Consider the following 72,089-nt stretch of genomic DNA (forward strand, 5'->3'; position numbering starts at 1 on the left):
TTAAGTTAAAATAAAAGTTATTTGTATTTAACAGCTATAAATGAACACTCACTTCTCAGCCAAGTGCAAATACAGGATTGGGCTCGTTTTTCTTACTGCAGGGTCCAGTGGGCAGGGCCAATGTCCAGCATGCGTGCTGCCCAGCCAGGTGTGGGCAGTCGAGGGACTGGTCGGGCCACAAGCTGGGGCTTCTGGGGCACACATCCTGCAGCCAACGTCCAGGGTACCCCACAAGAGAGGTTCCTGTTCCCCACAAGCCAGATCTCAGGAGCTCCTTAGTCTTGGCACCGAAGGCAGTGCCAGTAAGTCAGCTTGTTAGGGACACTGGGCGACCTGAACCCCACAGAGGCCTGCGTGTCTTCTCAGCACAGTGCCATAGGGAATGGCTCAAATGACCTTCCGCAATCCGCGTCAGAAGTGCAGCGAGGGCACCGCGGGTCCCAGGAAGATGGGCTGCTCGCTGCGTCGGCCCCTTGCGCTTGCAGGCTGGGGTTCTCGGATGCAGGAGCACAGGTGAAGCGACCTGTGCGTGTCCTGCGGACTTGGCATCCGGGATCCGTGGACTCGGCCCCGGGGTCTGAGCGGTGCGGGACTAAGCCTGGCCACAGGTGGGGGCTGCTCGTGGACACGCCAAGATACTGCACGGTCCACCCTGCTCTGCTCCAGGGCTGAGTTGCTCCAGCCCCTGAAGCCAGATCTCGCGGGATCTCGAGCCAGATCTCGTGCAAACAGAAGCCTTTCCCGAGCTGCCCAGAGCTACGTGGGAGGGGAGACACCGGCCAATCGGCTGCCAAACAAGCCCCACGTGGCCCAGCAGGACCAGGTGGGGTATGACAGTGATCACCTTTCCTGACTCTGAATCAGTGAGGAGTGGGGGGAACCGCTGGCCCCAGAAACATTTCCTGGTGGAGGAGGGCAGCCCTGTGCAACAGGCCGAGAGGGCCTGATGCCTGAGGGCAGGTGCCGGGGCCACCTGCACTCCCGCTGTCAGCGAGAGCCAGGATCCAGGCTCCCTGGGGTCTGTCCTGGGACTGGGGCAGGTCTGGGCCCTGTAGGGATGGATGGAGCCTCAGGCAGGGACTTCAGGGGGACAAACGTGCTCCCAACTTGCAGCCCTGTGCAAAACAAATGACCGTTCTCCTAAAGCCAGATTTCAGGAGGACTCTTCAGTCTTGGCATCCAGGGCAGTGTTGGGAAGTCCGCTGATTTGGAGACACCTCGGAGTCCTGCTTCCCACAGAGGCCTTGGGTGTCCTCCCAACGCAGAGCCATAGAGGGGTCTGGCCCCAAGGACCTTCCTCCGCATTAGGAGTTCACTGGGGGAAACTAACGGCCCCAGGAACGTGGCCTGCTGGGTTCGCCCGGGTTCTGAAATTTTCATGGGGTTACCTTGAATATTGGCTTAATACCAACCTATTCACATAAAGTAAAGCCCCCAGAGACTGAAAACGAGCTATCTGAGAAGACTTAACTGTTTCCAGAGCTCAGGAAACAAACAAGCTCACGTTAACCTGAGTTGGAGATTCCTGGGAACACTTACTAGACCCCAGATAGATCAGACCTTAGTATGAGACTATACTATCTTTGCATAGTGATAAAAAGAAAATCTTAAAAGTTGCCAGAGAAAGAAGGTGCACATGAATACAAACAGGATTGCAGAGGTCTCAGGAAAATACCTAAGTCAGAAGTCAATGAAATGACATCTTTAGAATGCTAAAAGCAAACAACACAGGATTCTATACCCAGTGAAAATAATTCTCAAAAGTGAAAGCAAAATACTTTTGAAGAACACCTGTAACAATAAATTTTGAGTGGATAAAAATGAAGTAAATGGATGAAAATCTATAATTCAAGTATTATCATAAGAATCCTAGATCGGTAATGTTAATGTAAAATAGTCTCCTGAACAAAATTGTTACCAGAAATTTTTAAATAGATTATGTGTTGAAATGTTAATTTTTGGATGCTTTGAGATAAATGTATTATTAAAATAAACTTAATCATTTTTCTTCTATTAGTGTAGTTATTAGAAAATTTAAGATCATATAACTGATCTTATAAATTTATAAATTAAATTGTATATCACATTACTTAATTTATATAAATATAAGCATATTTAATAATTATATAAATTATCAACTAATTATATTAATTAATAATTATATTAATTATATATAATATAATTATACAAATATGTATAACTAACTATATTACTTACATATTTAATTTCTATAGGGCATTACTGGAACAGAGTATCCAGAAATAGACCCACATATATATATGATCAATTTATATTTAACGAAGTATCATTGTAATTCAATAAGAAAGCATAGTTTTTTCAACAATAGTACTTGGAAAATTGGATATCCATATGAAAAAAAAACACTTCTACCCTGACCTCATACAATGGACAAAAATTAAATCAAATGGATCACAGACTTAATCTTGAAATATATATATATATATATATATATATATATATATATATATGTATATATATGTGTGTGTATATATATATATATACACACACACAATACACACATGAGTATACACACACATATGTACAAGTACGTATGTATATATGTATATATGTATGTATAGGACAAATAACATGAAATGTAAAGCAGTGTATCCAAGATATATTCAAACTTTTACTATTATAAATCAATAATAAAAAATCTAATTTTAAAAGGCAAAAGATTTGAGTAGACACTTCACAGAGTAGATATACTTCACAGAGTAGATACACAAATGACACATGAAAAGTATTAGTCATCAGGTAAATGCAAAGTAAAACCACAATGAGATAACACTACGCACATGTTGAAAATCTAAAATTATCTCTAACAAATTTTCTATGTTTTCCATTTCTATACATCTCTCAAAATTCCTACTTTTAGACCACATCACACTTTTGAAGCATGTTTTCTTTCTCACTTCCTGAAGTGCAATAGCTAAGTCTTGGGTATTGTAAACTCTTCCAAGACCTGTTAATTTTCATGTTCTCTGTTTCTTTTCTATACTGGCCTATACTTGTTCTAGGGGTATAGTATCATCTAGATTCCCCTTAGGGATATTAATGATAATATTTTCAGAGGTACTCTTCTCTGAAATGTCTGCTTCTAATCTTCTAATATCAGTTGATGTGATATTTGCTTATCTGTGCATATGTCTGTTGATCCTTCTGTCTGTTCATATATAAGTTTGAGAAACTGGTTTGATGAATGTAACTATCTCTTATTGTCAGCCTGTTTCCTGAATGAGAAGGGTCTGACTTCAAGTTCTTTGTGTGTGGTGGAATGTTGATTACTTGGACTCATTTGAGGGTATGTGGGCAGGTTGGGTGGGGTTTGAGAGTGAACAGTGAAGTCAGGGAAGCCCGGTGAAGGGAAATAGAAAAGCTCCTTCTTCCGTCAGTTTGGTTTATGGCTCCACCAATAAGAAAGGCCCGCTTGTTAAATGTAGCCTTCCCTTGTGCAGGTTCTGAACTGAGGGCCCATGTGCCATCCGTTTTATTTCTTCATCTTTATTATCCTTTTAATGAATTTGGGGGAGGGGAAATATTTAGTCTATTGTCTTGAAAAAGCAGTCCACTAGTTCAAAATCTATAGAACACAAACCTCATTCTTTTCTGGTGTTCCCTGAACCAGTGTTCTTTTTCATCTTGTTGGCCACTTCTAAAGGAAACTAATTCTCTAATTTCTCTTCTGAATATCTTCCCACATCTAACACATTTTGCATATTTAAGGATTATAAAATTTTCTGCAATAGTATTTCTCAGCCTGATGTGGGAGGAATTAGTGAAGTCATTCACAATCTCCATGGAAATATCTAGCAGGGGTGATCTAGCAGCAAGAGCATGGGCTTTGGAATTGGATGAATGGAGACGTGAGTTACGTATCTCAAACTCAAGAGCCTAGAGAACATTGCTTAACCTTTTAGAACCTACTTTCTAAATACATAAGTTTGGAAAAGTAATCTTGTCTCACAGGTTTGTTGTGAGACTCAAGTAATAACATGAAATGTAAAGCAGTGTTAACACATAGTTGGTGATCCATACGTGTCATTCCCTCTCCCCTGTCTTATACAATCATCTACAATCCATGCTTTAGACATGCAAATCATAGAAGAATCAAACTTTTTAGATCCCAAGAACATTAAACAAAACTCTAAGATTGGTATTATTATAGAATGTATTCAAATCGTTTGCTTCTCTGCTCAAACTCTGAATACCTGAGTGTCTTTCAAGCACATTAATATGTGTCATGTCATAGGATTACTCGATTTGGGCATCTCTTTGAGCTGCAACCCTTCCCTATTTACTCGCACTCATCCTTAAGAGCTAAGCTTTCATGTAAATTCCTTGGTAAAGTCATCCTTCCTCTCCCCAACTAAGTCCCACTTTTAAGTACTCCCACCATACTATCAACATTTTCTTTGTCACTGCAGTTCTACAACTGTCATGGTTTGTAATCATATTATTTGTGGGATTGATTAATATCTGTCTCGTTCACTAGATACTAATTTCCTGAGGGCGTTTTTTATTATAAGCCTATCTACAGTGATCAGCCAGTCCTTAAGCAAATTCGAGGAACTCTATATTTTTGAAAGAAATGAAGCAAAAAGCTTTAGGAGGGGCTATTTATTTGTGTTTATCGTTATATTGTTCCTAACCAAGTTGTTCTCATATGGCTTTAAAAAAAAAATCCTTGTTTGAGCATAAGGGCTCAATCAGGTTGGGATTTAACATTTCCAGTATTATTTTAAATCAGTTAATGCACTTTTAAATATTTATTCTTGATTTGTGCTTCGTTTTCTATACATGCTCTTTCTTAAAACTGAGCTTGTCAATCTTGGCCTTGTATAGGCTCTCTGCTTTTCATCTTCATCAACATAGTCATACAAGTCATTGACAATTAATTATGGATTTAATTAGAATTTTTTAGTAGTCATGAACAGTTTTGTTTTCATAATTTAATGGTCTAGTCCAAAGATGTTTGCTTATCAGCATGAGTTTACACTCTTATTATTTTTGTGGAATACGACACAGGGATTGAATGGTAAAAGCAAAAGAGTATCTAATTTCTACGCATAATAGCAGAGTTCTAAAGAGTTTGCCTGCCTTTTAAAAACCTCAGACCAATATGATTTAGCCTTTAATTCCAGCAAATTAGTGAAAGAGGATCAGATTATTTGGCTAAACTATTTCCTCAGCTCCTGAATGTTATGGCCGCAGGGTTGAAATACCACCTCAGATAAGTACTTTAAATTAACTCAAACAATGTAATTCTTTGTGCAATAACTTAGCTTAAACCCCAAATCTGAAGTTTGTTATGTTTGCAAAGGATAGCTCTATTTCTTTGCTTAGCTTACCGTGCTCTTCAAAAGAGTTTACATTTCTTTTAATAATATTAGAAATCCTAGAGAACATTCAAGACTTTAAAATAAAATATTGACTAGAGAAGGACACCATATAATATACCAATTACCTAACAGATTGGGAAAGAATTTTTTGGAGAATTCTTCTTTGCTTGAACTAAACAGATTGTTTTTATTCGATATGGAACATTAAAGAAATAATTAAAATGTGGTCTGGTAAACTTGGAAAGCTAAAAGAATGATGTTGATACTATTTTATAAGCATTGACATCTGTTTTAAATCCACATTTAGGATGTTTATCAGTAAACTACTTTCATTAGCTGTAATGTGTTATTTTTGCTACCATAATATGCAATAATACTCACTTATGTTATCAAGAATAAAGTCAGGGATTGTTGAATATTCATTTAGTAACATTGACCTATCATTTACAGATGATAAAAATAACTATCCTTGGAGTAGAGATATCAGTAAAGAGTATTATTAATCTCCAGGAGCTTATCCTTAAGTTTAAGAACTAAATATGATACAAAGCAAAATTTAAATATTAACATGATCAAATTAAAAGGGCATATTAAAGAGCATTATTTAATTCTTACCAGGATAATTGCAGGCGAATTCCTGTAAGAGTTCACATTTAGTTAAATGCTGAAAAATAACTGGTGTAATAGATGTGTAGTTTCCCCAAGGTAAACAACAAAAATAATTATATTAATAAAAACAAACATATGTTTACCACATACTATGTGTTTGATGTTCTTTTAAGTACAGTATACATAATACCTCAAGTAATTCTTAGAGCAATCCCTATGAGGTATTATTTGTCCCATTTTCATGTGAATAATTGAAGCATAAAAAGTTGAGTAACCATTCATCTATTAAAGGACACTTTGGTTGTTTCCATGTCTTGACCACCGTAAATAAAGCTGCAATGAACATAGGAACACATACAGCTTTACGGATGTTTTCAGTTGGGTAGATACCTAGAAGAGGGATTGCTGGGTCATATGGTAATTCTATTCTTAATATTTTGAGGAAACTCCACACTGCCTTCCATAGCGGCTGCACCAATCTGCATTTCCACCAACAGTGTATGAGGGCTCCTTTTTCTCCACAGGCTCTCCAACATGTTATTTGTCTTATTGATGGTAGCCATTCTAATTAGTTCGAAGCAATATATCATCACGGTTTTTGTTTGCATTTCTCTGATAATTAGTGATGTTGTGCATTTTTTCATGTCTATTGGCCATTTAGAGAAATGTCTGTTCAGGTCCTCTGCCCATTTTTTAATTGGATTATTTTTGTTGTTGAGTTATGTGAGTGTCCTTCAATAGATGACTGGATAAAGAAAATGTGGTATATATACACAATGGAATGATATTCTGCCATAAGAAAAGATGAAGTAATGCCATTTGCGACAATATGGATGGATCTTGAGATTATTATACTAAGCGAAATAAGTCAGACAGAAAAAGTAGAGAACCATATGATTTCACTGATATGTGGTATATAAAACTAAAAACAACAAAGGAATAAGACAAACAAATGAAGAAACAAAAACTCATAGACACAGACAATAGTTTAGTGGTTACCACACAGTGAGGGGGGAAGGGTGATAGATGAGAGTAAAGGGGATCAAATATATGGTGATGGAAGGAGAACTGACTCTGGGTGATGAACACACAATATGATATACAGATGATGCGTTACAGAATCGTATACCTGAAACCTATGTAACTTTACTAATCTTTGTTACCCCAATAAATTTTAATTAAAAACAGAAAAAGAAAAATTGATCTTGAACTGGGTAACAGGAAAGAAATAAAAAAGTTGAGTAACATCCTCAAGGCCATACCTTCTGTATAAGATCATAGAAAAGCAATATGGAACAAGACCACAGAAGTCTTTAAATGCTTTTTATAAGATGGTTTGCTTTTCTTAAATAATGGTAACTTATAGCAGAGAGTAAGTAATTCCAGTGACAAAATTAAGGATGAATTGAAAAGGGATTGAGAGGAACAAAATGAGGAACGTCCAGTTGGAGACATCGAAATAATATGGGAAGTTGACGATAACTATCTAAACTAGGGACAAATATTAGAATCCTGACAGAATTGATGGGGTTTCCCCATTGGGGGGGGAGCAGTGAAATAGACGATGAACCTCCATAAAGTCTACATTTCAATCATGCTATTTAAGAAGGCGTAATGTCTTTTGGACAAAAGCATTTCCACAAAATCTGCTTTAAGTTTTGAAATTTTTATTAGTGTATAAATGCTTAAGTTTTTATTACCTATGTTTTGAACCATTTAATTTCTGGCCAATACTTGATAACTGATCATGATGTTTTTTTCACAATTTGCTCGCCCGCAGCTGTTTGTATGAGTCCCCTTTTTTTTAATTATCCATCTCACTTGCTTTCCCTGATCTCTAAATGTAATTTATCTCTTTTATCGGCTCCTAAACACCTACTCATTTACTTTCTAAAAATATTTGAAGTATCTATTTTCTTGTCAGTTCTTTTATAATCACTTTTATCTTTCAGATTATTTCTCATTTAGAAATTCCTCTCTTGTTTTACACAAATTGTCCCTTAGTATAATGCTTTTAAACTTACGACTGTCTTCTCTTTCAGATACAAATACCTAAATAATTAGGTTGACTTTGCAGACTTCTGGTATTAAAGGTATTATTTATATTAATGTCAATAACTCAATTTTTTATGAAATTTATTGGGGTTACAATGGTTAGTAAAATTATATAGGTTTCAAGTGTACAATTCTATAGTATCACATCTATATATCACATTATGTGTTTACCACCCAGAGTCAGTTCTCCTTCCATCACCATATATTTGATCCCCTTTTCCCTCTTCTACCCCCCCCCACCCTCTTACCCTCTGGTAACCATTAACCCAAATTTAAAACACAATAATTTTGTAAATTAAAATGATTTCTAAACCAAAATAAAGACGCAAAGGAGACTGAAAATAATACTTTGAAACACGATTAATTTTAATATGTTTACAGGTAAAGAGCAAATTCATCAGCAGAAAAAAAAAATTACCCAAATTAATGTTTTACAGATTTTTATTCTCAAAGCACAATACATTTTTCATAGAAACAAATATATCACCATTATAGGTACCATAATATGACAACAATTATACACACAGCCATTTACCATTAAAGAAATCAGTGGCAATGGTGATGCAATATCATAGTTCATCTTCGTTAAACTTTCTGCTATTATACTTCCTGGCCTGCAGGAGTGTTTGCCAGAATACAAAAGAAAATGTGTGACCCCAGTTTGAACAATACATGGAAAGTTCTGGCTGCCTATACGTCCCCCTTTGTTTATTATATGATCTCTAGGAATGTTTTCATACAAACCACTCTGACTTCCTTCCATTTATTATTCAGGCCATTCCCAAGGAATCAAAGAAATACAGTATCAGGACTTAATATCCTATGTGCTTAAATTTGGAAGAGAAAGACTATACAGGTATTAAGTGGAAAATAATTTGAAATTATTTGGAGTAGGTAATGGCATAGCATTAAACTGGGGGAAATGTTATAACATGGTTACTTTAAGTTTTAGAGTTACTATTTTTGTTATTAATATTTTTAAATGCACCAGATCATTATCTAAAGGCCATTCACATTCAATGTTTAGATTCATTTTATTAGTGGCATATACAAAGCACCATATAACATAATATATAAAAGTAGAACAATCATGACTATGTAATTAACTGTAGAAATAACTGCTAAGAAAATATAGCAATATTTAACACAGGATTTCTAAAACCATTACATGTTCATTACTTTTTCCAAAGCGAATAATGTCCCATGTTTTATTTTATAGACTTTGTCTATCAAGATTTGTATGCATTTGGCACTTTTGGGGGCTGAAAATAGTTGATATCTTCTGTACAGTAATGTTACAGTTTTATACAAACTTCAGAAATATGGCATTTGGAATAGTCTTTACGATGCTCTTCCAAGTGTTCCATTTCACACAACAGCAAATACTCTGAATGCCTTTCCTCCTGGAGGATTCTGCAAACTGTAAAAATACAAAAAGGATATTGATGTCATCTCCACATGTAATTCCTCAAATAAATCATGCTTTCCTATGACAGTCCAGAAAGCAGCTCTGTGAATCCAGATGGTCAACTTTCTTAGGCTGCCATAATTTATAGTTATTGGAAAGCTTGAGTGAGAATGACATAATTCTTTAAATCTTGGTTGTATGCTGGGCTGCAAGTTTACTAAAGATATTTAAGGTGAATGATGGTAATAATAGTATTTTACATAGAACTTCAAGGATTCCAGATCATGTTTTTATTTATTACCACCTTTCACTAGAATAAAGCAGAGTTAGGCATCTGCTATTCAGTTTTACTGGGGAAATATCGATCCAGATTTACTACTGACTGGCATGGTTAAAAGTTAACTGCAAGTTAAAAAGATGGTGATACTTAAGCAATACTCCATATAATACTATAATTTACTAAGGCTGACAAGATTTAAATTTTATTACTATCATACTTATTAATATTTTTAACATCTATGGTTTCAAGAAAAATCTTAGAAAATTTAACAGTCAAATCTGAAAGGTGCTAAGAATTTTTTTTACTAAAATGAAAACAGAGAGAGAGAGAGAGAGAGAGAGAGAGAGAGAGAGAGAGAGAGAGAGCAGTCAATCTTATTTTGGAGGTATTTTAAAATAAAAGTTAAAAGCAATGCAGAATCATAGATTAACCCTTTCTTAAATTATTTATATTTTATTTGGCAATATCAATCAAGGTATGTTTTGTTTAAATGCCTAACATTTAAAACAGATTAATAATGCTATTAATCATTATATATTCTACTCAAATTTAGACTTTTGAAATCTTTACATTTTTGTATAAAATTTTATTTTCTTAATAACCAAAGAGGCTTTAGAGACCAATACAATAAACGCTGAGAGAGACAAAGTGCAATTCCTTTTATATATTTATTCATGTACAAGAAAAGGGGAGAATTTTAGAGTGAAAAAGGATGAGGATATCACAAATGTGCACACACAACAAACACATGCCAGGTTTTTTTATATAAGCAGGTGGCCACTCAAAAGCCATTTTTATTTACAGGACAAAGACTGGCTAAGTGCTCTAGAAAGTGAATGTGTTTGGTGTGTTTTTTTTTTCTTTGTTCACAGTGATACACTGGGAAAATGCATATTTCTGAGCCTACAGACTTACCACTGAACCTGACCTCTGACACTGACCCCTTATATGGTCTTGGGCATATCACTTAGCCTCTCCAAGGCTCAGTTAACACGTCTATAAATTAGGATTTATAGAATCGACTTTATAGGGTTATTGGCAGAACTGAGCTAAGATACGTAAAGTATCCAGCAGCGTCTGTAAAATTCATAGCAGGTTCTCAAACATCATCATTCTCAGTTTTCTTAGGCTAGCACCTATCATCTTATTGTTTTAAAAAGTTATGAAATATGAGAGGTAAATGAGACCACATCAATCAGTTTAACTTATAAAATTTCATACCAGATTCTATAACTCGAGAATTTATTTTGTACATACATATCTGCTTAAGAAGACTATAAGCCAGGTTGTAGAAAAGCCACTTTCTCATGAATGGCCTCTTAATATTGTCTCACCTGAAAATATGGTAAATGCAAATCTGTCTTTTATGAAGATGGCACTCGGATGGTTATGGGGAAGGCAGATACCCTGCATGGTATATATCCTTTGGTGTCTTTTAGAGAAACTGTATGTGTGAAACTTCCAATAACAATTTGAATAACTCAGTAAATACCCAAAAGTTAGGGATTTTTCTCTATCTATACACCATACCTGGGACTTAATATTACTTCCACAAGTACCAGTGATTTGAAAAGTCACTATCGGTTCTTTTAACTTTTATTAATACTTCACTAAGTCACATGAATTTTCTCAAGCCACCAAAATATATGAACTCATGGGCCAGATGCTATGAGATGACCTGAAAGAGGTCATTTATATCATATTAGGCATCAAAACGAACATTTGGTTCTGGGGAAAATCCGACTCATTGTCTTTGTCAAATACTTTGCCAGATAACTGGCTGAGAGAAATGTTCAGTGCCTTGCTCACCTAGAAAGAATTACATATAAAAAGTTAATCCAGAAATTTCAAAAGAGGATGAAAGCTATTTCCTTATTATAAGATCAATTAACAAAAGAGTGGTTCTGACTTTAATCCGATTTTCATTTTGATTATTATGAGCCTGCAGGAGACAGGCACCTCGGATACTGCAGCTTCTCCCATCTCTGGAAAACCTACACTGCTGAAAACACAGTGTGCAAAGGAAACACTGGCTCAAACACGCGACTTCAAACCCATCGTGAAGTGGTTGTTAGGCAAGCATAAAAGATAGTGTGTGTGTGTGTGTTTGTGTGTGTGTGTGTGTGTGTGTGCGCGCGCACGCGCGCTTTAATTTACCTTTCTGAGAATATGCCATTCTGAACCGAAGCGGTGTAAGTCCTTCTTTTGTCCACAGGCATAACATCAACATAACCCCCATGATTCCGAACCACCCCAGCGTGTACTGCTGCTCTGCAGATACTGGACACCTGTAGGGACAAGGAACAACCCACCATTAGTGAGTTCTTGCGCAACTGGATGGCTTACGTTTCTAATTGGCGGAAGTCACATCTGTCTCTATGTGGACACTCAGAAAGCAGATACAGGATGACGGCATAAAGGAATGCTACAAAAGTCACAAAGTTAAAGGCAGTTCCGAGCAAGTCTGAAGACAGATCTTCAGAGTGGCTGCAATAGTAAGACCCCTTCACCATCCAATCTAACAAACACTTGTCTGTCCCGACAACAGGATTTTTCTGTTATTGAAGCAATGAAATGCAAATGAGCTTTTATCTCTTCAAGGGCCTATGTATCCTTAATTTCAACCTTTGCTAGTCCCTATTGGAATCACTCTGACCCAGTGTTCACAGGCTGGATTATCTGTATCTCATTTATCTTCTGTTTTTTGACTTAACAACTCAAACATAGTTCCGTGTATCTCTACAGTCCATTTTTTCTAAAATACAGGCATACATTAAATGGGAAGTTTTTCTTATTAAATAATATATCCTACTCAGAGAAAATTTACCCAAAAGAGTACCCACAAAAGCAAACATGAAGAACCATCACAGCTTCCACCGAGATTTGCACGTCTGCCACTCTGGTTTGAATGGACTGACAAGGAAAATTTTGTGATGACATGTGCCAGTTACATTATCTGAATTGAATGGGATTTCTATGGAGGAGAAAATTATTGTTTCAGGTCCAACACTTGCAAATGTTTAAAACTATTCACTTCTAGAAGTCAACTTTTTTGGCCCATCAACATCTTCTCTAGATTTTAACATTTGCTTTAATACAAATATTCTACCGATATTTGTCAATAGCGGAGCACAGCCTGAGGAAATCCCACAACATGAAAGGAACTGTTTCAGTACAAAGTGGTCCCACCTCATTTCCCCACAGGTCTTCTCTGATCCCACTGGTGCGTTCTTATCTGGATGCACAGGGGAGTGACCTACTGCACTTTTTCAAGTTCACATAAGCGTGTGCATGTTACATAACCTTGCTTTATGAGTGTGCTCTGACACTTGTGGCATCCTTCAGTATTTATTAGATCTGACAGCCCGAGTGCCAAGCAGTTTAAACTTTTTCATGTTTTTGCTCTATTACAAAATGCCATATATCTGAAACCTCATATCGTGACCCTCAGGAGGCATTTTATTCACCATTTAAAGTCCATTGCTGAATATTTGGATCCAATATAGTTTGTAACACATGGAATTAAAAATAATTCTGTACACATTTCAGTATTTATCTTGCGCTGTTAAAAAGGTATCATCAGCATTTTTCCCAAGGCAGTAAAAGTGCTTATAAATAACAATTCACTAAATCCAAGCCCTTAGTATGTTTTGAAACTGTTCTTTTGCCAATAACTATGTAGTCAGCAAGCATTCCTATGAGTTCAAATGTCAGAAGACATTTTCTTTTTATCCCCACACTTTATAACAATTAACACATCACAAAAAAAAAAAAAGAATTTATCTGTGAGAACAGTGGAACATGTTTAATGAATGCAGAAATTAACTTCTGTCACAAATGGGAAATAAAAGCAAAAGGAATAAAATGTACAAATTGGAACTCTATAAATGGAAAGAGAGAAAGAGGAAGAGAGGGTAAGGTAGGGAGGCAGGGAAGGAGAGAAAAGGAGGGATGTTGGAGATTGCTTCTTGTCCCTCCACGTTGTATTTAAAGAGCTAATGTATTTTATAGGAGGTGGGAAGACTGGCAGATGATAATTGAATCTCTGACTCTGTCTGCACTTAAAAGTAATAGTAATCTTTATCTTTTCAACTTACTCTCAAAAGGACCTACATAATAATACACAATTACCTACCCATTTCTTTGAAGTAGGAAGATAAAATGATCTCAGGATTTAAGTTCTAACAAACCATCACTGTAGCAAAGAAATAGCTTATTGGTATAGAAGTGTATAGGATATTTTGAAAGATTTTCACCAGACATAACTAAAATTAAAAGTTTTGGTGCTTAACGGGACAATCTGGAAAGAATGATTTCTTTGGAAATCTCTGCTGATTCTAGATATGCTCATCCATATCCACTTACTCATTCATTTTTTTTTTCAACAAATATTTATGTGCAAGGTGTTTGCTTAATTTTGGATGTTACTCTGTGCTCTAGGTTCTGTAAAGTCAGGAAGCCAGCCTGTCTTGTTCACAGCTTGGCACACATCAAATTGTTGATGACAAAACGATGCATGAAATGCCCAGCTGCTTTCTTCAAGGGGTTGAAAAGTTAACAAAAGAGGTGGGGAAACAATCATAACACCTCACAGAATCGGCTAACTGCTAAAAGGAAAAAACAAAGTCATAGGGTTGAAAGAAGGGCGACGTCATCCTTGAATTAGGAGATCTAGCAATACCCACTTCACAGAGAAAGTGGCAACAATTTAGGACGTGACTTTGACAGACAGGAAATGAGAAAAAGGATGTTTTTAAACAGAAAAAAGAAGACAAGAAAAAGCATGAGGATTAGCCAATTAAGACACCAGCAGGACATTTAAGCTACACATAGGAGAATTGCAACGCTGCAACTTGGGAGAGAACTTAGACTGGAGAATAATTTCAAAGGTAAAGCTGAACTGAAAGAAACCTGGACCTAAATGAACTCACCCAGAGAAATAAGGTGGTGATATACATATTTCAGGCTTCTTTTCAGGATCATATTTCCATAGTTCTCTATTAACTGTGTGGATCAGAGTATATTTCCTGTTTGTTTTTGTAACTCGGGTTTAGAAATCCGTAATGGCTTCTAAATGTCTGCCACATACAATCTGAATTCATCGATGTGCATTCCGACTCTCCACTGACACGTTTCACGAGCTGGATCCCTCCACCCCTCACAGTAAACTGGCTGCAGCCTCTTTTATCTTCAGTTCTCACCAGCGCAGACAAGCAAACCTCTGTGCTGGGCTCACTTGCAGCTCCCATGCTCTCACCTCCATCTCTTCAGATGCCACTCATGCCACCTAGAATGTGTCCCTTCATCCTCTTCACCAATTCACACGTCAAACCTGGCTCAGAAGCACTTGTCCATTCTGAAGCCATCACAGCTAATATCCCTGGTCCAGTCCCAGGAATGTCATACATTCACATCCCCTCAACTGGTTTCCTTTTGTATGTTTTCTGTTTTGGATTCTATGCGGCTTTTTAAATGCCCCTTGGGCAGTGAAGATACTGTTCATACATTCAGCAAATTCTTAATTGTCCAGTTTATACTTCAAATACTGAAGAACCCAAAGGAAGATTAAAGAAAAGCAAACTGCATTTTCCTTCCTAGAATGCCTCCAGACTATTTCATTAAGGGTCTGATGTAAGACATATGGGTAGGATATAAAGAAAATTTTAGTCAAAATAAACTATTACGCACTCATGTTTACATACGGATACTCATGTCTCAGTGTTAGTGGTGATTAACTATTCTGAGAACATGTTTATCAGCACAAATCTGTTTCCCTTATTCTGCACAGTCGTCCCCACTTATCCACGGAGGACACGTTCCAAGATGCCCAGTGGATGTCTGAAACCGCAGATAATACCGAACCCTATATAACCCCTGTATTTTCCTACACATACGTGTTATGATCAAGTTCAATTTATAAATTAGGCACAGTAAGAAATTAACAATAAAACAACTATAGTAAGATACTGTAATAAAAGTTATGTGAATGAGGTCTGTCTCTCTCTTTGTCTCTCTGTCTCTGTCCTCAGACTATCTCATTGTACTGTACTCATCTTTTCACTTAAGGAAGTACTTTCTGGCATCTTTTTGACATATGCAAATGGCCAGCACCACGGCTCTTGTGCTTTGGGACCCTTATGAAGTAAAATAAGGGTAACTTAGACATAAGCACTCTGATACCGGGACAGTTGATGTGATAACCCAGACGGCTACTAAGTGACCGATGGGTAGGGGTGTCTACAGCATGGAGACGCTGCACAGAGGGAGGATTCACACCCCAGGTGGGACAGAGCAGGATGGTTTGAGATTTCATCACACGCCTCAATGTGCAATTTAAAACTTAGGAATTATTTATTTCTGGAATTCTCCATTTAATATTTTTCGGACCACAGTTGGCTGCCAGTAATGGAAAGTGAAAAATATGGAAAGTGAAACCACAGATAAGGGGGGAATACAGTATATAAACATACATATTCACATTTAAATGTGAGTGTGTGTATATATGTATGGAACCTATGGAACCAATACATACATACATACACACACACACACACACACACACACACACACACACACACACGAATGCTGAGAGCTGCATAAATTAGGATACTTACATCAGAATAAACTCTAGTTCCAATAACTCGAGCATAGTGTGGATTTGCCTGCCTACAGTTCCGAGGGCAGTATACTCTGAAAAATACGTACATATTGACAAATATTAAGTAGCTGGTTATTTCAGTCTTTCTTATTGGTAAGACTAAAGACACGCATACACAATAGCAAAATCAGCATTCTGAACCCTACTCATTTTTTTGCTTCTGAAATAGGTCAATTGTAAAAGCCAGGCAAGAGACACAATTGCTTCTGCTTCACTCACTATCCACTCCCAGCTTTTGGCACAAATGTGTTTTTCTTTTTCAAAAAAGTTAACTGGGACCTTTCTAATGTAGGGATTCAAAGCAGAAAGAAATATCAGAAAGTATTTCGAAGCATCTGGGAACTTGGGACCCATTGTGTCAGCAGAATTTAGTAAACAGACAACTTGGAAATTCTGAATCATTGCCTGACTCATACATCTCATAATTTCTTTACTGTACGTTCACATCTTCAGTATCTCATCCAGTTTCATGGTTTTAATTATCATCTATAAACTGTTGACTTTCAAATTTACATCAATAGTTGAGACCATGTCTCTTAGTCATAAATTTCTATGTCCTACTGCTTATTCCATATCTCCACTTAGATCTAATAGACATCTCAAACTTAACATGCTTGAAGCCAAATTCCTAATCTCCTCTCCCAGCCCCCAAATACGTTGTTTCTGTAGGCTTCCTACAATAAATGGCAACTCCATTATTCCAGGTGCTCAGGCCAAAAACCTTTATTCTATCCTCAATCCCTCTCCTTACCTCACATCTTTCAAACCACCAGCAATTTCTACCAACTATAAATTAAATATACCCCAAAGCAGAGCACTCCTAAGCATCTCATCACTGTAACTCTGGACTCCTGCTTCCTACTTTGCCCCCTCCAATCTACTTTTTGCACACACTTATATTGAAGCACACATGTCCACTCATAGCATTCCTCTGCTTCAAATACTCCAGTGGCTTTCCATCTCTTTCAGAATAAATGATTAAGACCCTTGTAGTAAGTCCTGCATAGCCCATCCTGCATTTCCTCTCTGACCTCATGTACTATTCTCCCACTTTCTCATCCAGATGCAGTCACAGTGGTCTAATGGCTATGCCTCAGGGCCTTTGCACTTACTTTCTCTCTGCATGGAATGTTCTTTCTGCAGATACCCTACAGCCTACCTTATTGACATGTGACTGGTTTAGCTAATTTTTAGACATGTTTCAAAAGCTTTTTATTTAAACATATCCAATTATCAGTGTTCAACCAATCACATAATATTGAAAAATAATCCACTCCCAGAATTTAAGAAACTGTCATGTGGCACTTCTTTTTTTTTTTTACTCGATTGGCTCTTCTGAGTTCACTCTTCTCTCTCTCTCTCTCTCTCTCTCTCTCTCTCTCTCTCTCTCTCTCTGTCTCTCTCTCTCTCTCTCTCTCTGTCTGTCTCATGCACAAAACTGGAAAAAACATAATTCGCTTTACATAGTAAATCAGTCTCAACAAAATGCCTACAGAAAAATCACTGTTTGATGAAAGTATTCATGATTTTCCTAAAAGTTCTGAAAAAAGTTTATTGGTTTATTGGCAACTACCTTTACCAAGTGAAGCAGATCTTCCTTAAGATAGCTTTTAAGAAATAGTGACATTTCTTATTTAAGTTTCTTATTTCTAAAATAGGTATAACACCGTACACTCTAGAGTATATATACTTTCTATAACATCTAAACCACAGCTATTTACATATAAGTAATACATGAATCTGAGTTTTTGTAACTTTGAATTAAAGGGTGATTTTTGTAAAGACACTGTTGGGGCTTTCTGTAGGAGGAAGGGTGTCCCCAGTGGCTGTAAAATTTTCTCCTTGTATTTGGGAACAGTTGGGCATTCAGTGCCCACCCTATGGTGGTAAAACCACCTGCTTTGCCCTTAGCATCGTGCTGTGAGGGCTCAACCTTGACCTTATTTTTATCACTTGGTTCACACTTTGAGATCACATACTCTTTGAATCCTAGAGACACCACAATTTCAGGCAAAAACAGTTATCACAGGATAAAAGCACCTTCTGTGTTCGCTGGTAAAAAAGAATGAGCGAATTTAGAAAACATTACCTTGGGCAATGGGAAGCAGGCTTATGAAATGGACAGAGCTGTTCCACAGTTGTTTCACAAGTGACAGCCTGAACTGAGGAATTAAAACACGGGACAATAAGCAAATTATTTGGAAACAATAACGTGCAACATAGCAGTAAGAAAATAAGATGAAAAAAAGTACTAACCTGTTACTTTAGAGACTGTGAAGGAATTAGCTGACTGATATTTGCTGAAAATGAAGAAAATGTCAATCATTTTCTAATATGCATCATTATCAACGTAACTTAGGGCATTTTTTTAGGTCTATGAATATTTTTTCTTAGACACTTATTTAAATATCTAAATAAACAGTAATATAAGAACACATCACCTGTTTTATGCTAAATCCCTATTACTTTCAAGTCTGTACCAAATCAATACCATTCTTACTACTAGAAGATGATTTATTTTCATTATCAATCTCAAAAACTTATAGATAATGTAAAACAATATACATTTATATCTATATCTCTTTGTTTCCTATTAAAATTAAAACTATCAATATATCAATTCCTTATCACCACAGAAACAAACTACTTAATCTTTCACAATAATACAAGACAGTGTTATAATAAGACTACTAAATAATAAGTACCTTAAAGGAGTGTGCATTATTCATTCCCCCTAGTAATTAGTAAAATGTCTACAATAAATGAATTATTGCTCCTCACTAAATAAAAAACATGAATATAAGAATACGTATACCATTATATATCAAAAATTTAATTGGTTTATCTATATCCAAATTTTCTGAAAAACCTCTATGGCAAAAGGTAAACCTTATTTGTGATGGTACTTTTAGTATGACGTACCCTGCAAATTTCAAGAGAGTTTCCATAATAAACATAGTCAAAAACTAGGTTAAAAGAAAAAAGTAAATAAAAGTAAATAGTAGGATACATGGTTTTTAATCCAGCACCCAGCGTTTGGCTTCCTAAAACTAATAACTAATATTTATTCTTTACTCAAGGTAGTTAATAAATATTTGCTGAATGAACCAGTCAATAAATGTTTCTGTAAAACTTTCACTTGAGAGTAATGGCTAGTGGCTGAACACACCAAGTCTTCAAACAAAATTGCATATATAGGAGATCATTCTACCAATTTGCAAGGTTTTTAATAAATTCTTATTTTGAACTCCATCATGACTGGAATTTCATGCAATTGTGCATTTAGAAAAGAAAGAAACTATGTCACATTTCTTAAGAAAAGGCATTCCATATGAGGTTAAATAATGTTTTTTTTTACATAGAAGCAGGAGACACTACAAAGATATTTCCAAAACCCACATTTTTCTACTTTTTATAGAGTATATATGAAAATGCACAGTGTTTTAGAATAATATATTTAGTGATTTTAACATGAGAAACATTTTAAAAGGTAATCAATGTTTTTATGTTGGGTTAAATTACATTTAAACCGGCAAAAGAAAGGTGACATAGTATATTACATATTTAGAGATTTTTCAGAATGCTCTTTTACCTATTAATTTATCTTATTAACAACGTTACTGTGGTAGGAAATAAACTATTCTCCCTAAACAGAGCAGTTACCCTTCTCTGCAGTATTTTCTGCTATAGCTGAAAAGCTTATTGCTTCACATTGGAAATAACTGTAAGTTTGTACATTCTTGATGAAACTCTAGAAAATGTGGAATTTCAGCATGCTCGTTGTGAGAAAAAGACTTCAACTTTAATTTAGATACTTTTTCTTCTTTTAATCTATGGAAATCTAGCTAAAAAGCTAAAATGAACCTTGAAAATTACCAGGTTCTCTCGTGATAAATCAAATTCTTTCATGCTTTGCTCTAAAATAATCTATTACTTCACTGTTACAATTAAAATCATCTGGTCCAAAAGATCATTCGGGTACTTACCCAATTGTTTGAACACCATTTCTACTGGATTTGATGAAATAATGTTTTCTTCCTTGTCTGGTGATATCTACCCAACCACCATCATTGTCTATTACACCATAATGAATTGCAGCTCTACAGATGCTGGATTGCTTGGTGAAAAGGAGAGACAAATATGTTAAAATATTAGAGCTCTGCACAAAACACAACTAGATACTATCTCTATGACTTTAAACAAATGAATTATACTTACATAAATTATTATGAGTTATACTTACATAAATTATTTTTCACGTTAAAAAATCAAATATTATACGAAAGGGCTCTACCCCAAACAATTGTATTTATAATACTTACCATTTCATAATGGACACTGCCAATAACTTTCGCTTTACTATCCAAACAGCCAGCAGGGCATTCATATCTAAATGAAAGCAATTGGAAACAAAATTTAGTTTCTCTGCATGTCAGTATAAACTGAAAATAGTTCTTATATTTTGTACGTTAATTTTAAGAATAATAATAAACATTACCGATTGCAGGTCGTTCCTTTGCACTGATCCCTTAATCTTACTTCACAGGAAACAATTTGGGCTAAAAGGAAAAAAAATAAAAATAAAATAATAATAATAATAATAATTTAGATAATGTAAAAGGTGCTATAATTCTTCACATTTAGTGTAATGCCAAGCTTTTACCATTCTAAAAATATTAAAGCTAATTAAATATAGATGGATATATCACCTATGGGAACTTTAAAATTTTTGTAAACAAGGCAGAAGTCTTACACATTTGCTGTGTGCTGACAACTTCGTTTATGTTACCGTCATCAGCTCTTGTCCGAACGTGGGTATCATGTACTTGTGACTGCTGCCGTTCAATTTCATTGGTTTCTTCTTCTCGAGGAGTGTAGTACCTGTCTGATCCTTCTGTTAGAATGGAGTTAAGAAATATGAATCCCATTCTAAATGTGCACAAATGATCAACTAATGGCATACATTTCCATGCCTGTTGAACATTTAAAACTAGAAAAATCAGTACTGTTTTTTGGCACCGGTTTTGGCTTAAGGTGGTGACCTCACGTACTCCATTGGTGTACATGAAACATTCATATAGACTTTTGAGTCCTTGATTTAATTGATGCTACCATTTGACTAATATTAAACGGAGTCATTTCTAAACATTGTTTATATTTTAACATGATATCAGTGATTGATTTTCATAATGGCACTATGAAGACTACACAGTGATCTAATAAAGTCAGGGCTTAGTAAATTTGAATTTGTTTTCCCAAATGAAATCATATTTGTAATATTTTCAGGAGAATCACATTTAAAATTCTCCCATAGAAAAAAACTCAGCTTAAAGAAGACTTGATATACCCTTGTTATTTATTACAATATCAGTTTCCCTGGAAAGGTTTTTCTCCTTCAGAAGGAAATTCAATGTGCAGAAATTGAAGCTTGACAATGGAGAATAATTTCAAACTTTGAATTGAACAGTTTTTTTCCAGGTTGGGTTATATCAAAGGCTTGACACTGGCACATTTTGGAGAGTTGTGTTATTTTTATTGTGTCTAAGAACTTAGAACCCAGAAAAAGAAGTATGAAGTCAGAGGAAAGTCAGTTTTAGTAAAATATAGTGGCCATTGGTGAAGCGGCAAGTAGGTAGGAGGTTTGGGGGTAAAGAGAATTGAAAACAGACTTACACACAATGAAAAAAACACTTCCAGAAATTAAATGGCTCATATAACAGAGTGAAATATATGCCACTTCTTGTCTGCTCATTATAGCTAATGAGCATTGAGTCATTAAGGGGGGGAAAAAAGACGCATCTCCTGTATTCATTCATATATTTTATAATACACTCAGTCTACATTAATCTTCATTTAGTCATCATTAAGAAAAAAGTACAAGAAAGTCAAAAATGTTCACCTGGATGCCCAACAAAACCATGACAACTTTCACAAAGCTTTGTCATATGCATTTTATCTTCATGTGCTATAAACAGGACACCCTATTTATACTTACTTTTTAGGTCATCAAATGCATTTGAGAGCACTACTGTTACAATAGCTTTATAATACTATTACACTTTTTTTCTTACTCTGGCATGAGAAATTGTACAGTCTACAGTAAGAAGCAGAGAATCAGTACAATTCATTGAGTAAGACTCAATGTAAGACTCAAGTAAGACTCATAGATAGGTATTTTGGCAAAAATGTTTAAAGTTCTAAAAATAAATTGTATTAAACTGCCAAATCCTTTAAAAATGATGAGTTATGAAAATAACTCAGTCAACACTATATCAAGATGGCTTTTAAGAATGTAAATATACTTGTCCCTTTGGGATAAATTTCAAATACAATTAGAAGTCATCTGGAATAATCATGAAACCTTCCTTTAAATATATATTGGTATAAAAGGCATTAATATTATAAATATTTTTTTAATATTCTAAATGGCTTCAAAATATTTGAAATAGAGTTCTAGAAATTTTCTGGGCAATAAATAAATATTTTGTTCTTTTAAAACAGAAATTAATGCATATGTTGGATTAAAATATCACTCATACTGAATATTACGACACAGTAGCACATACCTTTGTAGCACAGATTTTCTCTACAGCCTCCTCCAAAACTAGGAGGACAAGCAGAACAGGGCCTTCCGTGTTTGTAGGGGGCATGGCCCCACCAGTTTCCCCTTAAAGAGATAAGCACTCTTTTAAGAGGTAGTGTAATAGCATCATTTCTAATACATTGCAAAATACTATATAGGAGTCTTCTAAGTAATGATTTTGAGGTATAGATTTAAGATATCTATGTTTTTTATCACAGAGTCCTTTTGGCTACTAGATTTAAATATAAATCGCTGCCTCATTCTTTTGAAAATATACTAAATAATTTGCTAGGCATAATGTTAAAAATTACAAAATCAAACTTTTGCAGAACACCAAACTCTGCTATGCGATATTCATCTATATTCCATTTGTTTTAATAAAAACAGATTTTAGACTCAGTTATAACCCTAAATGCATAGAACTACATAGACACACATTTCCATAAGTATGGCTATATAATATGTTCAATGTCATCATTTGAATGGTCTGTACACAGGTGAAAATGCATTTCTCGGTTAATCTATAGCTGTTCATCTCTAGTAAACCAAATTTATGCAATATGATAGTGCAGTAAAACTCAAGGCATAAAAACATGAATCCTGTCGTCACAAAGATCATATTTTCAACTGCCTATTCCTTTTAATCACTGATTTTATGCATCAGGCAACCATAATTATTGCCATATTAAGTAAACTGAGTTCAACCAATATACTCAAGACTACACACTGAAAATTAATAAATTCAAGTACATAAAGTTTTTAAGAAAAAATTGTTAAGAAAAATTTACATATGAGAGTATTGTTTTGTCTACTTACTTTGGGGAATAATTGCACACCAAGTAGACAGCTTTGGGCCATATCTGCCCCCAGATGTTCATGTTATGGCATAAATTAATGGCACAGCCTATTCTGCTACTTGTGGCCCACACAACCTACATTAGAGAAAAGACAGGCTCAAAAAAAAGCAAGTTGTGATGAAATAAGACACAACATATCTGAGCGAAAATGTGCAAAACTGAAGTTGAGAAACATTTACCATTCAAGTGAAATGAGGCAATGTCAAAAAGGATATTTTTCCTGAGACTTTGAGAAGTGTTTAATTCAATTAAAAGAAGAGCTCTACAGCTCGGTAACTCTGTCTGGCTACAAAATGTAAGCATCTTCAAAGTACAAATTTACTAAATAATTCAAAAGTTATCCTCGCAAACCTAAATTCTGTGTTAGTATTTCTGTAAAACTTAGCTAACAAAGGGACAGAATTTCTCATCTTAAACAAAAAGTACTGGAGAAAACACTTAGGTGTTCAAACGTATCATTATACAACATGATATTTGCATTGTACCAGTGGTTTTTAAGGAGTTTAATACTGATCTTAATCTCGTCACAGGCAAAGGCATAAAGAACAATCGGTCTGCTTTATATTCACCAATAATCAGCCATAGAACTTCCAGGAACTCAGATCTATGCTGAGCTCATATCTAGTCGAATCTGCCTTTAGTTGTGTGATTTCGGTGTTGGGAACATATCCAATACCAAATATGTACACTATTGAAAAAAAAGATAAATGCTGCACACACGGAAATACCAAATGTCACTGGTAAATAAAACTATGTTTTTAATCTCTGGAAAATAAAAGACTAATGACATCTGATTTAAAGATGGTAACATTCTCCCCATTTGCATTATTGGACCTGTACTATAATGTTTCATATGTAAAATCATTGCTATAATGTCTTTTTCAGTAGGTGTTTGGACATTTTCTTTCTGATTATTACTTTTATTGTTTACGGAAATTTCTAAGCTTATTCTACATAAATCAATAACTATCTAATTTTTTAATAGCCATACCAAAAAACATAAGAAAGTCACAAGTTGAGTAGCTTAAGTTCTCCCATAGTTACACCAACCCAACTTAGAGCAATAAAGTGTACCATTCCGCAAACATACCTGTGTGTAATGAGTGCAGACGGGACCAGAACATCTGAATGGACAGTATGGATTGCACTCATGTTCATAGGGGTAGCTAAAGTCTCTCACTTCATCATACCATGCTTGTACGTGAAATGTTGGGGGCCTATACCTATTTGAAATGAAATAACCATAAAGAGCACGTAAAGTTGAACCACATGGAAAACCAAATATTGCAAACAGATTGATCAAGTTTGGTAAAGAGATCGTTTTTGTGGAAGTTAGTAATTGGAAATATTGTGCCCGTTATATTAGTATTATATCAGAGATTTATACAAAAATAAGTCTCGAATACTGCTGATCATTCCTGTATGCTATTTAATTTTTTTATTTTTTTTTTATTATCCGTGTTGGTGGGATTACTTGTTTTCCTTTTAGGCACTTAGCCTTTGAAAATGGGCAACATAAATTAATATGCAATTCGTTTCAAACACGTGTTTTCAGAAGCAAAGTTACATTGTAAGCTACCTTCCCCAGTGTGCTCCCAAATTCTGTCCAATTGAGGGAAGCAAGCTTCCAGGTCCGTGTTCCCACAAACAAGTTTCAGCCCAAGACTCTGCAGATCTTTCCAGCTCTACATCCCATGTCTAAAGTTTAAAACAAAAACAAAATAGAGATGCAAACATTTAATGCATGTGTATAGTTTGGATATTTCTTCAGAATCTAGTGCTGTTCAGTTGTTACGCTTTCTCCCTTCTTAGTTGGCTTTATAAAGTCAGTATCTTAGTCTGGGTTCTCACCTACATTTGTGCACTAGCCTAACTAGTCTCCTTACCTTAGTTTTCATCCTTCCAACCTGCCCTACAAATGTTTAGAATTATCTAACTGAGCACAAATACACCTCATTGATTCCTCTGTCTAAACAGATCCAGCAAATCCCCGCCTACATGAAGTCTGAAATCTTGGTCCCACTGTCCACTGTCATGAAACCTGCTGTCCCTTCCCCTCGCTGGCATTGTTTCCTCTGCCTGAAAAACATTCTTCTCCCAATTATTTGTCAGACAGACCTCTATTCTTTCTTCACAATACAGCTTTATGTAACTTTCTTGACACCTTGCAATTCTCTCTTTCCTCCCTGGTCCCCCCAAAGCTTTGTTCTACTCCTTTGTTTAACAGCTATTACACTGCTATGTTGGTATTTGTCTATATGTTTAACTCTTTCACAAGACTATAAGTTGCTCGGGGGCAGCTATTTAAGTCATGCTGGTATTTTAGGCCTATTTTCTGCATCCGTCATATGGACAAGGTGGTTAATAAATGTACGTTGAATACATGAGTGATTGATGAATGAAAATCCTATAAATATATATGTGTGTGTGTATACATATATATATGCATTCTATATACAAAATTCAATTAGGGCAATTCATACTTTTAAAATAATTTATAAAGAAATATTTAAAATTAGAAAATTATTGCTGAAATTATTTTGCATATCTCAGGTTCAATATTCAAATTGCTCATCTGAAAAACAGTGTCGTGAGTGTGGGAAAAACAGAGTTAGGTAGACCTGGGGTCAGTCTTGGCAGTGTCAGTGACAGGCCTCTGGGCATGTTAAGCGGATAGGTAATCGTCCTGGAACGAGAACAGGAGGACATGACCTAAGGCAATCACAATGAGCCAGAAAGGGCAGACAGGCTGAACTGATGCTTGGGAATTTAAATTCCTAGAAGTTGATGTATGACTAGAAGTAGGTGGTGAGGGGAAAATAAGTGAAGACTGATGAGGTTACCAAATTGGGAGAAAGAAAACACAGAAAGAGAAATAGGTTGTTGTCATGGAAATGTGTGCCTGTGTATTTCTGTGCATATTTGGAGGGTGAGGTGTGAGGTACCTGCAATGCATACACTGTATATGTCAAACAGAGTGAAAATATATGACTGGGGTTCTGAGAAAAGAAACAAGCTCTGAACATAGGAATTCTAAAGTGATTCACCCAGAGATGAATTTCCTCAGGAAGATAATACAGAAGGAGAATTCTGGAGTTATCAAAATTGAAGGGGAGAAAAAAACAACGCGTTAGTGAAAAAGACTAGGAAAAATGGGATCAGAAAGATGAAGGGGAAATTGAAAGAGGATTAAATTAAAGTGAAGGGACTGGGACGAGAGATTTGAGGAAGAGAGAGTGGGCAACAAGGTCAAATGTCAGAAGTCAAGAACAATGAGGTCTGCTCAGTACTACTTCATGATTAAGAGTAATTTCAGGTCAGTACTAGGTAGAGAAGTCAGAACATAGAGGGTTAATAAGTGAGTGGAAAGAGAAAGTGGACAGAGCAAGTGTGGGTTTTTTCCTATTAATACTTTAGAGAGGAAGAAAAGAGATGGGGATGAAAAAGCTTAAAAAGATAAGACGCTAGGGTCTGGGGAGAATGTGTTTGCGTGCTTTCATTTTTAAAGGCTGGAAGACACCTAACCATAACTGTAGACCAAAAGGAAAAGACACCGGGGAGGGGAAAAAAAATGGTGGAGGGATGTGTGGGGAGAAGTGTCTTCATGTATTCATGTAAGTTTTTATAAATGAACAGTCTTTATTCGATTGTGAATCTGAAATATATAAATTCATGTTTTCAAAACCAAGAAGTAAAATTTATACCCAATTAGAATAAGTATATTCTTATTCTAATTGGGTATAATTATAATGAGTATAATTGGGCATATTTATTACCTACCAAAAATACAAAAATATATACTTACATGTAACTAAAAAGTTAAGAGCAGCAAAAGTAGCTGATTTTCATAAAAGCTTTAATTTAACTTTGAATCAATATGAAATATTCACGATGACTGGCTTTGTGATAGAGACATCAGAAATGTATGCCATAAATATTTATCAGACAAGCACTTTATTTGCCAAACATGGGCATATGATTTCTTAAATCCAGTACTCAAGTTAAACCTAATTATATAATTTAATATTTTATATAATTCTACAAAGATATAATTCAAGTTGCTGTCATTATTTACCCAAACAACTTAGGTAGAAACAAAGAATTTGGCTAACATCCCAGAAAATGAGCAAGATGATAATTTCCTTTTGTATCCAGAAGGTTGGAGAGTTCATCTCTCAAAAGCAAGCAGGTTTCCAGGTAGAGTTCCCTGGAAAGCAGTTTGTCCTTAAGAGACAAACAATTCTTGTCTTCAGTCTTAGAAATTCAGTTCTCGCCTACCTTAGTACTTTATTCATACGCACAGCGAAACTATACTTAATCCCTAGGTTTCTAATCTAGCAACCTCATACTCAAAGAGTAGCCAGGCACCAGAAGAAAAACAAACAGTCCCTAGATGGCTTTAAAAAATGTCTTAAAACCTCTGTGATGGTTTTCAAGCACAAAAGTTGGAGTTTGAATTCCCTTCCCTTCCTTTCCATTTGACCTGGACAGTGACTGCTAAGGGATAGAATGGCACTGAGAGACTTCTCAGGCTCGGTTAGGAATGCAGCCTCTGTGGTTCTTTCTCTTTTAAAACACACATCTTGACAGACCTGAGACAACAAATTAAGAGTCCAGCTGCCCTGCAGAGGTGGCTGGCAAGGTCATGGGGAGAGACCACACAGAGACAGAGAGATGCCGGACGAGTGCCCCTTTGCGATTTCCTAGCCCAGGCAGGAGACCTGTCAGTATGTAAGTCCAGGTGACTGCAAACATGTGAGAGACCCAGTGAGAAACACCCATGTGAGCCCTGGGAAGAGACCTTAGCACCCTGTTCAAGGTCATTTTACTCTTTTCTATCTATGCATAATGCTACAGTCTTAGATGTCAGTTTTTCCTATGAAATCGAAGATGGATCCTTTTTGGAGAGCATATACAACTAGTTCCAAATTCACAAGTATATTTTGAAAACTTGTTTATATATCTGAAGTACAGAAATTGAAATGAAATCTAAAACATATCATTCAAATACTCTAGGCTAAGTTTTCTTATTTGTAAAATGTATCAGTTGAAATAGAAGATAACGCAGGCCCCTTTGAGGACTAAAATTCAATGATTAAGTATGTACTATGGATAAGCTTTTATTACAGCATACAAGTTTTCTATCCCATTAAAAATAAGAGGGAAAGTGAACTCTAATAAGGCTAAAATAGGGACATACATTATTTTAATATAAGAACTAAGGTAGAGGGGACTACAACTAAAATTTACTGTCAATATTTAATAAATACTAATTAGTGACAATTTTAAAGGTAATTATCTACTTAAAGAATCTAATCAAACATAGGTGTTTAGGTCAAGTTCAATAATACAAATCAAGAAGATTCTTTAAAAAAGAAATTTACTGCGGATATAGCTGTCTTGGAAGAAATATTACTGTAACATGATAACAGGATGGAATGTATATTTTTATGCTACAACATTCCATTTCAGGTTTTAAGACTACCAGTAATGCCTACCAGTCCCATTTAAATGCAGGTTAGTCTCTATACATTTCTATTTAAATTCAGGTTTGTAAATTAAATCAAGATGGCCTGAAGGGCTTCTTTTTTTTCCCCTCTCTGAACTATTTACCCAGCACTAATTTAAAGCCAAACCACACTTAAAATTACCATTTCTTTATAAGACGGTACTTGAGGTGTGTAGAAATGAAAACCATTTCCATTTTCCAACTACATCCTCATAAGCTGTTTCTTCTTAGAGCGCAGTAAAACGTTCAAAAAAGTTTTATTACTAAGAGAAAAACAATATGATTGACATTCTTTGTCTCCAATGATATTTTTAAGCCAGTTCAACATGGAGGCTCTATCATTTCCTGTGTGTGTGTTTGTGTGTGTGTGTCTGCACGCACGTGCACTCCTCTGTATGAAATCTTAAATATTAACAAAGGACTTCCAAAAGTAAACCTAGAAATATACAGGAATTTTAGTACTAAAGTATCGTACTTGTAGAAATTGGAAATTATGCAACTATCTAGACGTGTACAGAAAATTCCATTGACTGCTATCCTTTGGTGGGAAGTATGAATGAGCATATACAATCCAGTCCTATCAGACTATCTGCTATCTTGCTTTAATAAGAGACAATCAATGAAGGTTGGAAATCACTGAAGAATGTAGTTTGAAATAGAGTTAATATCGCTAGCTTACCAATACCTTAGACAAAACCAGTACTGTATATTAAGCAAAAACAGTCATTAATCGTATTAATTTTTTCTTTTTCTTTGACACTGGGAATAGTTTTCTCTCTTAAAAATGATTAAATGTTTTCAAATATATTTTCTTAACCATAGAAAATTTACAGCTCTTTCCAGATTCATATAATTTGAAAATTCATGCCCTGGGACTTGTTTAAATCTTTACAGCTTCAAAATTATTATAGTACATTAAACAAGAGTTGAAGGTTAGTGTTAATTAGTCACCAAGAATTTGTATGTAGATGAGCATTTTCTTACAATTTATGCTTCAAAAATGTTAGTAAAAAAAAAACTAAAGGGAAAAGTGGGCTATTTTTCAAATAAAAATCAAACATAAATTTTACACAGACTATCTAATCTTAAAGAACTTTTTAATTAACTATTATCATTTCAGATTATTAAAGTATATGAAGTTTTGTGAGATTATGTGTTTGATGCAAATTTGTGTAATTAAGACTCTTCGTATATAAATTATCCCAAAGAGCTACCGTAGGGGAGGAGATGACGGCATCTGTTAGTCCACAAAGTTACTGGTAAACACTTAATAGGAAGGTATCACAATAGTAGTTAGTCTACCATTGAGAATATCTTAGGTGACACTGACATTGTTAAGCAGCTTATTTTATAGAGTTAGATTCATCAATGAAGAAAATATATAAATGCATAAAGAAATTTGAATAGGGAATTAACCGGCATGGTCTGACACCTTTAAATGCACACAAAAATAATGTATTGACTAGAAATTCTCACATAATTTTCTAATTGTTAACTGCCATTCTACGTAGGGAGATATAGGATTGTAAGATTTTCTATAACACCATTCTAAGAAACTCACCTAACTGGATGAAAGTACAATAGGTCTTTTCAAAGACATGCTAAGTAAAATGTCTTTAAGTAGTTAAAAAACATTTTTTTATGGAAAATATGAATTAATGTAATTATCAAACAATATGAAAGAATATCTAAATAATATAGAAATGTTTTAATTCATTGGACCTTTATGCAAAATTGATATAGCTTTAATGGATTGCCAAGATAAATGCAAAAAAGTAATTGGTCTTTGACTCTCATACTATGAGGTAGCCTATTAATGACAACAAACACCATTCCATGATACAATTTGCAATTTAGTATGGACTTTTAAAATATGCACTGCTCTCTGGCAACATAATATGAAATCACAGTGGTGTCGAAAAGGCAATTATGCTAGAAGTCCTGATCAAGGCCGGAAGCTCTGGTCTTCCTACCGCTGAAAACATTAAAGAGCATGATGAAATTATTTTTTAAAACTGAGCATTTGAAATGAATTTTGAGAAATGGATCCCACAAGCATCCTTCTTTTGCGGTGTATATATCTTCATACTTATCTTGGGATACCCCCCTCATATCTCCAAGCCTACTTCAGTTCTGAGCTCTCAGAAGTGACGATAGCACTCTAGCTTTCAACGGTATTGAAAATCCTCCTCCGGAGTGCTATGTCTTCTGCGCATATGCAAGTGAGGTCATCAGTGATAAATTTTCCTCTCATTTTCTTATATAGACAGAGAGAAAAGTGAGCTTGCACTTGTTCAAATTACTCACATTATGAGTACTTAAAACACACGATACACCCTGGGAGAGTTTTCCTTACTACTGAAATTGTATATTTTCAAATTTATCTCTTTGTTTTTGTCAAGATTTGTTTGTTTCTTTATATGTAACATTAGGAGGCTGGAATAAATCTCTTCAGTTTCTTTTAGCTTTAAAATTATAGTATTTTGTATGTATAGTCTCTTATAGAATGCCCTGTATTGCTTGTGAGAACATACAAACTGTAAAATAATCTTTCTGGTGATATGGTGATAATGAAGGGCATTTCTTAACCAAGAAGCAAAGGGTATTTTGTGGTTTGCAAGACTGCAACACCAAGAATATTTCAGTTCTTCCAATTATAGGTCTAGAACAGAATGCAGTTTTTTCTGAATCATCTCTATTCAAGAAAGGTTTAATGTTACCCCAAACTGATAAATATAACTGAAACTTAATTGAATAAGTCAAGAAGATATTCTCAATAAAAGATTAAACGCAAGCCTTTCTTCAGCTTAGTCCTAAAAACCCAATGCTAAAATCTTTGAAATATGAATTTTTCCCACAGTTGAAAGGAAGAGCAGGATTTTTCATCCAGCTCATGAATGTAGAAGTGGTTAAAGACAATCAGACATACAAGAGTTATTTCTTTCTAAATACCACCGTTAAAAGATAAGTCTTGCTGGGCCACCACTTCTGGAAAACCAGATTTGCAAGTTGTCCATCATTATGTCAAAACGAAATCCCTCCCAAATCACTGTTGTGTGTTCCTATTTAAATCAGAAAGTGCAATCCCAAAATCTGATGAAATAAGCTGTCAGTGTGATCCTGTAAATAGCCATAACTTGACCTTCAAGAACCAATTCACTCTATGGAAGTAAGAAGACATTTGAGAGTTCACGAGATTTCAGACCTAAATTCCAAATATAATGCTTCACTATAAATTATGTAAATCCACCTTCTTTGCCCCTTTGGTAGAACTATAAAGAAACTGACATCAATGAAATAAGCCAGTCAGTCTGCGCTGAAAGAGTGCAAGATGTTTTTCAGACAAAGTCATCTGGTATAAAAAACACTATGGAAAACAGCAGTAACACATTCCTGACAACTTGGAAATGACCTCAGGTATTTAACTACTCTGCTTCACCTGTTTTGAAAAGACTTTGTAGTTACAGGGAAAATGCACGAGCTCAGATTTCAAAGGGAACACCTGTTCTCCTGGGCATCCAGGCCTTGCAGGTACCGGAGGGTGGCACTACCTCGGGGCAACGCACTTATTAGGGTCTCCCAGAAGTCAAAGATGTGAGGCACATATGGCAGTATTTTACTTAAAATCCACTTTAAAACAAGGCCTGAAAACCTTAAAAATGTAGCAACCTAATAACTTATGGAACTGCCTCTTCCTTTTAGTAAACTTAAAATGATTTTTGCAATGGAAATTTCATGTGTGGATAAACTCACAACACGGTTTCAATGAAACCCATTATTTCGATATTATACAGACTGAATGCGTGACGTAGGACGGGCTGTACTTTTGGGGCGGCAGAGCCATTAATTTGACACAATCCTTACATTTCTACAGAATGTCTGCTAATTCACCCCATCTTATGTCACTGCCAAGGCCCTCTGAGTCTGGCCATAACTGCCCCACCTCATTTATATCCCACCCCTCTTCAACACGGGCCCCTCCACAGTTGCCTCCCTTTAAAGAGCTTACAAATCACCAGAAGATCTGTTTAAAATGCAGTTTCTTATTTGGTAGATAGGCCAGGAGAGAAATCCAAGCTTCGGTGTTTCTGAGACCTGGGCCAGGCCCATACCTCGCGTAACCACACATTAGGAGCAAGGTCTTGGCCACTGAATCCATCAGAGACTTTCCCCGAAAGGAACTGTTCTTTCTCTCTTCTTCTCTTTAGTTACTTAAACTTTATCCTTTCACCCAAGTCCTGTTCACATTCTCTCTTGAAAGTCATTCCAACGCCAATGCCCCATTTATCTCACCCTTCTCTGAGCCTTCATAAACACATAATTTACCAATTATTAGAAAGATCTGTATCTAATGCTTTGGCTCTTAATTCCCAAACTAGGAAAAACCTTGAAAAGCTCAATTTGGATTATTTTGGTAAATGTCATATCTTTGTATTGACTTTGTGATAAATTCAGGGCTATGATGCCTTCATTATTTTTCTCGTCATTTAAGAGAGGAGTGGTTAATAATCTTCAAGACTATGTTCTGGATGTTTGAGACAGCAGTATTTAAGGATTTCCTTTAGCATGTGAGAAAGTACCATCTATTGGTTCTTTGTATCTTGATCTATGGCGTTAGATCAATTTTTATAACAATGTACAAGTGTACTTTAGTTTACTCATAGCCCATTAATTTGATCTGAAAGTCAAGCCCCAAAATAATACATGAAAGGAAAGATAAACTCTCATAATAAATTACTCTATAGTATTTACTTATGCATTAGTTTATAGTTTATATTTGAATATCAAAATAATAACTTGAGTTTTGAAAGTAAATACAGTATTAATTGCTTTTATCTATTGTACTCATGGGTGCTTTTCTAATTTTCCAAAGGAAAAAAAGTTGGGTTAGCAAATGAAAAACTTCTTGGACAAATCAGTAAAAGAAAAAGTTTATGGACACATAGAAACTGAAACCTACAATTTAACACTATAACTTCATTTCAAACCAAAGGCTAATATAAAAAACATTAAAATGCATATGTTTACATACTTTAACAAAACTGCTATATTAAGTTGCTCATTGTTCCTATATTGAGAAATCTGTGTTAAGTTTTCACTAATAATTCCTGCCTCAAGAATAATAAATTATGTTTCCAGTCATTGGAAGCTATGTTAACCATTTGGTTTCCTGCTTTCCCTGGCTGTGAGGAAGCTCAAAGCTAGTTTAATAACTAAAGCATTCTCAATCAGATTTTTAGGCATTCCTTAGCGATTATTCCTTAGGAATAATATGCCTCCTGGCTTTGTTTTCTTCAACAATTACACAATGACTAAGGTGATAGTTTAAAAAATATGGTTTTCAAAAGTCCTTAATTAAAAATCTGAGAAAGAATATTGTGTTAAATATTCTTCATTTGTTCCCACTTAGCCATTCTCAGCCCCTAAGTGCCACGCCCTTTGTCCCAAAAGGTTCAACTCTACATACTCAGTTACTTCAGGTTTTCTTAGCCCCTGGATTCCAATTCATTTTGGCCAATGGCACACACCAACAGGAAGTCAGAGAGTAGGAGGTGAATTTAAGTATGAATTCCCCCCTTTTGACCCCACTCATCGCCTCCGAGTAGAGACGATCCTCAACTTAGGATGGGGTGACGTTCCCATAAACCCATTGTAAATGGGAAATAGCGTTGTCGAAAACGCATTTAATGCACCTCACCTACTGAACACCATCGTGTACCCTCGCCCTCCTTAAACGTGCTCAGAACACTTCCATTAGCCTACGATCAGGCGGTTATCAGCATTTCATCTCAGGGGTAACTGCCTTCCTCTTCTAATCACCAGAAGCAGGAGACACAGCTGGGTGTTTTGTAGACATGATGGGATGCGAAAACAGAACACGCAATATCCAAAACACGCTGGCCACACAGTACACTGTAGACTGCCGGCCATTTACCCTGGTGACCGCCTGGCCGACTGGGAGCTGTGGCTGCCGCTGCCCAGCCTCATGAGAGAGTGTCGTACTGTATATCACTAGCCCGGGAAGTGTCGACATGCAGAATCTGAGGTATGGTTTCTAATGAACGGGCATCGGTTTCGCACCATGGTAGTCAAACAATCTTAAACCAAACCATCCTAAGTCGGGGACTGTCTGTTCTCTGCCTCACCACAATGGTGACCAGGTCCTTTCACACAGCCCTACTGCCAGGCTCCAGTCCCCACCAGGTGGTGACACCACCATTCAAGCCCGGGCGCCTCCATCCTCATGGCTCCCCTTAGCCCTGCCTATACTCTACAGATGGACCTCTCAGGATTTTATTTTCCTGTGGGACCCTGGTTACTATGGCATTTGTTTCCTGCTGAGAAACAATATTTGAGAATAAAAATATCTCACAGAATCTGTATTAGGAAACTGCCTAACATATTACCTGATACTTGTGAAATCTTAATAAATGTGCTTATTCACATGCTCCTTTAAGAATCTGAGTAACTTGCTGTGGGTCACATAGCCTTTTCGTGGAACTTTGCTGATATCATGTGACTAAGGGAGAAATGCAAAGTTTTGAGTGATTAAGAAATAAGATAATCACTGCCACCTAAAGTTCCAATGAAAAAGTAAATAATTGTCTTAGAATTTAAATTTAACACAATATTAATTATAAAACAAAGCTTACAGTTAATTATCCCTAGCTTTGCTTTGAATCTATTGACAATAAACTCTCTCATTTAAGATCTTTGTTCGCATCTAACTCTGCATGGGAGGGTTTAGACAAAAATCAGGTTATTCGTTAAGTGAGTCTTAAAGGAAGAGGAGAAATTAGAGAGAAAACAAGTAGGGCACGAGGCATTCTGACATCTGTAAATGCAGGTGGGCTTGGCAATATTCCTACAGCATAAAAAAAAAAATCCAAGGCGTACGGAATAATGGCACAGCTCTGCTTTTCATTTGTTTAGGTTGTACTCAGTGTTCACAAAAGTCTTGGTCAACTGACCTCTCAGCCACTTCTTTCTAGAAAGGAGTTCTGAAGCTCTCATTCCAGTTTCATTCCAAAGCCTCCTCTTGATCGGTTTGGTTTCCCTTCTCTGGACAACATCCGATCTGTTTCTTCGAGGGTTATCAGTTAACCCTTCGGTATTTCAGATATGGATTTGATATGCTTGAGCAAGTATAAGATACCATTTTATGTCTTCACTCCCAGCACCTTTATTGGATTGTCCCATTCAAGTGGTGACTTTGAATTGCTTGAGGTGCAACAACAACAAACGGAGAGTCTATGAGCAGTAATCCCTTGATTATTCCCGAGTCTTACCGACTCGCTCATTAGCCTACATAGTTGCCCCCTATATTTGCCCACTTTGAAATTCCACTTCATCCCTTCTCACTCGTGTGGCCTTTAGAGTTTATCCTGTCACGGACTGCACTGCATGGGTCCCTATCCAGTCGACCTGTGCCATTAGCTAATTTTGAGATTTCATTTCGCATTCCTGCTCCAGGTAGTCAAACATTAGGCCTTCAGGAATCTTACTGTTCAAGCTTCCCCATCCTTTTGGTTTCGAAGCACTTCTTGGAAGGAAGTGAAAAGGAGTTTCTGTTTCCCAGCACTAATAGTTACAGACACTACCTTATAAAAAGGAAGGTGAGTGTAGCAGTTGAGGAGGAAGGAAAAACAAGAAAGAATCTGAATTCTAGTCAACTTTTCATGTCTCAACTTAGACCCAGCTTCCTCCAGGGAGCCTGAAGTCTTCTGCTCAAAGTGGGGTTCACGTCATTCAGAAGCTCGTTAGGGATGCAGACTACCAGGGCCCACCAAGACCTATTGAAGCAAAATGCAACAAGATTCCCAGGGGTTCAAATTCAAGTCAGGGTGGTGATCAACTAAAGTGTCCCTTATTTCTGGTTCCCAAATCCTACCTACCTGCTTTTCCATGAGAAACAATCACTATCCTTAATTTCCTGATGATTGGTTTCAAAATTTTCTTTGGTTAAAAACTTAAAACATAAAGTATGCACAGCCTACTACGTATATTGTGTCCATATTCATATTTTGTCTTTGAGGTTGCCAATATAGAAAATGGGTTGTGTTACCCCATAAGTTATATGCAAATAGTTGACTGAATCACAGCTTGTTGATTCTGTTAACTAGTTAAAAGGGGGGAAAAAAAAAAAAAAGATTTCCCAGATCACAGTTCCAGGTTCTTATCTTTGGTAAGTTTAGTAACCCACTAACTCAAGTCACGTATTTGGGTCAGTTCCGTAATTTAATTTTTAGAGTTCCCTATCTCTATCTGTATCAAGCATTCAGTTTGCAATTTGAACCTCAAACACACTGTTCAGTAGGTATCTATTTCTGCACTTGATCTACATTATGTACTATCTGAATACTTTAAAAATCGAAACCCCACTCACATGCTTATAACCATCTGATCTCCATTGGCTGAGAAGAGTGGTGTGGCCAATGGCAACCCACAGAAGCCATCATTACTGTCAGTCCCCTTGTATTTTGGAAATACCTTGACATACTATAGTAAATCTCTTCCATATCTACTAGATTTTTTAACTTAAAGCACTGTGAACAAAATGAACTTGAAGAACCTCAGAAACGGTTCATACATTTGACTCCACAAAGACCTTTATGCATGTCTCCAAAATGACCATTTCGTAATGTCCTGTCCTCACACCCCTTCATTCCTGCCCTCTCCGTCTCAGCTGATGCTCTTGCTGCATACTCCGCTGGTTAAAGCAGAAGCATCCCCATGAAAATCTTCTCTTTTACTCATGAAATATACCCAGCCACCTCCTTCTGTACCTACAGCCTCAGTCTTTCCTGTTACAATAAATGAACTGACTCTGTAGTTATATTTTCTCCCTCCCACGCCAAGTGCTTTCTCAACTTGTTCATTCCCATCAACCTGCAAACATTCTCTTTAAAAACAAAACAATTCCCATATTCCCCTCTAACAGTAGCTAGTTCTGTTTCTCCGATCTCCTTCACTGCAACATCACCTTGAGGAATTGAAGTTCCTTCTCCACTTCCTCACCTCCCATTCTCTTCTTACTTCAACAAGACTTCCGGTCGTACTCCACCGCTGAAATGGCTCTTCTACCAACTTCGCCAGCAGCCTCCGTTTTGATGTGACCACTGTTAGCTTTTCTTCTTCATCTTACTCAGCTTCTCAGCAATACGGACGCACTGGCTTTGCCCTTGAACTCTCTTCTCCTGGATTCTGGGGCACCGGTCTACCCTGTCTTTTCCTCCAACCTTGCTGGCCACTTGTTCCCAGATTCCCTCGCCAGCTTTCCCTTTCTGCTCAACCTCTATATATTGCCGAGCCCCAGGGCTCAATCCAAGGCTTTCTGCCCTTGTCCTTCAAAATCTTCTCCTTGGCTGAGTTTGTTCCGTGAGGTAAGTTAAGATGGTTCCTAATAACAGCGACATGATTTCCACATTTTTATCTCAAGGCCCACCTCCCTGATGGCCACTAAACTCAGTTGGGGATGACCTGGCATCACAAACTAAGCTTGGCCAGAAAGGATTGCATGGTTTTATCCTTCCCTCCTCCTGTCAGTTTTTCCTGCAAATCTTTCAACTATCCACCAATGCGCTTAAGTAAAGCCCTAAGAACAGCCCAGATTCTTCCTCATCCTTCACCCTTCACATTGATGCTATCCACACAACCATCAACAATGCCATCAAAGCATACCCTGAAACGCCTCACCTCTCTCCATCTTTACCACTACCACCCGGGGCCCAGTCACCACCATCTCTCACTCAGATATAGCGATGGCTTTCTCACTGTCTCTCTGCTTTCAGCGTTGGCCCTCTTTCAGACCACTCTTCATAACACAGAGTAATTTTATGAAACTGGGAGTAAGACCAAGTCAATCTCTTGCAAGAAATTTTCCAATGGCTTTCCATTTCACTTGGCAAATGGTAATGACCGAACAGGAACTGGGCCACTGTCCTGTCCTGCTCCTCATGCTGAAGTTCTCATCTTCTGTTGTTTATGGAGGGAGTGAGAGCAGACTGGCTTTTGGGAGGGGAGGATGGAGCATGGGGGAAAACAGGAGGCATCCTTGTCCTGGGAAGTGAAGAGGCAGAGGTTGGCTCCAAGTCCTCTAACGTCTTGGAGTTGGGTTAGCCAAATGGGTATCAAGTAACCGGGCAATTTCCAGCATCTCTAACCATTCTGGAAGTCACTATAAATTGAAAGATCCAGAATCTTCCCCATTGATATTTAAACCAGCATGGAAACTGCCACTGGTTTACAAAAAAGTGCAGTCAGGGTTTGGGTGGATTTAGGTCTTGGAAGAGATGCAGGAAGTCCCAGCCTACGGGCTGCCTGGCTGTCCAAGCCAACGCCATCCGTCCTACAACAAGGCTTCCTTGAATTTTGATTGCTGTTGTGATTACAAAGGGGCTTTAGTGTGTATTCCTACTCTTGCCACCTCTCCCCACCTTAACGGCTCCCACCCCACCATCAACTGTTGGATGATTGCAATAGCCTTTCTCTCTGCTCACACCTTTGCTCACCTAAAGTCTGTTCTCAACAAAGCCAGAATGGTTCTGAATAAGTGCAAGTAAGATCATGCTGTTCCTCTCCTCCAATGGCTTAAACATCTTCTTAGCACGCAGACTAAAATTGAGCCTTGACAGCAACCTGTATCCACCCTCCTCAGTTAACTCCCTGACCTCATTTCCTACATCACTTTGCATCTTCACTCTGTGTCAGCTACATGGGCCTCTCGCTGAACTTGGAGAGTCGGGGTCTTTCCCAACGATCCCAAGCAAGCAAGAATGTTTGTTGTGTACTGCTAGGCTCTCCATGGTGCCTGGCATATGGTAAACTCCTAACAACTGGGAAGAATAAATAACAGTAACAATTTCACAATTTTCTGGTGGTGGGTGTTCCATTCTCCTGTTAAAACTACCTCGTTTCTGTCTTGCTAAGATCCTAGATTTGCCGCTTACATTTAAGGAGGAATGTTTAATCACCCAGAACTCCAGGGTAATTACTAAATTCAATAGAACTGGATGGTAATGTCATTTTCTTCCAAAAAGAAAAATAGATTAATTTTAAAGTGTCAATGTCTTTTAAAAAAACAAACACCATTATCTAGTCCAGCTAAGATTTTGTAAACTTTTAAATTCTGTAGATCAAGATAATTAAAACATAACTTGATTGTACCTAAACCATATTATTAAAGTAAAATAAAAACACTTTAGGAAAATAAAATAAGTTATTTTAAATATATAATTAAAAATCTTAATAACTTTACATAATGATAATATTCTTTGAACCCAGATATTCCATGTACCCCTTAGTGCAATAGTTTTGAAATTTTTGAGACTTACCAGGTAAGTGTCAGTATACAGAAAGAAAACTATAATTTTAGGAATAAGGAGTTGCAATAAAACCTTAATCACAATGAATTCCTGCCACTTTTAGCAAGATAAGAAATGTGTAAACATTGAGCTTTGGGTAAATAAATGAGCGATCGGGCCATCGTTTTGTAATTTCGATTACTCTGTATATATGTCACTTGTGACAGATAATGTCAGAAAATATGGATGCATGAGAGTAAACAAGCTAAAGGACACTTTTTCAGGATTGGATTCAGGCTACAGACAATCAGAAATATGGCAAAACCCACATTAGCATCACCCTGCAAATGAGGTGGTCCTATGTCCAGTTTCTGGAATTATCTGCTGTACAGAAGCACAGAAGAGAAAAAGAAAAAGAAAAATTCTATTTCCAGTATTAAGCATGGCCTTAGAAAGAAGGTAAGTGACAAACTGGACCCAAGCCATCCCGGGCTGGAAGTACCACTGGTTGCCTGGCAAAAGGCGAGGCATCCAGCTGTATTTTGTTCTCCATTTGGAAAACTGTGCCAAGCTTCTGCCCATAGTCTCGCCCACATGTGAGGTGACAGTAAGCAGCCAGAGCCACCCACCCTCCCGCAGTGTCTGTCAGCAGTCTCTAAAAGACGTGGACATAGTTATAATGGTGGAAAATGGCTTATGTAATTGGTCCATGTGTCCTTTTTTGGTAAAGAGTCCTGGTTGCTAAAGCACAATCTAGATTTCGGTACACTTTGTATCACAGTGAACGATTTTTGATTTTAATCAATCTATAATGTCTTTGAGGCTCTATGTTAAATATTTGTATCAAGAGGTAAATACCCATTAATTCATTTTATTACTTATTATGTAAATTCCAGAACATTTGAATATTTTCACTATTTTCTCAGGAACTCTATATTACAGAAGAATTTTTAGTATGTCATGAATATTTTTTTAAAATGGGGGAAAATTCTGAATTATTTGAAACATTTATTCCTTCCTACCATTTATTTATTTAGTTATTTATTCCTTCCTCGTATTTGCAAATTCCACGTCAGTATCTCTGGTGTTGGTGATATCCTTCCTTCCAGAACTTTTATTATTTTAATTCCTCTTTCTCACCTGTCCTCTACATTTATCTCATATATAAATTTGCCTATTCATTCCTTTATTCAACACATATTTACTGAGCATTCAACAGTATTCCATCAACACATATTTACTGAGTACTTCTGTGCATGAGGCACAGGGTTATAAAGAGAAATAAGGTACGATCCTTCCTTACCCTCTAGGAATTCAAAATCTTGAAAAGGAAAATAGACGTAAACATTTCATTGGAACAAAATGTCAATACTGTAAACAGGGTTGACTAAAAATACTTTAGGAGCACAGAAGAAGGCAGGGGAGTGGGTGCACCCACCAGAAAAAGCTTTACAGAAAGATGTTAGCGCTTCGTCTTGAGTAAGAGTTTGTCAGGAGACAGGCGTTCGGGGCACAGAAGAAATGGAACGAATGAGGAGGCGCAGAAGCAGGGGCAGTGAGCAGTTCAGTTCACACACAGATTCAAATATACGCAAGGGAGTGGAAGGCAAGGGGCACTGGACTGGCCATGCTCCGTGGTGTAAGCTGATCAGAATGGGCTTTGAGCAGCAGCAGTTTGGTGCCACTGGCAAGCACCCCAGATTTGTTTGAGAGAAAGGAAAGATTTAGTAACAGTGAGGAAGGTGGGCTACAGTGGAAATAAAGTAGGAATAGATTGGTGTAGCCTGCTGTGGGGGGAAGCTGTGGTACCCATCTCGGGGTGAGATAATGAGCAGAGGTTAGGGTGCAATAGAAGAGATGGTCCAAAAGACATTTCAGAGACAGAATCTACAGAACTTGGCAAGTAATTGTGTATCTATATGCATGTGTGTATGTTATGTGGGAGAGGGTAGAGGGAATGAGAGCAAGGCAGGAAGTGAGGCTGTGCTCACCAGTTTTCTGATTTGTCTTTTCTTCCTTAGAAAACTGAGCCGACTCTGATGACATTCACTGAGAAAGAATCCAGGAACGGAAGTAGGACGACAGGCAAGAGTGGAGGGAAAAGGTAAGGCAGTTTGATTTCTTTGTAGACAGCCCAGGCTTGAAGTAACTGCAGAGTAATATTACACAGAGATGACCCGACAGCAGTAGGAAATTGAAAATGAAGCTCAAAGAGAATTGTAGGATAGAGTTAGACTATGGCGCCATCAATACATACTTGGTATTTAAAGTCAAAGGTGTGGATCCCGAAGGACGGGAGGAGGCCACAGGTGAAGGCTCAGGAAACAAAGTTTTAAGAAGGGACCAGGAAACAACATGTTGATGTAATAACCAGGACAAGGAAAGAACCAGGTGATGCGGTCTTAAAACCCACGGAAAGGAAAGGGGTGAAGAAAGAGAGTATGCTCAACAGCTCAAATGTGTTCTCTCCTTATAGCACGTGGGGTTCGTGTTCTTATACCGATTTCACCCACGATGAAGCAGTGCCCTGAGTGCTGACTGTCAGAGCTCATATACAAGGAAGCAGCAGAGACAAAAGGTGAACCAAAGGCAGTATTGTTCTCCTCAATCACCCATTGCCTCTTCAGCAACAGCCCCATTTGATGACCCCAAAGCTCCAGTTTCTCAATTTACCCTCCATTAAATGCACGTCATCTCTCGCCTTAGCATCACCGGTTTCTATAATCACCAACTCATTTCTCCCCATCCTGATTCTGCCACAGGTCTATGCTGTCATCAACCGAATCTGCCTCTAGTTCCCCACAACCAGCCTGCCACCCCACATCTGTCTATTCCTCTTCCTCTAATTGAGATATGCCCCCTACTCTTCGCCACAATTCAGGGTCCTGACCACCTGCCAGGGACAACACAGACATCAAGGTCCCCACTGAGGGACTCTCGCCATTAGGCAGAGTCCCTCATCCCGTGCTCCCTGGGTACTATTCATACACGTACATGGAATTGCATTTTCTTTGCTTACTTGAAAATTTTCAAATATGTCTATTCTTTCTTCTCAACCTATAAGCTCTTCAAAGGAAGATGTAGCTTTCCAGAGTCACTTTTTAACCTTATTAATTGAATATAAGAGTGGGGAAAGGGATGTGATGTCACCAAACGTGCATGTGGCTTGGCTGCCATAGGTTCAATGACAAATAGACCAAAATAAGCACCAAATGTAAATAAGGAAACTGGCTATTCCAACTTTTAATGTAATATGATGTATGAGAGTATCAGTGGCCAAATGTGGTGGCACTTACCATCCGGCATTGCAGATTTTACAGGAAACAGCTCTTTAGCCAGCTTTTCATTTTGTTTTCTCAGAATAAATTCACTACAAATAACTATTTGAATAAACCACTTTCACAAGGTTGATCGACATCTGTACTTATATTATCATGGAATACATAAAACAACAGTATTTGGAATAAACTAGTATTGTTCTTTTAGACTTGCCCTTAAATATGTATTCTAGAAAATGTGTGCCAGCATTACAGCTGGGCATTGAACTCTGCAGCCCAAGGGAATGGCCAACACACCATTCCAGGGCTAACAGTATCTAAGGGCAACACAACATAAGCCCTGGCTGCTTTCTGAATCTCCATTTCAAGGATAGAATGAAACCAGTGAAACTAAACAGAAAGTCGTCTAAACACCCCAGACCAGACATCATACAATAGACAGTTATTTTCTTTGGAAGTCAGACCTAAACACGAGTCACAGAACTGTTCTTTCAGTATTTCCATGTTACTTAAAACACACAGAGATATTCTCAGATTTCTCTTGGTGGGTTTCAACTCCCAAGGTCTTCCTTATTTTAAATAAAAAAGGAACTGAATACCTATCCACGCGGAATAAGCATACAGTGGCCTACTTGGCAAGGCCCCATAATTGGCTCTTTCTGTTTGAAAGCTCACAAATGAAGAAGTCATAAAATTTTTTTTTTTACTTTGGAACAAATGCTGTAAAATACACAGAAAGCAGAAATGGGAGCCATTACAGATGCCATTTCCTGCACAGAATTTTGAAAAGAGGTAACGATTTACTTAGATATTCCATTTAAACAATATTTGGAGACATTAAACTAGTTATATGTCTTATTAACATTTAACGAGACCTTGCATTATGCCTGAAAACGAGGTAAACTTTACATCCCATCCAACCCTCAGGACAGTCCTCAGAGGTGAGTATGCATACTGGACAGGAGGAGACTGAAGTGGAGACAAATTAGTAAATTGCCCGAAGTCACATAGCTAATGGCTATTAGCGTCAGAATTCAAACTCAGACAGCCTGATTGCTGTGCCCCAATTCTTAATCTCTGATGAGTTCTCTTGCGTGCTACAGAGAACTCTTGAGTTCTCTGATGAGAATCTCTGATGAGTTCTCTTGAGTCACTTTCTTTAGAGTAAAATATTTTGCCAATAAAAGTTAAAATAATATAATGTCCTATTTTGCAATGGGTAATGTGAATTTTAAACTCCCACATGCCATGAAAGTTACCTAAACAGAGAATAACCCATCAAACCTAACGTAAACGCAGGAAAAAAGAAAAACCAGAATGCATAAAATTAACTGCACCCTGCAGTGTGTACAAGGAGACATGCTATTCCCAATAGTCATTAAATAAGTTTGTGATCACCAATAATTACTTATTATCAGTCTTTGCTAGTACACTTCTAATCATGCAAGTAGCACAAGAGATTTTTTTTGAAAATTTTTCTAAATATTTAGGGTATGAAGTAGCATATTAATAAGTTATATGTTAATACTCTTTAAAAAGTAATTTTGTTTACCAAACTTGCTAATTTAATTTACTCGAAGAGTAAATATAAGGTTATTAAGGATACGTCACATATTTTTGTTAATCCTTTGCCCCAGCTTGCTGTCACACTTCAAAGTCCACAAATAAATCCAGAAGAGGGAAAAAAAAGCCAATGCCAAGTACTCCTTGACAAAGCAACCACAGAAATGTACCCTTTACAATATGTCATTCACAGAACCGTAAGGAACATTGCCCACTTGGAAAAAAAAAAAAGTATCTACAGCAATCAAGAAAGCTTCTTCAAATTATTGGTTCCTGATTTTTCAGATCTACCATTCATAAGAAGGTTCCATTAATTAGGAATTAGGAGTAGTTGTCCTACTACCGTGTTTCCCCCAAAATAAGACCTACCCCGAAAATAAGCCCCAGTCAAGATCTCAGCCAGACAGACGCACTTAGTACGTAATGACGATGTTCCAGAAGATGACGTGACTGTATGTGAATAAATGTAGATTGTTGTACATGAAAAAAATAAGACATCCCCTGAAAATAAGCCCTAATGGAGCAAAAATTAATATAAGACCCAGTCTTATTTTCAGGGAAACACGGTAAGTCCCTTATAAGCAAATACACCGGCTGTTCAGCATTTTCAGGTTCAGAATCTTCCTAGTAAGAGTAGAATTTAGAGCACTTAGTAGGAACACTGCATTGAAAGGAAGCTAGTTCTACTACTAAACCTAGAGCACTAATAAAAGAATATGCAGAGGAAGATGCTCTCGAAGAAAATCTTTCTTTTTTTTTATTTCATACAAGACACATGGTAAAAGATGAAACAGTAGCGTGAGGGAATTCAACCAGGCAGGCTGAAAGCATCAAAATACATTTCTTTGTACATACCATCAGAAAATGTTCCTTACCATATACTCCATATTAGATGCTGTCGGATACACCTGACTTCGTAATTTATTATGAAGGTCCAAGATACTCTGCATATCATTGTCTGTGATGGCCCTCTTCCCTCTTTGCTTGGCCGTCCACCACTCACCATCCTCATCCGTGTACTTTTCCAAAAGTTTCTCCAATAAAGTGGCATTAGGAACCACCATGGCTGGAATTGCTTTAGCCATGAATAGCATTGTGGTCACTCTCAGCCACTCAAGCGAGGTACACTTCATAATGAATGATCTCAGGATTTCCCCAGGAAAATCTCCAAGACAGCCTCTTCCACTCCTTTGGGCTATAACGACATGCAGTGTGATTAAGGTGAAAATCTGGACACGTATTAATTTTCTGAGAACAAAAGTAACACGAGTTACAAAGGGACTGTGCCAGTTTGACTTGTCTATATAATGCCAGCAAATGGACACTGCACTGTTGAAATACCTTATCTCCAACACGTTTTTCTTCCAGGGGACTTTTCACAACGTATTACTTCCACAAAATAGACTACTGTATTTTCCAAGATGATATATATGCACGAGGCCAAAACTAAATGGCAAAAGTAGCCCAACAGAGCCAAAGCTTGAAAATAATGTTTGAATTAAAGGTTTTACATGGCCGTAATTAAATATAGCTTGAAAGGGCACTGCCTACCTAGCCCGTTTTATATCCATCTAGAGGGCCACGTTTCTGTGTTTTAAGGTATTATTTTATCCCAGCGTATTTTCTCTCCAGTTCACAGACATTCAGAATGTCCGCCACATGCTGAAACGGAGGTGACCGTTTTAAAGAAGTACAAAACGTTATTCATACGAATATCCATGGGTACACCTAGAGGGCTTAGAGGACTAACGCGAATGGATGGTTCGGGTCAGTGGGGGAAGCCTCTTCTGCAGGCGCACGCCAAGAACTCATTATTTCCTGGAAAGTGTGCCGACCCTGTGGCCCGCACCGGAGAAAGCCGACAGCTCACCCGCAACTTCAGAGCTTTTCGTGCCACGCGCCCCGGGCGCACACGGTTCCCTTAACCCCAGAGGAAAGCGCGCGCTGCGAGGAGGAGGCGAAGCGCACAAAGTCACTTACAAGAACCAGCTCTCGGTAATTTCCATCGCCGCTGCCTTCCCAGGAGCCCACCCCTGGCGTCTGATCCTTCTCTACAAGTTGGCTTTATTTAAAAGTGGAGGTGAAGACAAAGACGGTTGATAGTAAAAGGTGGGAGCTTGAGGACTCAGCGGTGAGTTTTAGAAATGGCCTTACCTCTCCAGTGTGAAGCTCCCTCGGAGAGCAGAGCCCAAGGAGACGCCGGCCTTCCTCCCCGCAGCCGTCCCACTCCACACACCCCTGCACACAGAGAGCCCCCTTCGGAAGCACCGGGCACCGCGCGTCCTTGGGCGACCGCGCGCTGACTGCAGCGGGTCGCGAGCCTCGGCCTCCGCGGTTCCTTTTGGACCTGGACCAAAGAGCAGGAAAAGCGCTCCAAAGTTAGAGCCTGAAGTTGGGGTGGAAAGGGAGCAGCCTAGTTAGCTGGCCAGGGTGGGCTCCGCAGCGTCTCCGAACGCTATCTGCAAGGGCGATGGGCGGGGACAGAAGCAGAGCCCGCGGCGGCGGCTGGCGGCGACCTTGCGCTCCTGCTCGGTGCAGCCGCGGTGCAGAGCCAGGCGCCCAGCGCTTCCGCAGTTCGCTCCAGCTCCGGGGCATTTATTGCGGTCCTTGCGCGCGCACGTGACGTGAGCGCCCTCCTCGCCCACCCCCACCTCTCGCAGCCCTGGACGGATGCCCGCCGGAGAGAGGACCAGCCGCCCAGCTTCTTCCCTGGCCCAGCGAAGCCAGCACGCTTGGCCTCTGTGGGTGTGCTTTGGGATTCAGAGACCTGGCCGTTGGACCCTGTGGGAGGCGAGTGCGAGGAGGGCCCCGACTCTTCCCGCCCCTCACAGCTCCCCTCCTCCTGGTTTCTTCATGACGAGATGCTAAAATGGCTTTAACAACTTTTACAGAAAAGGAGCTGCCCCAGAGAGCTTGCGGAGGCAGTGGGATGGTGTTCGCACCTTTGCTCTTGAAGATGCAGAAGGGAAACTGGGGGGGCGGGGGCGGGGGGGGATCCCTTCTGTTTCCAAGAGCCATTGCCTAGAATTGAGAAGTTGTTATTTTGGGCTCCTTTAAACCTTGATGGTGATCAGATGGGGGAAGGGGGCTTGTAGAATGATGGGTGATCTGTGACTCAGGATTGCCTGACCGTGGAGAGCCCCACTTCAATGGTAAAATATGTGGCATTCGCTTCCCAGGGTGACGACAGCACTTTTTCTTTTCCTGATAATGTAGACATTCATCCAGTTGCTATAAAGTGTACCCTCAATTAATGTATCGCAGCTACATGGATAGGAACTCAAAACGCAAACCCAGACTTGATAGCGAAATGAGCCACTGGGTTTCCTCGTTGTTCATGCTATAATCTGGAGTAGGAAAATTACTAATTTCAAATTCACAAAGGCTCACCCTACTGAGTGTGGTGTTGCTTCTCCAGGTACCTTTTTTTTTTAAATCAAGAAACATTTATTTAATTCATTTACCTTCACTTCCCTTCTGTAGTGAACTAAGACCTCAATTTTCTTTATCTCTAAATGCTAGAGTACAGAGCATATGATCCAACAAAGTAAAACCTTCTGAGAGTGGTAACTCCCAAATCATCCCAAGCTGCTGGCTGTCTCTTTCCACCATCCAACTACACTTTATCAAACCTAAAACTTCAGATCTAAGCCTCTGGTGAACACGAGAACTTGCTTCTTCTCAACATAGAGAAGACGGCAACGTCAAGTATCAGAGGGGCCCAGAGCTAAAAGGCTTTGGCTGCATGGGACTTTCATAGAAGGTGTAACTTCGCGGTTTCCTAGCAGCTTAAGCACAAAAAGACTGTGAAGGCTTATACTTTACAAGTAATTATTTATAACTCTCATGCACAGGCTTCGGAAAACTGGCTTTCCCTCCAGAAAACTGACGGAAGACCCCAAAGTTCGTGGTAAAACAACTGTCATTTATCACAGCTGACAAAGAACATGCTTCTAGACTCTTGTAAAGTATCCTGAGTATCGAAAATAATTTAAAATAATAACATTGCTTGAAATAGTTTCAAAGACAATTTAGTTTGAGAAGAAGGAGATTAAGATGATAAAGAAATTAAATTAAATGCATTGACTCTTGAATATTCGTTTCCATTATAAACTCTGTATATATTGTATACACATTATACATCTAACAGGCTTACATTAAAGAAAATAAGATTTGGTTTTAAGGTTTAATTCCAAACCTTTCCTCAGGCACAAAAAAAAAAAAAAAAGGTATATACGAAGTCGGACAATTAAGTTTGTGAACTTATTGCAACGATGTTGCTAACCTTTTTTGATATCAGAGGGATTACTCATTACGAATTTGTACCAACTGGAGAAACAGTTAACTAAGTTTACTGTTTGGAAGTGCTGAAAAGGCTGCGTGAAAAAGACGAAAACGACCTGAACTTTTTGCCAACAATTCATGGCTCTTGCATCACGACAATGCACCAGCTCACACACAGCACTGTCTGTGAGGGAGTCTTTAGCCAGTAAACAAATACCTATATTGGAACACTCTCCCTACTCACCTGATCTGGCCCCCAATGACTTCTTTCTCTACCCAAAGATAAAGGAAATATTGAAAGGAAGACATTTTGATGACATTCGGGATATCAGAGTAATACGACGACAGCTCTGATGGCCATTCCAGAAAAAGAGTTCCAAAATTGCTTTGAAGGGTGGACTAGGCGCTGGCGTCAGTGCATAGCTTCCCAAGGGGAGTACTTGGAAGGTGACTGTAGTGATATTCAGCAATGAGGTATGGAGCACTTTTTCTAGGATGAGTTTGCGAATTTAATTGTCCGAGCTCATACTCCTTGTCTCAGTGTTTCTATTGGCATCCAATTTGGTACTGCAGGTCATATTCTTCTATAAAAGAATGATTTAAATATTCATTACAGAGGGTGCCAAAAAAATGTATACATATTTTCAGAAAGGAAAAAACTGTATTAAAATTGTAATACTATCTACCGATAACAAAAGATGAATACAAGTCATGCTTGACTTCTGCAGTTAACAAGAGGTGCTCAAAGTGGTTACCATCAGCATTATTTTAATACAGTTTTTTTCCTTTCTTAAAATGTGTATGCATTTTTTGGCACCCTCTATATATTAAGCATTAATACTTCAATACCATATCTTATAACTGATTTAATATAGATAAAGGTTGGAAATGCCATTTTGAAGAGTAAGAAAACACAATATTCTCCAATACTCAGAGATGGTACTGTTCACATTTTTATTTGTTGAGAAATCTGTATGTAGACAGAAGGATAGTTCTCCACACAGAATTCATGTAAAAGTGGCACTTTGGTTTGTGGCTAAGGCGGTTACTTGTAAAGTCCTGGTTGTTTTTAGCATGACTGCTTTCTTGTGGCAGATACTGGTTAGTTGCCTAACCCACACCATCTTCCCACCCCTTTTCTACTGGGGCTTCACACAGGCTGTCAAACTGGCATCCCTAGGAGGTGATTGTTGGTTCAAAGCCAGTGACTTGTCTCATTAGGGAGACCACCTCAGGGATGATGTAGATGCCTGATCACTGCACTGTACACCTGAAGCTGAAGCTGAACAATAATGAATGTCAGGTATAATTTTATATATGTATATATATAGTTACAACTATATACATATAGTTACAAAAAGCAGAGTACAGCATTCAGAATAGAGACAGTGGAAATGTAATGGCTGTGTGCGATGTCAGAGGGGTAGTGGATGGGGGACGGGGGTTGTCACTGTGTGAGGGATACAAATGATAAATGCCTAACTATTGCATTGTTTTGTTTACCTGAAACTAAAAAAAAAAAAAAAAAAAAAAAAAGCCAGTGATAGCAATCCATCCCCTCTACCAGTGACTGACTCAGCATTGGACGTGTCATGCTGCCCTGGCTACTGAAAACAAGTAATGAATTTGGGGATTAGGAGGAGGGTTGGTATGTGTATTCAGTTGTGAGGAAAAGAGATGCAAAAGGAAAAAATGTCCCTTCAGGTGCTCATGGGTAAGTTTGTGACATTTAAAGATGCAGCTGTGATTGTGCAAAGAAAGGGACAAGCCTGAGAATGGAGACCTATCATCGTGACTGAGCAGAAAGACAGATTGAGCCTGAATTTGCCCGCCATTGACCAACCACTGAACACCTAACATCCATTTTTCTGGCTATGAGAGACACTAAGTGTATTGTTTAAGGCACAATCACTTGGGTATTCCGTTACCTGCCGCTCAAAACATCCTAACAGATACGCTTCTACACAGAGGATACTTTCCTGTGGCAATGTCATATTTTCTCCATGCTGCTTGTGCATACCTGGGAGCGATCTTTAAATACACCTGTACGTGTGTTTTCTATCCATGTACTTGCAAAAGTGGGTATGTATTCATTTCTAGGCACTTCATGTACTGTACAGCCTCGTGACCCCGAACCTCAATCTCAAGCCTAGGCACTGGCTGTTCTATCGCCAGCTTTTAGTAAGTCCATCCTCCATTGGGGAACGTAAAAATGGAATTTGGGTTGTGTTTGTGGAGGTGGAATCAATGTAGTGCAATGTTTCAAAGCGTGTAATTTTAAGTTAAGAGGTCCAGGTTAGTTTCATGACGTGTCACTAGTTGTGGGACCTTGATTATGCTACTTGGCCTCTATGACCCTGGATCCTTCCTTTTTAAAGAGAAGTAATAATAGTAGATATCTCACTTTGTCACTTTGTGTATTAAGACAAGTTAACACAAAAAAGCCCTTAAAACAAAGAGTACTCGATCAGAGTTAAATATTAATGTCTTAAGAACTGAAGTAGAAGCTTTCTAGTTGCTATTTTATAAACTTAATGTTTTTAATTACTGTGCAGTTTAAAAGTTTAATTTTTAAATAGAAGATAGAAGTAACTGGCTATATACATGATGAAAAAAACCATCTATAGTATTTCTGGCAATGCATAGTGGACTTTCCTCTCATAAGTGATACAGTATTCAATTCTACTTACCACAGGACACAGTTTCCATTTGTGGGGACAGAGGCAGGAGTGCAGTTTCCAGGCTCTCGGCCTCACATAGACAGGTGCTGGCTCAGGTAGTAAATGGCCATCAACTGTGACTGGATGGCCATCAGCTGTGGCTAGTTTGCCGTCAGCTGTAACCAGTGAGTCATTAGCCACTAATATAACCGCTGTGGCTACACTAACAGAAAAATGGGGGCTAGCAAGAAGATGGTGGCTGAGCTAGCAAGCATGGATTGCAGTTAGCACGGCGGATTGCAGCTAGCAAGTGAGGTTGGTTGGCAGAGAGAAGCAGACAGCAGGTTGCAGATGGTGTGGCTCCTGCTTCCTGTGTCTCCAACCCAGCTGCCAGTGAGACTATAGTGGTGTGACTCCCCTACCTATGGCTCCGTGGGTGTTCCTTTTTGGCCTCACCATATCCTGCATTCTTATGTGGGGAGTGGGACTAGAGACCCCACATGATACCCTGCATGACACCATTCTTAATCCAAAGCAGCCATCCATCTGGGCCTCAGGACCTGAAGATACAGTTGACACGTGAACAGTGCAGGCGTTGGGGGCACCGACCCACACACAGTCCAACAGCCAAGGCTAACTTTTGACTCCCTCAAAACTTATCTACAGTCTGTCCGTTGCACCCGCTGCCTCAACCAACCGTGGATCGAAAACAGTATTTTTGACCCAGTAGTTCTGACCCAGGGCTGGGAATCCGACTGGGAATGTGGAAAAGCTGTTTTCAATCTGTCCTTGGCGGAAGCCCCGGATGCAAAAGCCCCGGATGCAAAAGCCCCGGATGTGAAGGCCCACTGTCCTTATGGAGAAACACTGGCTTGTCGGTGGACCCGCACAGTTCAAACCCGTGTTGTTCAAGGGTCAGCTGTGTGTGCATGTGATATGTGGATACGAAAGCCACATGTGGTCTTTCTCTTGAGTGTACAGCTCCGTGGAATTTTACAAAGTTAACACACCTGTGTGAAAGCCACTTGGAACCCGAGAGAGAACACACCCACCTCCAGAAGCCTCCTTTGGGTCTCCCTCCAGGCAGCCTCTCCGAAGGTAAGAGTTCATCTTGCCTAAAATCGGTTCTCTTGTTTTTAATCTTGACTGAAATGGAACCATACAGTGGACAAGTCCACTGTCTGGCTTCTTTGGTGTTTTGTTTCTTTTATTGAATGTGTGTGAACGGTTCGTCCATGTTGTTATACATGGCAGTGATTCGTCCTTTTTCTTTGATGAACATACCAGTTTCTTGACCCGTTCTGTTGTTGACTAGTAGAGTTGTTTCCCGTTTAGGACTGTTTAAAATAATGCTACTGAGAGCATTCCTGTAACACGTCTTTTTGCACACCTATTTACACTTTTTGTTCTTTCATTGGCTATAGAGCTAGGAGTAGAACTCTGGGTCCTAACACATATATACTTATTGATTTGTAGGAATCTTATTCCTCTTCTGTCATTGCCTTTTCACTCTCTTAATCATGTCTCTTAATGAACAGAAGGTCCTGATTTTTCAGTCTTTTTCTGTGTGGTTAGTGATGTGTGTGTGTGGCCTGTTGGAGAAATATTTCCCTACCCCAAAGTCATGAAGAAAAATCGGCGTTATCTTCTAGCTTTTATTTATTTATTTATTTTACATTTTGCAATCAGGTCTTTGATTCAGCTGGAAGGGATTTTTGTGTTATGTTATGACAAGGGAGTGAGTGAATTTTTGAAGAAAAGATCGCAATGATTATATTAAGAGCCTGCAGTTCTTGTAGTCGTCACGCTAAAACTCTTTATGAATTTGTTCTGGAGAAAGCGTAAATTTCAGAGAGAGCGAGAGAGCGAGAGAGCGAGAGAGCGAGAGAGCGAGAGAGCGAGAGAGCGAGAGAGAGAGAAATGTCTGTGTTCTTTGATCTACAGTATTTAAATGCTTCAACCAGATTATTTAAAAATATAAATGCTGAGATCCATGTTGATGCTATAACCTGCAAACCCGTTAACCTGTGTCCTGGTGTATAGGAAAGTAATTACTTTAAGTTTCTTTCTAATTTTGCAGAGGGTCTATTTTGTCATTTATCTTAAGTTTGACAAAATGCAGCAAATCATTTGTAAGTGATCTTCCACCAGCAGCGCTGCCCTCTGTGCACTTGGGGAAAAAATTCGGTGATTTCTGGGCATGCTTCTGTCTTTCTTGATACCATTTTCTTTCTTGATACCAATGGTCTTTCTTGATACCATTTTCACTGCTTGAAGTCTCTTCCATTCATTCTTTTCTGAGGATTCACACCCTAATCATTTTTCTCCGCGAAGATTTTCACGGATCCAGCCAGCCATGATCTTCTAAATCTTATCAGTTTCTGTTTTACAAATCGTAGCTATTCGTGGACTTGTCTTACCTCTCCAACAATGCGAAAAGCTGTTTGAGAAAAACAAGATCTTGTTTGTGCGATCTTGGTATTACTAACAAAGTATATTAAATGAAAAATTGAATTTGGATTTTTGCAATATTCTGTATTTCTCAGAAAAGTACACACATATCCCTGGATATATAAGCCTGTGGGTAGCAGCACTAGAATCCATAAAATAAACCAAAGACAGCATGCCAGAGATGATTTTCATCTGGATTTTCTTTTTTTTTTCTTTTTGGAAGGGAAGTTTCTTATATCGAAACAAACATTTATGTTATAAATGATCTATAGAGCAGACAGGCAATTGAGATTAACATGAAAATGTAAACCAGGCAAGGCATAACCGTTCTCTACAATATCTTCAGACCCGCTCCCAGTAGTGGTTCTTCATTGGGAAAGTTTGAGGAACACTGCCCTCCACCATTAATTGGACAAATTTATGTATGTAAACGTTTCTTTAAAAAAAAAAAAAAAGAAGAAGAAGAAGAAGGCAATCCCCTTCCAAACCACTCATTTTTTTCCATATACCATTTCTGAACATTCACAGGAAAATGACGTTTCCTACCGTAAAGAGAGAAAAGTCACATATTTCTTAACCATTGTGTTTCAGAATGATGCTGTACTTGGCTGGGGTCCTGCTGTGTATGTTTTATCTAGTGATGGCTTATATTTCCATAAACCTCCTTATGGTGCATATGAAGATGGGGCACATGTGCAGTGTTCACATCTGCAGCATTATAAATCACAGCACAGACCATCGAGGTCAAATGGAAAAGAGGCATTCCTTGGTACATACTGTCCAGCCTGGTTGAAGCAATGTATTTTAATTTCTTTACATGAGAATATCCACAGCAGTAGGTAATGCTGGAAACTTTTACAATTAAAGAAGTATCTTTGAAGTACCCCCAGAGTGGGCTGAGAAGCCTGGCTGCCATTTGGTCTTCTGGTGCTCGATCACTTTTCTTCCTAGATCTGCAGAAGTAATGCACCCAGGTGAGCCTGGATTAGCACTGCCTTTCAGGTTTACCAGGACGACTGTTGAAAGGCTAGCATTACAAAGGAAAAGTATGTACCCTCTCATCTACAGAATTAATGTCAGAGATAGGCTTTTCATCCTCATAGAAGAAGGAAACTTCCTCAACTATCACTAGCTCACCCACGAAGAAATAGTTGGCAAAAACCCTGCAGTCCATTTTCAATGGTAATTTTAAGGAATATATTTAGCAAAGTGAAACAGGTAAAATCCCTGGTATTTTCCTGCAAACATATACCCTCCATAATTAAACAATTATATATAAAATATAAAGTGATACACATATGAAAGATACATACGTAGTTGGACAATTAAGTTTGCGAACTGGTTGCCACAATGTTGCTAACCTTTTATGACATCAGAGGGTCTATTATTTATGAATTTGTACCAACTGTTGGTTAACAAATAGTTAACCAAGTTTACTATTTAGCAGTGTTGAAAAGGCTGCGTGAAAAAGTTAGACAACCTGAACTTTTCGCCAACAATCCTGGCTCTTGCATCACGACAATGCACCACCTCTCACAGCACTGTCTGGGGGGTAGTTTTTAGCCAGTAAACAAATAACTGTATTGGAACACCCTCCCTACTCACTTGATCTGGCCCCCAATGACTTCTTTCTTTACCCGAAGATAAAGGAAATATTGAAAGGAAAACATTTTGATGACATTCAGGACATCAAGGGTAATACGACGACAGCTCTGATGGCCATTCCAGAAAAAGTTCCAAAATTGCTTTGAAGGGTGGACTAGGCACTGGCATCAGTACATAGCTTCCCAAGGGGAGTACTTCAAACATGACCGTAGTGATATTCAGCAATGAGGTATCCAGCACTTTGTCTAGGATGAGTTCGCGAACTTAATTTTCCGACTGTGTTTGTATGTGTGTGTATGGTATTTGAATGTTAAACACATTTCACTAGATAATGGGAGAGGTTAAGAAAATGTAATTTTAACTAGGCAGGCTGTAGGGAAAACCCTGCACATGTGGAAGAAAATGTGCAACTTTTCATTTGTCATATGTTACCTCTAGTTATTCTCCTGAGAACAAGTCCAAGAATTAACAGAGATTTTAGAAATGCTTTGGTCTAAAAAATTTCAAATAACCACAAGATAATGGCCTTGGTAAATAATGGCTTTTTAAAATAATAAACAGAGCGCAGGAACAAATAGGAAATATGCTTGAATCAACAGCTTTCACAAACAGATCTGAAACGTTCATAACCGCAATACTGTGTAACTGTTGTTTACAAAAGGTACCCTTTGCTTCTGCTCCTGTCTTGGCATCTCACCGCCTCCTAAATATTCCTGTCTCTGTGCCCTTTGCCCCAGTTCTTTCCTAAATTATAACAGCATTCCCAGTTGCTGCATGTAACTCTCCGCCCTTCAGGGTTTCATCTCAAATCCCCATTCTGCCGAGAAATCACTCTAATCGTCCTCATATAGACATATTCTATCAATACTTCAAAATCCCAGAGACCCTAAAACTTTGAAGAAAAGCCAAGGTTAAGAGCAAGATCTCTTTTTCAGACTTGAGAAGACCCTATTCTTTACGTGGAAGCATCAGTTACACTGGTAATACAGATACTAGGATCTTTAAAATATAAACTTTTATTTCCTGTTTACTGTGCTCGTTTATTCTTTTCTTTAGATGCCACATATAAGTGAGATCATATGGTATTTGTCTTTCTCCGTCTGACTTATTTCACTTAGCATAATACCCTCTAGGTCCATCCATATCGTTGCAAATGGTAAGATTTCATTCTTCTTTATGGCCAAGTAATAGTCCATTGTATAAATATACCACAGTTTCTTAATCCAGTCATCTACCAATGGGCATTTTGGTGGTTTCCAAGTCTTGGCTATTGTAAATTGTGCTGCAGTAAACATAGGGGTGCATATATTTTTTCGAATTAGCGTCTTGGATTTCTCTGGATACATACCTAAGAGTGGAATTACTGGGTCATAAAGTAGTTGCATTTCCAGTTTTTTGGGAAACCTGCATACTGATTTCCATAGTGGTTGTACCAATCTGCAATCCCACCAACAGTGCACCAGGGTTCCCTTTTCTCCACAGCCTCGCCAGCACTTGTTGTTTGTTCATTTACTGATAATAGCCCTTCGAACAGGTGTGAGGTGTATCTCATTGTGGTTTTTTTGCATTTCTCTAATGATTAGTGAGGTTGAGCATTTTTTCTTATGTCTGTTTGCCATGTGTATGTCCTCTTTAGAGAAATGTCTCTTCATGTCCTCTGCCCATTTTTTAAATTGGGTTGTTTGCTTTTTTGGTGTTGAGTTGAATAAGTGTTTTATAAATTTTGGATATTAACCCCTTATCAGATGTATCATTGATAAATATCTTCTCCCATTCAGCAGGCTGCCTTTTGGTTTTATTGGTGGTTTCCTTTGCTGTGAAAAAACTTTTAACTTTGATGCAATCCCATATGTTTATCTTTTTTTTTTTTTTTTTTTAACTTCCCTTGCTGAAGGGGACATATCAGTAAAAATATTACTCAGGGTAATGTCTGCAAATTTACTTCCTATATTTTCTTCTAGGAGTTTTATGGTTTTGGGTCTTACATTTAAGTCTTTAATCCATTTTGAATTTGTTCTTGTATATGGTGTAAGGAGGTGGTTAAAATATAAACTCTTTCATATAGAAGAAATACTTAACAATCTAACTCATAACAAACAATATTAAATTTAATATGTACTTGCTAGAATTTAGGTATAAAATTTGACGTTTTAGGTGTAAAAATGTGACTTTTCAAGGACATAACTTTTCTTTCTTAGCGTTCATTGAAAACCAAGCATATTATAGCTGGTGTTAGATTGAATTATTTGCCAACAATTCTCTTGTTACTGACTTTGACCTTAGCCATTGGACTTGCTTTGCTGGATAAAATGTGGGTGGAAGCTTAGGCCTTTGGAGGCTTGGCAGTTTCCACCCACCCTCTTGGAGCTTCTGCCTTCTGTCATGAAAGGTGCCTTCCTCAGTGGTGGTTTCTCCTTTAGTTTCGGTAGGACTGAACCAGTCTAAACCCTGGAGTCCAGCCTGGTCCAGCTGAGGCCAACCAAGACCAGACCCAACCTCTCAGATCCCAGAGCACCCTATTAATATTTCTATAACCCCCCTGGATTTTCATGTAGTGTGCTGCACAAAAGGATCACAGCAAAAGACTGACTAATAAATACTTTTATATTTAATGTATCAACATAACAACCCTGTGAAATACATGTTATTGAGCTTTAGAAAGTGACCCGTGCAGAATTTGATGATAAATCTTTTCCTTAAGGCCAGTGTGCCAACGATGACATCCATCTCCCTGCCACCACACCTGCCACAATCCCACTGCTCCTTTCTTTTTCATGTGTAAGTAAAGAGTCCTTTGAAAATGCAGTAATTGGATAAGATAAGAAATAGTAGATTAATAGAAAACATCTGTGCCGAGCAGTTTGTTTTGAAGTTTCTAAATCTCGCTCGTGGCTGCATACCCTCATGTGTGACACTCAACATATGAGAACATTTTGGGGAGGCTTGACAAAATGCTGATTGATCTATCTTAAGAAAATAACAAATATTATTAAGCAGTGGCATCTATGTGGCCTAACCAATAAGTAACAGGATGAAAGTTTCTCTCATGAAACCCCACAGTTACCTAGAATTAGAGATTGCTCCTGTTTTGAAGCATTGTACCACTTCTCTAAAGAATTTCTTGCCTTAAAAGATTGGGTAAATGTGTTCTAGTCAATCCCAGGATAATGTTGTATTTTAAGAAATAATGTCATATTTTTAAAAATATCATGTTTTCCTACACGATGGAAAAACAGCCTTGAAAGACTGGTTCAATCCTGAGCAAGACTCTTGAGTTTAGAAGGGTCGGATGGTGCAAAAAAAAGTATATTCACTTGACTGAAGAAATAAACAACAGGAAGCGTATAGGCCCAAATCCAAGATGAGACATATTTCTTGATATTGGAAGAGGGAAAATGAAGTACAAAGGTTTTCTGCCCTGAACAATATTATATAAAGGAAGTTATTTCTGAAAGCAGGGCCATACTTGTGCCAGGGAGGAAGAAGTAGGTGTGTATCTTTTGAGATGTGAAGCATGGCTGTCATCCAGATGGCCGACTGGACGGCTGAGGGAGGAATCAGAGGAATTCTAGACATGTTTCTCGTTTGGCCAAGGCAGCAGTCTATCCAAGTTTATTCAAGATTTAATACTTTGAATTTGAGGTGAAACTAACTTTAATTATACATTTGGAATATTTGAAAATTAAGATTGCCTGTAGTTATAAAAAGAACATCTGGACAGGAATAGGGAGGAAAAATCATTACTTCTGCAAATCCCAGCAGACAGATTCAATTTCGATTTTAAATTAATAGCTTATCTGTTAGTAACAATTCAGCTCACAGACCCTCTATTAATAAGACGAAGCACTGCTCCCACATGTTGAACAAATTGCCCTTACTTTATCAAACCAGGTTTCCTGTCCCACTTCTGGCTTCTCACAATTTGTTTAAAGTCTGCCCTTGGCTTGCTTTTTTAACCAAGGGATAGGAATAGAGTGAAAGGAATACAAACGTGAAGAAAAACAATTCAAAGTTATACAATATACCCCTTCTTTCTAGCTGTTATTTCTTTTTTTACTATCTCTCTTAAAAGACAACTTCTTTTTGTGACACTCCATTTTACTTTTACTATTAACATGTTTAGACCTTAAACACGCATTTAACTAAGAATCATTTTTGGATTTTTTTTTTTTTTTAGATATTTAGTTTAGTGAAATACGCGTATACCTTGCTATGGATCTTCAGTGTGGGGCATAAACCTGGCATCGCTGCACTACTGTGGCTGTCTAAGGGAGAATATGCAATCCTTAAACAGAGATATCTCTGTCTGGCATTTCTTGAATACTTAGTAGTTATGACTTACTGGTTCATAAGTCTACATGACTTTGGTTACTTTCCTTTGGTAATCGGCACCATGCAAATACCAACAGAGCTTCAGCAAACCTCTGGAAATGCATTTTATTCATTAGTTTTCACCTATTCATTTGTTCTGTAATAACAGGGTTAAGTACCTTTGGGCGATTACAAATTATTATTGCGTAATGATATAGAAAAAGTTATATTAAAAAGTTTGTTTATTGAAAAGTAAGCTCAAGTAAAAGAAATAGCCCTTCACTGTTGTGTATGCATATACATTTACTAAGCCAAATGATTGGCAGAACATTGTCAGTTTTTAAAAACTAATACTTCACTACATTAAAAAGTGTTCTTCCAGGAAAGTACCATAATGTAGTTTGACTTGGTCTGTTCTCAAATGTAAGAATCAAGTCTGTCCGGACTCTGAGAAAACGGTAAAAGCCAAAGGTCAGTCTAGTCTTGGGGGAAACCAATGGAGATAATATCGCAAAAGACAGAAGTATGCAAGATATCAGCTTTATTATTACATGCGTTTAATTAAATATGGAAAACTCAAAGGTCATCATGCCTGCTAAGGACAACTAACAACATTGATTCCGTGTTCTGAGATAATATTCCCACCTAATTTGCCAACTTTCCTAAGACTGTTTGCTGTTTAGTTCATAGGTATTTCTTGATTTCGAGTACAAATAACTTTACTAGTTGACTCAAGTCTGATAGAATCATAGTTTAACCAATTTAACTGAATGAATGGAAAAGCATGGAGGGCTCAGCACACATGTATGTTTTCTACACCCATTGTTTTTTATAACCAGGGTATTATTTTCTAAATAGAAGAATAGTTTACAGATAAAACTCAGCCAATCAACTTTGTATTTATTCTGTCTAAAAGTTGAATGCTTAGGACTCTAGTCAATGCACCATCCGCTTGATTGAGCTTCTGATGGAATTACTGCATTCCTTTGGATGAAATCTGAGGGTTGGTCCTGAGACAACATCAGAGAAGCTTCTCAGGCATGGCTTGGCAGGGTGACACCCTCTGACTACTGTCAGAACCAGGCACTTTACCTGCCACAGGTACTCAGAGTATAAGGGGAGGGAGGGAAATATCAATGGCAAAATATAGTGTTTCATGAGATTGATGGGTGAATTGTCTGATTATGAAACTGGAGCCAATGGGTTTTACTCCATTATTCTATCTAGGTGGAAGGTTTTCTGATATGTTTTAACCATTTTTTATTTAACCTAGCTTATGGGGGTGAAAGTTTCGTAAATGTATAAGAATTTCAATTCCTTCCATGTAGCCAAGTCATGTTCTTTATAACTTCTGAGCCCAAAGCAGGATATAGTCATCTATACAGACACCAACTCCCCTGAGGACAAACCTTGACGAAATGGATCCTAGCTGTAGATTTATAAGATTTTTGATTTTGGAAAAAGGAGAAAATACAACTAATCATGAGCAAAAGAAATAAGTTGAATGAGCCTTTGTTTTCTGGGCAAGATAGTTATTAAAAAGATAACAATAAATGGGTGTTAGGAAGGGCAGTGCTTTCTGCCTCACGTGGCAACACTACGGATGGCATAAATTGGTGGAATGTGTTTTAATAATGCACTTCCTGCAGATTTTCTATGATTCAATTACTCCAAGCTCATTTTTTTCAGGGATCACATTTATACGTCATGACTAGTTAAGTGAAAGCTCAACTAGCTCATTGTCGTGTGTCTTTTTAAAGGATTTTAATACCCATTGAAGTGGTCAGGAAGTAAAGAAGGCAGGAGTGAGTTGGCAGGAAGCCATTCTTCCTAGATAGCAACCCATAAGGATGTCTGTATAATGGAAGTGAGGTGGCTAAAGATCTTTAAATGTGACCTGAAGGAAAAGTAGCGAGTGCCGTCCACGTGCTTGGCTACAGAACCTCTGGCTAGTTACATTCTGTGAACACAGTCCTCTCTACCCATCATTGGAAAGCTTGGTGGTTCAGGGATTAGCTGTTTGGCCAATGGGTCAGAACACAGTAAGTCCACTCATTTGGAAATGTGGTATATAACAGGTGTGGCATTATCTGTAAAGAAATGGGACTGGACCGTTCAGTAATAGAAAACAAAAATAGTATCAGTTTCATTAAAGACATTTATTAGGGGGAGCTTGAAACTTATAGAATAAATATAGGTAGAATAGCTTTTTAATACCAGGTGAGGAAAGAATTTCTTGAACAGGATAGAAAAACCACAGTACCCAAAAGAAAACTTGATATATTTAGGATAAAAATTCATAGCATTGGTATGATAAAAAAATTAACAAAAATAAAAGACAAGTCATAGGTTAAAAGAAGATATTTATAACTTACATAAGTCACAAATTTATATTCAGAATAAGCAAAGAACCTCAAAAATTCTTAAGAAAAACACAGAAGAAAAACCAGGGAAAATTATCAAAGAACAGAATAAGAAAATTGAATGGCTAATAAACTAATGAAATTCACTACCCCATTAGTAATGAGGAAAATGCACATTAAAATAATAAATACCATTTTAAATCCCTCATATTGGCAATATTAATATTTGACCAGGGTGCAGAAAAAAAAGGAACTCATACCCTAATATGTTTGGACGTGCTATCTGCCAGAAACTCTGCCAAGTACATAGCATCACTGGCACAAATTTAAACATGGCTAAATAAATTATAAAACATACATAGGAATGACAGCCACCAGCTTAGAATAGAGGTTGCTTCTAGGAAGGATGATAGAAGAATGTAATCAGATAGTACAGTTCCTAAGAAGCTTTGTCTGCATCTGTCACCTTTTAAATTGAGAGATAGAGAGAGGAAGAGAGAGAGAGAGAGAGAGAGAGATCTGAGCCAAGAGGATAATGGTTAGATTATCAGTTGATAATTGTTAGATTATGTGTGGCTTATGCATCCTCCTTACTCTGCCCTTAGCAGTTTCATCCCATCACTCAATGCTCTGAGTATCTCCATAAACATTCACAGTAAATTAAGATAATTATTATCATTCATTCCACCTAACAATGAAACAGAAACTGGGAGATGTTAATTGACCTGCTCAAAGATAGCAACTGGAACCCAGATCCGATCTGCTCCAAGGAAATTTTCTGGCAAGAGGTTCCCCAGCCATGCCTAGCACTGAACCAAGGGACACCCTGGTTGGAAGCGTCTGTGGCACAGAGGAAAGGCTGCGGTGTGGAGTCCAGACAGGAGATCCAGCCCAAGCTCTGCCGTTGATGAGAAGCATGAACTTAGCAAAGTTCCTACGCTCTCTGAGGCTCTCTGAGCCTTAGCCTTCCTCTTCATCTCTGAAAGAACTCCAATAACAACTCTTGCAGAGATTTCAGAGGGTCAAATGTGATGCTATATATAATGTACTTTATCAGTGCAAAGGTAAACTTTCTTCTGATTAGGAATGCTCAATCCCCAAATTCCCGTTGCCTAGCATAGTGCCTGAATATAGTAAGCACTCAATAACTCTTTTTTTTTTTTTTTTTTTCTTTATGGTGATGTTGACCTAGCCCACCCAGGAACCTAGAAGTCAGCCAGAACTGGCAGCTGTCTATCAAAGTCCCGTACAAATACATTCCCCTACAAAGGACTAAAGGATCCCAGGCTGACTTATACGGGTTTGTTAGAAGTCTTTCTAGTGGAAAGAACATAGAAACACAGCATGGGGTCTTGCGGGGAGCCTATTAGGGTTCTAGGGGGGATATTTGTGTCATACACTTTCTTGCTTGCTTCCTGTCCTATTCATTATTGGAGGACAAGCAGAAATGCCAGGAAGGCAGAAGAAACTAGCGAGGTGTGATAAGGTGTGTGGCACAAGTGCCCAGTTTCTGACATGAAGGAATAACTAGGTATGGGCAGCTGTCCACTGAGGCTCAGTCAGGGCCTGAGTCAGCTTTGGTGACAAGTCTGTCAACTGAGACAAATCGCAGGACCTTGTTTAAGAAAAAGGAAACAAAACCAGGAAACAAAAATAATTTAATGGTGAATATTGATTTAAAAAGAGAAACAAATAGGAGTCACAACAAAATGCAAGTTTAGAAAAGCGAACAAACCCCACTAATATCACAAAATCTAGAAAAGTGACAAGACATTTATCAATAACATGAAACACTTCTATAATAAGTAATCTTGTAGTCTTTGGATGAATAGTTTTGATCGTGTCTTCTTAGGACAGCAATCTCGTAATATTTCCTCAAGACATACTAGAAAGATAGCCTTTCCTCCAACATCATTGATCAGAGAGGACATTTCGAAGGCAGACAGCTTGCAATAACTACGCTTAGAAGAGGTCGTGAGCTGTATAAATACGTCCCATCCGTTCTCAACCAGATGGAGAAGTGCAGCCCAGCTCCTATTTACTTAACAATCTCTGGGACCACTTCAGCATCACCCTACAAAAGGAAAAGGGTGATGGAGATGTGCTCATAACAAGTTGTCACCAAAATACAACACTTTGCACATTTCCCAAAAATGTGAACACACTGCTAGTGCCTTTCCTGGGTTCCTAGAAGGGCCCTGACGCTGGGTTCTGGCCGCCTCAGGGTTAATCTGCCTCTATGCATGAACCCCACCTCCCAAGACATACCCAGGGAGTTGGTCCTAAGGCTCAGGGAGGGGAGGGGCACCCCCTCCCCCAGTGCCGCCAGTCCCTCTGGGCACCAGAAGCATCTTAGTAGTCAAGCCTCCCTGACACCTGGCCAGAATCTCGAGTCTCCTCTCCAGTGGAAATTGTAGCAAAGAACACCATGCCAGAGCTCATGCTCTTCCACTGTTAAAGAAATTAAAATCAAAATGCCATTTCATTGATGTTTGAAGTCACTTAGGCGGACAGAAAGGGCTTTTATTACCTTTGGAGGGAATTCTGTTGCTGCACGCTAATGCATGAGGAAGATGCTGCAACTGTCTGGGGCGAGCAAGGTCTGCCTGGCAACAGCAGAGCGCTGTGTTACCAAGCTGTGCAGCGAGGGGATGTATGAATGTAACACGCCTGAATTAGGTTGCCTGTTGGGTCACCATTCATATTTCTTTCCATGTGCTCCATGGAGCCTGGTGGCCTGAAGCATGACTGCCTGCCTAGGTCGCCGTCCTCGAGTGATATGACATGCCTGTTGTTATAACCAGAGGGTATGTTTGGCACAGAGGAAAGTACGGCTCAATGTGAAATCCAGCTCCCTTTGCCTTTCCATCTAGGCCACGGGGAAAAGGGAACTGGAGGTTCAAATGGGGACAGCCTCACAAGGCAACTTAAAAAAAAAAAAAATCTCTTAAAACCAAACCACAGCCATGCTCATACAACCTGGCCTGTGGAGCCCTAATTCCAGTAACACCCTTGGACCTCATCCACTCTTCCCAAGGCTCTCTCCCAAGCCTGAACGAGCTGGGGAGTGCCTTCCTGCTCCAAGGAGACACTGAAGAACAGATTCAGCAATCTGGATGGCACAGCTCGTGGTACGTGTGGGCAGGAGAGCTGGGTGCGCAGCTGCGATGGGGAGATGAGTGCCTCCTGATTCACCGACCTCAGGAGGACAGTCCGTCCAGGATCCAGAGTCCCCAGAATTCACCTTCCCTCCATATAGGCTCTGGAAAAATCAGCCCTGTGTTGAAATAGAACAGGTGCATTTATGTTACACCTGTACATTCATGATTCTATCTTTCATATATTTGCCACGATTCTATTAGATACAGTCAGGCAATTCATGATTTTAAGGACAGATTCAGAGAAACTGCACCTCAAAAGCATCTTGCCTATTATGGACGGCAGTCTAGGCAGGAGACAAACCAAGCTGCAATAAATATTTTTGTCATCCGTTAAGTTGAAAAATAATCGTTGGCACATTTTTCAACCAAGTCACCTGAGACAGTATGTTGAATATTATGATTGGCAATGAAAAGTGAAAAAATAAGGAAAATTTATATCTGACATTATCCCTTTCTTCCAATCTTCAAATAACTATTCCAAAATAATTTTATATCAGCCATTAATCCATTTCCACCTGTTACATTAAGATATTGTAAAAAAAAAAAAAAAAAAAAAGTAAATCAAAAGCATCATCCAACATCATTTAACCCTGTTAGTTGTTAAATGGTAAAAATGGCATCAGTGTGATGGAAAAAATAAATGAGTAGCAATAACTGCCTCGAGGTAATTAAACTGTCTTTGACATTTTCTTTCTTCTGTGTTCCATCCTTACTGTATCAATAACTCATTTAATTTCTTCAGGAAATGGACGTAATTAAAAAGTGATTTGTTCCTCAAAATTGATTGCAGTCTCTTAATACAATTTAGAAACTCTAATTTTTCATACCTTTTGTTTAAAAACAGCGTAAATTTTAAAGTGCCAGAACAGATTCACATAAAACTGTAGCTACTATTTAAAGGTTTTATGTTTATGCAAATTATAGAAAGGCAGAAAGATCAAGTATTTAGAGACTAGATAGATTGCTCCCTCTTCTGGTGAATCCATGTATTTCAAACAAAATATTGGATGTGTGGCCTTTGGTTTAGAAGTTGTTTTACTCATTCAAAGAAACATAAGTTGTTATAAACTATTTAAAATAGATCACAGTTAATTAGAAGAGGCCCCAAGCTGAGATCATTCAGGTTGGCTTTAACATAGGATCTCTGAGGGCGAAAATTAAGTTTTCTTGCCTTTGGTAAGCAGTGAAAATGTTTTATCCCTAAAAACACTTGAAGTATTGCCTGACCACTACTCTTGGGCATAATTGTGATTCAGAGTGAAATTTGAGATGTCTCGTAAGCACTATCTTGGGGTAGGGGTGGACGAGAGAGAACCCCACGGAAGCAGAAATATGCTTCTTGGCTCCTTTATAAAGAGGTCCAAAAGAAGACATCACCAGGACTCGCTTTCCCCTGAGGTCTTATTTATTCAATTTTGACTCTTGCTCAGCAGGGCAAGTTAGGGAATGGGGATCACGTGGCAGAACATGTTAAAATCAAAGGAAAGCAAACGCAGCACTTTGGGGAAAAAATATGAAAATTAACTTTTTGTTATTTTTTTTCTTCCTGTCTTGTTCAACTCTTGCTCATTACTCAGCATCACTTATTTATGAATGGATATTGCTTGTTTTTTTTCCCCCTCGGAGAATCAAGGCTGTAAAAAATGGTTAGTCTCTTTACTAGTTATTAAAAAGTCTAATAAACATGAAATATAGGAGAAAATAGAAGTTATTCCTTCACTACTTGGTCTAAAGAGGGGAGAGTCATTCAGGAGAATGCATTGAGAGACTCCGTGGGGGGAGGTAAACCTGTATGTAGCCCTGAGGATGTAGTTTGCAAAGAAGTGTGCTATATGCTGTGGAATAAAGGACCCCGGAGAGCGGTAAGAGAAGGCCCGTACTGCACAGCAGAAGACCAGAAAGGTGGGAAAAGCTGATCAAAGTGACTGTCCCAGAGTCAGCAGAATAAAAAACTTCTAAGAAAGTGATGTCTTATTTTGGAAAACCCCTTTCTGTTCTCCAACTTTGCTCTAAAGTGGTGAGAGGGCTGGCGCCCTCTAGAGGACCATTCTTGACATGTGTTAAGAATTTGGGGTTTGGGGGATTTCCTTTCATGGTTCCTTTGAGGGAGGGGAAGGCCTCCTGGCCTGGTGTGGCCAGTGGCCAGGGATGCTAGACAACCAGGAACAGCCTTATTCAAAGTGGGCTCTCAAGTATTTTCTAAACAAAATATGTCTCTCCTTCCAAGTGTTACAATAATGACTTCCTCAGTGAGTTGCACCTGTTACATCTACATGTTAGTCTTTTAAGATTAGGTTAAGAAACATACCACTATTTGTGGCCTTGTTTCTTATGATTGATTGATAGATATATAGACAGCTAAACATACAGACAGATAAGTAGGTAACACATTGTTTTATTATAAATTACTTTCCTTTTATTTCTCCTTGCTGTTATAATGAGGGTACCATACTTGTTTTTTAATCATTAAATGTTCAAGTTGAAATTAAATGATGTGGGATATCAACCAACACTAAATATGAACAATCTATCAATTCACTCAAAAACATGGTTTAAAAAAAATGGTCAACAACCCTTCGTTAAGTTCTAACCAAAACCTTCCTTCATTTCATAAAGTACTCACATCTCTGAAAATTTCAGTGCATACTAAAACTATACAAAAGTATTCTGTTTTTTCAAAAAGAAAGTTTCTAGTTTACATAATTATAAAAGGATTTTTCCTATGTGAAAGTCTACCAAGATATTTTAAAAATATGTATGATTTGAAAAATAATTCTTTAATGTGGTGGATGGTCCTGAAAATTGGGCTAGTGAGCAGATACATTATGTCAAATTTCTTTACTCCTTTTAAATTACTTTTTATAACCATACTTATATTTAAAATGCCTGTATAAAATATAGATAATCATACAAATATAATCATGACACAGTCACTTACATAAAGTTTTAATTATTAACTTCAGCATCATTCATTATTTTCCTTTTCACACTTAGTTTTGAAACATGTCCCACGTAGCTGGATGAGGCTGAACGTGGACATAAAATATTAAAGATGAGTAGCAGAGGCCTTGTTTACTCACCTTTAAGATTAAAAATATGTTTAAAGTACTTACTACAGTGCCTGACTTACTAGAAAGGCACCATCAATAGTAGTTCATTATTGTGAAGATAACTCATATTCGGCGACTTAGTTTAAACTCTGAATGTATATGCTGAGTGAAATTGTTGTGTTGTGTTTTTTTTAATTTGTCCAGAGCTAGAACGATTTGAGCAAGAAAACAGAGTAGACCTGAATATAACTCAACATATGAAATAAGTATCCTGAGTCCATACTGATACAGTTGCTTGAATAAATAAATAAGTGGGTGAGAACAGACAGATCTCTCTTGCAGGAGAATTCCAAATGATTTTTGTAGCTAATATGCCCTCAGAGAGATGGGGCACAGCTCTCAGTTCTTAAGTGTGAACTCGTGCGTAGTGACCATCTCCCAAAGTATACACTGTGGGAAGGAGCATAAGAAGAGTAACTTTCCGATGACAAACCTGACAAATGCTGCTTCAGTCAGGTGATCAAAGTCACCATTGACCCCAGTAAATCACATTGAGAGTATATACCTGTGATATAATGTGATGAAAATGGCACTTTACCTCTGGGGTCTTCATCAACAGATGGCAAAGCCGCCGTGTAACCTTAAGAATGACATCAGGGAAATCTTTCATAAGGACACTCTACAAAAGCCTTGACCAACTCCTCAAATCTGTCAAGGTCACTAAAAAGAAGGAAAGTCTAAGAAACTATCACAGCCTAAGTAGGAGCCCAAGAAGACGTGATACTAAATGTAATATGGCGTCCCAGCGGGGATTTCAGAACAGAAGAAGAACCCCAGGGAAGAACTCAGAAAATTGGAGTTAAGCATAGGTTTTAGTTAATAACATTGTATTAATGTGTGTTTACTGATTGTAACAAGTATACCACATCAATATAAAATGTTAAAAATACGAGAAACTCAGTTGGGGATATATGGGAACTCTCGATGCTATTTTTACAAACTTTTTTAAAATTCTAAAACTATTCTTAAATACAATGTTCATTTAAAAAATATCCTACATCATAGCTCTTGTTTATTAAATAATATAACCCAGTGAAAAGAACCAGGGCTTCTTGGAGAAATAACATATCAAAGGCTGGGAGTAGGTAAATGTAAGATGAACTTGGAGCATTTGTTTTGCCAGAAAGTGAAGAAGCCTTCTCCTCCAGAAACAACAACAAAATATGATTTTTAGAACTCTATAAATATCATTAACCTCGAGAAAATTGTTATGTAGTTTTAATTTTCAAGTGAACGAATGAATGCCACACGTAGGTGTACTAACAGCATCGGGAAGATTTCCTTTTCATTCATGATTAGTGTAAATACAGATTGCAAATATCTTTTAGACACTGTGCAAACCCCCAGCTTCAAGCCAAGGTCATATGCTCTCCTGCATAATTTTCTCATCATTGTTCTTCAAAGAATACATATCTCCAAGCCCATTTGTTGTCCTTTCCTCAATTAATCATCACTTAGGGAGTTGTTTTGACAACATGGGATTTGGGGAAAACTTAACAGTCTTGAAATATAGAATTATACCCACAAATTTATAGGCAGCCACTGGATTAATGTTTTATCTTTCTGACAAAGGAAGCAAGAAATTTATAGCAGGACATACGTTAAACACTTTTTCAGGAAGACACAGACCAAATGCTATCTTGCCATTGCTGAACCACATATTAAAATGGGCCATTAACTTACATATATGTGTGGCCTTTCTCTCTCTCTCTCTCTCTCTCTCTCTCTCTCTCTCTCTCTCTCTCTCTCTCTCTCTCTCTCTCTCATTTTCTCTTTGTGAGCAAACAAAGGATCAAGAACAATTCTGTTATATTGAGAATCGGCTCCCCTACATAACAACAGTAAGGTGGCCTGCCGTCACTCAATGCGTGGAAGGAAAGTCAGTCTCAGGGCACTCTATTTTGTCAATAAAAGGTGCACTTGCTACCTGTAGGCTAAGAAAGAGTAATGAAAAGAATTGGAATGGGGACACGTGGTAAATTAAGGGCATTCATGGAACCACTATCTTTTCACCACTGTGACCCCAAACAGAATCAGTACACACATTTGAAGTATTAAAGGCCTGCCCTTGACAAGGAAAGGTGGACAATAGATTTCTTTGTGCTACAGATATTACATTTCCTTACTTAAAATTGTCACCATCTGCTTACCTCACAGGTGTTACATAATGAAATGGTGTGAATGGAAAGATTGTATTGCTAGAAAGCTTTGAAGACTCGTGCCTCATTCTTCACATTGATATCTCTGATCGCTTAATTTTCCAAACTATGTTTAAATAAGATTTTTAGAAATTGTTTAAAGGGATATCTGACTTCAAGTTTTAAGGGGTTTTCTTCCGTAGGCCACTGGACTATTCCCAACTTTTTATAATAGGGCATTTTTATTAGGATGGAGATATTTTAAAAAGCTATGTTTTATGATAAAATAGTATAACTAAATATATATATATATATATATATATATATACACATATACATGTATACGTGTGTGTGTGTATCACATTTTATAATTGGAAAAAAAGTTAAACAATAATTAGACTCTTGTTTGACAAACAAATCCCAGGTTGGGGGCTAAATTAAAGCTCTCCATATAAGCCAATTTTTTCCCATAGAACTTACATATTCTATAAGAACCGTGTTTTGTCACTATTTAATACAACTGAAATTCACCAAACTGAA

At 37.9% G+C, this 72,089-nt stretch overlaps 1 protein-coding gene across 1 annotated transcript; it reads right to left on the minus strand.

The window, feature by feature from the left end:
• Nucleotides 1–8,372: 8,372 nt before the first annotated feature.
• On the minus strand, nt 8,373–48,054 carry CRISPLD1 (cysteine rich secretory protein LCCL domain containing 1). The gene is made up of 15 exons (XM_019725209.3): nt 47,621–48,054; nt 46,342–46,661; nt 25,393–25,511; nt 24,904–25,036; nt 23,773–23,888; nt 22,940–23,040; nt 21,127–21,267; nt 20,872–20,932; nt 20,696–20,762; nt 20,360–20,490; nt 18,630–18,673; nt 18,463–18,535; nt 16,330–16,405; nt 11,873–12,003; nt 8,373–9,447 (listed from the first exon to the last, which is right to left on the minus strand). The coding sequence occupies exons 2-15, from the start codon at nt 46,597–46,599 to the stop codon at nt 9,396–9,398; spliced, it is 1,503 nt and encodes a 500-aa protein (XP_019580768.2). The 5' UTR covers nt 46,600–46,661; nt 47,621–48,054; the 3' UTR covers nt 8,373–9,395.
• Nucleotides 48,055–72,089: the final 24,035 nt, after the last annotated feature.

This window comes from Rhinolophus sinicus, chromosome 7 (genome assembly GCF_057876585.1).
Source record: "Rhinolophus sinicus isolate RSI-liver-muscle chromosome 7, RSI-T2T, whole genome shotgun sequence".
NCBI classification, from domain to species: domain Eukaryota; kingdom Metazoa; phylum Chordata; class Mammalia; order Chiroptera; family Rhinolophidae; genus Rhinolophus; species Rhinolophus sinicus.

What these genes read in the sequence shown, in the direction of transcription:
- CRISPLD1 (XM_019725209.3), bottom strand. Translation starts at nt 46,599, where the DNA reads ATGAAGTGTACCTCGCTTGAGTGGCTGAGAGTGACCACAATGCTATTC. An exon ending in TTGGGAGCACACTGGGGAAG is followed by an intron (nt 25,037 to 25,392) that starts GTAGCTTACAAT and finishes CATTTCAAATAG; the next exon opens with GTATAGGCCCCCAACATTTC. An exon ending in CACAGTCTCTAAAGTAACAG is followed by an intron (nt 18,536 to 18,629) that starts GTTAGTACTTTT and finishes TTAATTCCTCAG; the next exon opens with TTCAGGCTGTCACTTGTGAA.